Here is a 72,089-nt window from a genome sequence, read left to right as displayed (position 1 = left end):
GTCATGCTATCATAGTGCCCCCCTTATCCACCAGGCTCGGACATACATAGATTAAGGGTGGTGAGGCCTGACCCATATGTGCTCATTTCACCTAAAAGAACCCTCTTAGAAACATCTTCTGTACTGAATTATGGCCTACATCTGAGTTATTTCAAACTGAGTTATTTCAATCTGTGCTCTTGTGGGTGCATACATCACTATAAATCCTTTTAATGCATCAATTGATTAAATTATTACACTTAGCCTTGCTTCATCTGGCTTTGTCTTGTAATTGTGTGAGAGAATGTGCACTGAAGTTTGCATTTTATTCATGATCTCTATTCTGGTAGTATTCATAGACACCAGAAAAAGGCAATAAGCCTTAAGATTCTGTGGGTTAGGCCAGGCCATGGGATGAGGAAGAGATTAAGAAGGCAGTCATTTCTGGCAGAAAGGAAGCCAAACATGGATCTTTTTTCAAATAAAATAGAATTTTAAATGAAAGGGAAGCACAGTATCTAAATTTAGATGCTCTACTAATGCTTTTAAAAACTCTAAGTGCATCTATAGCCAGAGGGTGTCTGAAATTTTATTCTCAGTGCATGTTCACCCCAAGCAAAATGTGGATCCCATTGAAGTTTGTGGCAAAATGCCCACAAACTTCAAAAGGAATGGTATTTTGGCTCAGTGTCTTAATCACGCCCACCCCCGATTCATTCCTTTGTTGCCCATTCAGGAGAATGTGACATGTGCACAGCCAAGATACAGAAGCCTGTGTTTTCCTTCCTGACCATTGTAGGGGCAAAAAATGAAGGTACTGCATGACTGAGATGAAGATACTGCATGACTGAGATGGCAAAACAGGAGGCAGGATGGTGGTGGCGGTGGTGGTGGAAGATTCTTGCTGTGCAAATCCATTTTAACGTCAGTAAGCATGGCCTTTTGAATAAACATCTTAGCAGTCCATTCAAAATTAGGTCTGTAGACATCCAGTGGTTTATAATTGGTAGATTCATCAACTAACAAAGGCTTGAAAATAGTCACTCACCTGGTCAACCATGGCATGTATGGGTGAAGACATGGATTGCTGACTGGCCAGAAAGAAAATGTCTTTGCCTACATCTGTCCCTTTTAACAGGTTTGATATTCAAACATCAGCAGGAGTAAGTCTTTCATAGCATGGTCCTGTTCAATCCAACATTTCACAGATGGAAATAGGAAGGTCTCGGGTTCAATCCACAGCATCTCCAGTTAAGGTTGGAAAAGTTAGGACTACCTGAAAACCTGGAGAGCTGCTGCCAGTCAGTGTCATCTGGATGGACCAATGAACTGACTCAGTACAAGGCAGTTCCTATGTTCCTATGCCTGTGCCTGCCCTTCCTTATGCTGTAGTTGAGGGGTAGGAGACATCTGGGGCCCTCCAGATGTTTTGAACTACAACTCTGATAAGCTTCAGCCCTCCAGCATGGCCAATTGTTAGGGATTGTGGGAGTTGTACTCCAAAAACCTGGAGGGCACTGGGTTGCCTACCCCTGGGTCCTTGGTTATTCTTCAATAGTCTGTGTTTAGGGTCATTTAAAAGTTTATAGGGTGATGATTCTTGTGATCAGAGATGTATACCGCAGCAGGTGCAGAGTGTGAAATGGCAGGCCTTAGTGTTTATGCACATGCATTTTTTCTACATGTGTGCTAAAGACAAGATAAAGTTGGCCAAATGCAAATGAGGAAAGGCCGGGTGCATCTGTAATAGTTGAATAGAATAGGATATTTCAACAGGTGTAGCTTCCCATGCAGGCTACACATACAGGGAAACTACACCTGTGGGTTGGTTTTTCACAATTACAGCAAGGGAAATAAGCCATGGTGCAACCTACATGCAACTACATTTTTCAAGCAAACCACAAGCAAAGCCTCTTCAGTCAATCTTAAATCCTGGGTTTCAGCCGTGTGTAAAGTCCTTAACTGTGTTCACTTTCCATGTGTTCTTGGTCGTGTTTTGATGCAAGTCTTGTACTATCTACTTGCATGTAGAAGCAGCAGGCTAGTGATTGATGGTCTGGGCGGATGTGCTGCTGGCATGCTAATCTTACAGGCAAATAGACCAGCACACCTGATAAGTGCATCAATGAGCAAAAATAGAAAGCTTTACACAAGAAAGGGCTTTCCCTGTGGATGCATCATGCCTAAATGAGGACTTGAATTATTTAATTGTTCTGTTGCCTGGGCCAAACACAACTCACAGAATAACGTGAACTGCTTGGGATTCCTATATGAAACAAAACATGAGTTCCAATGTTCCACACACCTACATGACCCCATCACCTCTCCAGTCAAGCTCCATTTCTGAGTGACACTTCATTTGTCTTCATCAGGATGCTGTCAGCCTGTTAGTCACATTGCTTGTTCTCTGGGTGGGGGGACCAAGAGGGAGGGGAAGGAGGCAGAGACAGAAACAAGAGGAAACTCACTACCTCTCAGTAGCTGTTAGAAACCCCCAGCTCTAAGCTTTATTGCTTTCATGGATCAGTATATTTCTTAAGTATATTTTTCCCCTGTTGTTTTGAAAACCCAGCAGAAAACCCTCAAATAAACCAATTTCATTGGTTTATCCAATGAAGCTGGTTTATCCACCTCTCCCATTTCTAGATGGCTTAGCATTCCAAATGGGTAGACTTGACTGCTAATTAAGTTTATCTCAGTATAGGTCCTCCCAAAATCAGAGGGTGGAAGTGGGGTGCTAATTCACTGGGTGAATATAGAATAAGTATCAGGGTGTGTGCAAGCAGTGGCCTAGGCTGAGAGAGAGAGAGAGAGAGAGAGATTTTGTAGGTTTATCAGAAAGCAAATGGTTAGATAAACAGAAGTGACAGTGATGGGAAACAGAGAACTGCCAACTATTTCACACCTTAGACCATGAAGACAAGAGGATCATTGTATTCCTGGGAAGGATTCCCTCTTCCTCTTCTGAGCTGAGAGGCAAAAGACACTACTGTGTTGGACATGTAGTCCAGCAACACCATGCTGCTGAAACCCGGTACACAGCTCAGGAGCAGATTTCATTATCATGTGAAAGACGTGTGTTGGTGTTTGCAGAAAAGTGGCACTAAAAGTGGGTGGCAGTGGGGTTGATGGAGTGGGGCTAGAGAGAGTTGTTTATGTTCCTGTTGTTGTTGTTATTATTATTCCAAATACGTGTCTAGTCCTCATGGTGACAGAATAAGAAAACAAGAGTGAAAATCTACAGGAAGAGCTTTTTGTTCTTCAGACTGGAGTGGGATTGCTAAGAGTGGCCATTCCTGTCTTTTTGATATAGTAACTTGTGGTCTGTGGCAGCAGAAAGCAATCAGCCCCTTGAGCTTTTTTCATGACTAACAGTGGACAAAGATAAAATCGATGCAGGTAGACCACAAGCAGAACATAAGAGCAATAGTCAATTAATTAATTAGATTTATATCCTGACTTGGGGCTATGATATGTGAAAGACCACCTTCTCTTCTATGAACCTACCTGAAGTTTAAGATCTTTGGGTGCTCTTCTGTCTGTCCCACCACCAAAAGTGATTAAGTTTATTTATTTATTTATTTATTTGAGGATTTTTATGCCGCCATTCAGCCAAAAAAGGCTCTCACAGCGGCTTACAAAAGTATTTCTTGACAGTCCCTGCCCACAGGCTTACAATCTAAAAGACATGACTCAAAAGGAAAGGAGACTGGGAGGGAGGAGGAGGAGGGGGAAAAGGAAAGCAAACTCAGGCACTACAATCTTAGTTGGAAAGTTCAGCAGTTACAGTTGACAGCAGGAGGGAGGGGGCTCTCAGCTGGAGCTGGACGCAGGCACGGTGGAGAGGTGCCTGGCTGCTGCTTCCTCCCTCACTGGTGGCCTCTGCAGAGACAGTTGACAGAAGGAGGAAGCCCTCAGCTGGAGCTGGACCCAGGCACGGTGGAGAGGTGCCTGGCTGCTGCTTCCTCCCTCACTGGTGGCCTCTCCAGAGACAGTTGAAAGCAGGAGGGAGGGGGCTCTCAGCTGGAGCTGGACCCAGGCACGGTGGAGAGGTGCCTGGCTGCTGCTTCCTCCCTCACTGGTGGCCTCTGCAGAGACAGTTGGTAGCAGGAGGGAGGGGGCTCTCAGCTGGAGCTGGACCCAGGCACGGTGGAGAGGTGCCTGGCTGCTGCTTCCTCCCTCACTGGTGGCCTCTCCAGAGACAGTTGGTAGCAGGAGGGAGGGGGCTCTCAGCTGGAGCTGGACCCAGGCATGGTGGAGAGGTGCCTGGCTGCTGCTTCCTCCCTCACTGGTGGCCTCTCCAGAGACAGTTGGTAGCAGGAGGGAGGGGGCTCTCAGCTGGAGCTGGACCCAGGCACGGTGGAGAGGTGCCTGGCTGCTGCTTCCTCCCTCACTGGTGGCCTCTGCAGAGACAGTTGGTAGCAGGAGGGAGGGGGCTCTCAGCTGGAGCTGGACCCAGGCACGGTGGAGAGGTGCCTGGCTGCTGCTTCCTCCCTCATGGTGGCCTCTGCAGAGACAGTTGGTAGCAGGAGGGAGGGGGCTCTCAGCTGGAGCTGGACCCAGGCACGGTGGAGAGGTGCCTGGCTGCTGCTTCCTCCCTCACTGGTGGCCTCTGCAGAGACAGTTGGTAGCAGGAGGGAGGGGGCTCTCAGCTGGAGCTGGACCCAGGCACGGTGGAGAGGTGCCTGGCTGCTGCTTCCTCCCTCACTGGTGGCCTCTCCAGAGACAGTTGGTAGCAGGAGGGAGGGGGCTCTCAGCTGGAGCTGGACCCAGGCATGGTGGAGAGGTGCCTGGCTGCTGCTTCCTCCCTCACTGGTGGCCTCTCCAGAGACAGTTGGTAGCAGGAGGGAGGGGGCTCTCAGCTGGAGCTGGACCCAGGCACGGTGGAGAGGTGCCTGGCTGCTGCTTCCTCCCTCACTGGTGGCCTCTGCAGAGACAGTTGGTAGCAGGAGGGAGGGGGCTCTCAGCTGGAGCTGGACCCAGGCACGGTGGAGAGGTGCCTGGCTGCTGCTTCCTCCCTCATGGTGGCCTCTGCAGAGACAGTTGGTAGCAGGAGGGAGGGGGCTCTCAGCTGGAGCTGGACCCAGGCACGGTGGAGAGGTGCCTGGCTGCTGCTTCCTCCCTCACTGGTGGCCTCTGCAGAGACAGTAAGTTGGTGGGAACTTGGGAGAGGACCTGCTGGGGGTGATGTTTTTAAATCTTTTTATATCATTGTAAGTTTTAATTGCTATCTCTGATCTTAGAAGTAGTAAAAACAACAACCCATCATCACTAATAGATATTGATAATTTTATCTTCCCTGAATTTGTCTAATTCCCTTTTGAAGCTAAGTTGACCAGTGGATCCCATGGTTTAACCATGCACTGACATGACCCGGCCTTCCTTTTCTTAAACTTACAAGGAGACCCAAACAAGGGTCTCTTAATACATTTGGCTTTTGTGTTTTGGATCTGCTTTCCTGGTTCTCTATCACCTTCTATTTTTACTGAGCCAGGGATTAACACTTCGGGTGTCATTGCATGTGCCCTCTTGTTCACACCTAATTCACTCTTGACACCTCTTAACAGCTTCCACAATAACTGTGAAGTACTTCCCAATTTAGGAAGCCCCATAGCTTGATAAGAAAGGGTGAATCAGACAGGAAACAGGAATCCTGTTAACACCTGGACCTCTTTCAGAAACTCAGAGGCCTTTATCAGACATTTGCAGAAGTTGTTGTTGTGAGCCAAATGGTGCTTTCTTCGGACATTCTCATATGCTTCAACTATAGCTATTTAACAGAAACAGTCACTATTTCTGGTTCTAGGAAAAATCAATGTGTCATTTAAAAATATATATGATATCCTGGAGGAGAAGGCCATCAATGGCTACTAGTCCTGATGGTTATGTGCTACCTCCAGTATCCTGGAGGAGAAGGCCGTCAATGGCTTCTAGTCCTGATGGTTATGTGCTACCTCCAGTATCCTGGAGGAGAAGGCCATCAATGGCTACTAGTCCTGATGGTTATGTGCTACCTCCAGTATCCTGGAGGAGAAGGCCATCAATGGCTACTAGTCCTGATGGTTATGTGCCACCTCCAGTATCCTGGAGGAGAAGGCCATCAATGGCTACTAGTCCTGATGGTTATGTGCCACCTCCAGTATCCTGGAGGAGAAGGCCATCAATGGCTACTAGTCCTGATGGTTATGTGCCACCTCCAGTATCCTGGAGGAGAAGGCCATCAATGGCTGCTAGTCCTGATGGTTATGTGCCACCTCCAGTATCCTGGAGGAGAAGGCCGTCAATGGCTACTAGCTCTGATGGTTATGTGCTACCTCCAGTATCTGAGGCAATAAGCCAGTGTGCACCAGTTGCTGGGGAACATGGGTGGGAGGGTGCTGTTGCACCATGTTCTGCTCTGTTGGTCCCTGGTTGACAGCTGGTTGGCCACTGTGTGAACAGAATGCTGGACTAGATGGACCCTCGGTCTGATCCAGCATGGGACTTCTTATGTTCTTATCTATCTATCATCCCACCTTTCCATCAAGGTGGCCAACAATAATCAAGTACAACTTAAAAACAAAATCATAACATAACATAAAAGCAAATCAATTAAAGACACATTTTGAAACACAAGCATAAAAGAAACGAAAAGAACCAAAGCAGTTAAACCCCTTCAACAGCAGACCTGCTTAAATTCCAATTGCCTGCCTTGGTAGAAAAGTCTGCCTTCATCTGCCGCTGGAAAGACAACAGAAAGGGACCAACATAATCTCCCTTGGCAGGGAGTTTCAGAGCCTGGGTGCCCCCACTGAGAGAGTCTTTAAAATGTTGTGGGTGCAAGTTGCTAGTCTTATTATTTTATTTATTAATTTATTAAAACATTTGTATCTTCCCTATATCACTAGGATCTCAAGGCTAAAGATAAAATTATACAAAAATATAAAACAATAGATATGCACAGCTAAAAACAAATCAAACTATTAAACCATTCATCATTTCTTAGGGTCCTGCTCCCTCCCCACTGTGCTGTATTCTGTCCTACATTCTTTAAATCTGTGTTTTTCAGTGATGCAGCTAGGACTGGACCTTAAGAGCAGCTTCCAGGATCCCACAGTCCCCCAAATGACCATCCAGAGAGCAGCAAGGGCAGACCCAAACTCCTTTTTATTCCCATGATCATGCTGGTGCTATGATTTAAGTAATTTTGCAACCTGCACAGAGTTTTGGGTTTTATATAAGTCAGGATTGGCCAACCATTTTGTTCTTGTTTTTCTAAAGTGTCAGGAACGTAGAAGCAGTTTTAAAGTATGGGATGGCCATGGGCGTGAGGGGGGCAGGGAAGAAAAAGTTAGTTGTGTGCTTCACAACAGAAGTCATAGACATGGCCCCAGTAAAGGGGAGCCCTTAAGTCCATTAAGGGCCCATCCCTATGGCAATAACCATAAGCCTCTGAATTCAGAGACGTTTGATTATCCTATCCACGGTGGTAGGAGCAGTGGAGGTGATCTTTGACTAAGTCACTCCTCCTGCCCTGCATTCTTGCTAGACAGGCTTTTTTGCCTGTCTAGCAAAAGCATCCCAGAGGGGGAGGGATGAAAGCTTGAGAGGCCTCAGATAGCTTATATCCTGGCCTCTCCAGTCTCCTCCCCTTCCCTCATCCTCCAAGGTTGCATTCCTGACCTTGGAGAGCAGCCAGTACAGTTGTTTCCATGCTAGCTGTGAGGCTGGATGGGTGGATCTGGAGCTCTGATTCCCAGTCTGTCTCTGGCCTTGGAGTTGGGAAACTGAACTATGCTATGGTCCCTCAGATGGTGCCTGGAAGCCATAGGATTGTTGCCTACATCCAGGTTCTAAAATTACCTGTAACCCTGTTTTAATGTACATTCTAGATTTCAAGCAGATTGTTAAACAATTTTAGTGGAGAGGAGGTCTCCTTATGTCAGAGAGGTGGGGTACAAATATTTTAATTAATAAATAAGCATCTTTAGCATCTTGGTACTTTAGTATCTTGGTACTATCACTAGGGTGAGCCTAAGTGCATTTGGTAGGTTGGGTTGTTCATTGTTTCCTTATTTTAATAGCTGCCTTCATGAAGTCATCCTGGCAGTAATGAAGCAGAGGGTATTCTGCTCATCTTCACCAAGTCAATTTTATATTCAGATTTCACTGCCACCCCGTACAGTGCGATATTAAGCTCAAGTGATCTTCTTTTCTTTTTCCCCTAATGCAAAATTGTGTGGGATTGGAGGGCAGACCTTTCAGAGAGGTGATGTTATGCTGGATATTTCCAGGCAGTCTCCAATTTGTCATGGGCTTTTATACATATCATTTATTATAAAGTGTTTGTAAGGCATACATTAAGATGGAAGGCAGCAAATCTGTTCCTTGCAGAAAAACTGGCAGAGACAGGAATTGAAAGAGAGAGAGAGAGAGAGAGAACACAACACAACAGAAACACACTTCCCAAAGCTATTTCACATAGGAATCTGCCTCACACCACATCGAACTGCTTACCCATGTAACAAAGTATTGCCTATGACTGGCAGGAACATGCAGGTCTCAGGCAGAAGTCTTTCACCTTATCTGCTTCTTGTCGCATTAGTGTTCAAACATGTAGGGTGTCATCAGATGAGCATTTATTGCACACTCATTGCTGGGCACTCATGGAATTTTGTGGGTCCCTCTCACATCATCATCTGCATCTTGCATGCCTCCTGCTTCTTCTAGGTTTCTTCACGTGACAAAAAACCGACACCCCAGTAAGTCCAACTTATTTTTTGAGATGGAAGTGGCCACTATCTCCTGCTGTGTGCAAGAGAAGCAGCATGATCAAAATGGCCCACTGAATGGGCCACGTACACATTGTTTACTTCCTCTTTTGAAAGAGGAAGTAATGAGGGACAAATGCTTGGGCAGAGAAGCCACAGTAAGGAAACGTGATTTTACCCTATATGATGACACTCATTGGTTCTCTGTCCGTGTGTAACCCTGCTTTGCCTCGTCATTAACATTACCCTGCCACTTTGGCTTACACATCCTTCCCCCCCTCTAGAAGAAACAGCATAGCCGCACTCTGTGCTTATTCACCTACCCCATGTATATCATTGGAAGAGCCAGAACAAGTACTCTTAAAACACACAACTTCCTTGAAATTTGTTCAAACATATCCAACATCAGGCTTCTGAAACATGCTGTAATTCTGCCCTCTTTTGAAACCTCCTTTTTCAATCCGGCTTGCCAAAACCTGAAGCCGTATGCCCAAGTACAAACATTGTCTTGCCAATAAAAGAGTTTGCAGAATCCAGCACTGGTAGAGTCTTATCCTGTCACCCCCACTTCCTTTGCTCCTTTTTCTGGATAAATTGCCTTCTGGGCAGCACAAAGAAGCTCAGCTCACATGTAATCAGTATATAAAAGGTGGGAAATTCAATAGCAGATCAGCTTCTGTATAATACTAATTAGAATGGAGGGCTGTGTGCATCTGTGTTTGTGTACTTCATCTGGAAGACTAATTGGGAAGTTTGCATGAGTGTGCATATGATATTACATTACACAAACAAGCCCTAGCAACTGTTGTAGCAAAATAATTCAGCAGCTCTATTAGAAAGCTATGAAAACAATAATAAAGACATTATGAGCAAGCCAGAAGCCTATTATGCCCGACCTCCTACTTGTGAGTTAAATACATGCAGATGTATTGCCTAAACCACCCTCAGCTCTCTAAGCTAAAACAGGAAAAGCATGTAGAGCAGAATACAGAATGGCTACATTTCAATCTCCCACCTCTAATGAACGCCTGGTTTATTCAGGGCCCAATGTACCAAATGTTTTTCTGGTGCACAATTGGTGTTCTTTTCTTTTCTTTAAAAAAACAAAATAAAATGTACATATAGCTATATTAGGGCTGCCATGTTGGATCCATTTATCAGTGACAGATGAATCACTTATACATTGTATGACTAAGAAGGTCTGCTGACTGTTGAGGCAGCATATTAAAATATATCATTTTATATACAGGTAGATCTACTGTAGATGGCACGTTTGATCTAAAAAAAACAGTCAAACCCCCTCCTCTCACACATAGGAGGAAATACCTGTGCCAGTTTCAGGGAAGACCATCTTTCCCTAACCTGGTGCTCTCTAGATGTGTTGACTAACACCTTCTAGTATCCGCCAGCCAGCAATCCAATTCACTGTTTAAAACAGAGCATAAAACCAGTTCCCAGGTATTTCTAGGAAGCTCAGAACCAAGGTATGAAGGTAATGATTTTATTTATTTATTCATTACATTTCTGTACCACCCCATAGCTGAAGCTCTCTGCATGGCTTACAAAAGATTCAAACATTAAAGCATTAAAAATGATATTCAAAATATACAAAAACATAAAACTGACAGTATACACAAAGACAGCATACACCTAAAAACAGCCATTCAGCTGTCAGCTAAATCTAAAACATGCCTGAGTAATAACTTTCTCTCACTGTGAGCTCCGGGTGTTCAGAGACATACTACTTTAAAGTCTGGACATTCCATTTAGCCATTGGATAACAGCTGTTGACTGATGTGTCAAAGTCCTTGCTGCAAGGAGTTTCCAACTTGATTCTAACTTTCAGAAAGGTAGCCTTGTTAGTCTATTCAGTACCAAAAACAACAAAGAGTCTTGTAGGACCTTTAATGTCAACAAATATACTATGAAATACACTATCATGGACTAGATGCAAAAGGCCACAAAAACCTTATGTCATAATAAATGTGTTAGTCTTAAAGGTGCTACTTGTTGACTGGATTATTGTCAATATGAGAAGTATTCTTCAACTGTCTGAAGAATACAGAACTTGGCTCCTCTGAATGGACAGTTCTGTGTGATCTAGGAAAAATCAGGATAGCTTCCAAATATTGCCTACATTGTAAGAGAAGAAACATGTCAATGAAAGCTTTGGTAAGGGTCATGTTGGTTGGGCTTGAAAAATCTGTATGCTGGATAGATTTATGGCAAGTGTTGATGAACAGGTAGAAATGGTCTCCTAATATCAAGAGAGAGAGAGAGAAGTTAGAGATAAATTAAGAACAAAAAGAGATGTGGGAAAAACCAATGCAATGTTCACAGAAGGTCAGGAAAAGTCACAATTAAGCCAAAAAAAATGCTTAATTACAGGAAATAATATAAAAGAAACAAACACTGCTGATGGTCTGATCCCAGCTTGAGAGATTTTGAGAAATGGAAACAGTCTGAACTAGTTTGTTGGAAGGCAAAAACCTGGGCTGAATCTACATTACTGTAGCTGTAACTTTATAGATAGCTCTGGATGACGTCAGTGATCACGCAATGTGTTCCTTATAACGTTATACAGAAAGGTTTTGTACCGTTTTACCTTTCGTTGTAACACTTCTGCATCATTAGACTTCTTTCAATGTGCTCTGTTGTTACAATGTCTTCTGTGTCGCATTGCGAAACTAACATCACATGATCCCTCACCGGGCTTCCTATCTGATGTAACTTCCTCTACGCACCTTCAGTCACCATTGTTAGAACTGGTGAATGGAATGTGTTAAATCTTTTTCATTTTTTAAACATTATTTCCATGGCATTACATGCAACCTACCTCGGGTAAAAACTTTTTTTAAAACATTTTTTATTAAGGGATGCGTATGCACATACTTAATTTATTTTTTTAAAATAAATTAAATTATGCACATATGTGCATCCTTTAATTTTTTAAAAAAGTTTTTTTACCCAAGGTAGGTTGCATGTAATGCCACGGAAATAATATTTAAAAATGAGAAAGATTTAACACATTCCATTCACCAGGCATCCCTACACTTTCCTCAAGAGACAGACAACTCCAACAATCCACAAACCACTCTCTCTGAAGAACTCCTGCCACAAAGATTTGAAATTAAGAGCATGCACATAAAGGAATGTTAGCTACAGAGGCACGGAAAATACAAAAACAAGGAAGTGGGAGGCGCAGAGAAAGGACAGTCTGGGAATTGCAAGGAACACAGAAACGAGAAGAAGAAACAACACAGACAAAGGGGCAACGAACAGTGTGCTCTGCAACAACGTTACAAGAAAAGGTAAGTAACGCTACTGAGCAATGGTATACAACAGCGGTTCTCAAGCTGTGGGTCGGGACCCCTTTGGGGGTCGAACGACCCTTTCACAGGGGTCGCCTAAGACCATTGGAAAAAACATATTTCCAATGGTCTTAGGTAACTGTATTGACTGAACTATGTCATGTATCATCTTTTGTATTATTAAAGCTATTGTTATGTATTATTTTCATTAGCAAACCATCCCATGACAATGAATCGTGTAGAGAAGAACGAAAATAATTTTATGGTTGGGGGTCACCACAACATGAGGAACTGTATTAAAGGGTCGCGGCATTAGGAAGGTTGAGAACCACTGGTATACAAGGTAGTGATACAAGTTACAACGTTACAAAGGCTCAAAAAATTGATATAAGCAGAAGTGTAGGTCCACACCTGGTTTTTGCTGAGGCCAGTCCAAAGTCAATGGCAAACAGAAGTTATACCTGGTGGCCACCAGGAGGAGGGCCATCTCTGCTGTGGAACCCCAGCTGTGGAATGAGCTCCCTAAGGAGGTTCACCTGGCACCTACACTATATTCATTCAGATGCCAGGGGAAGACCTTTTTATTCTCTCTGTATTTTAACAGTCTATAAATTTAATTTTAACTTGGCTGTTTTAAATTTGCATTTTAAATTTGCATTTCTGCAGTGCTGCTGATTTTATCCTGGTTGTGCTTTTATATTTTATTTTATATCTTTCTTTTATACAGTTTGTTTTATACTTTGAATAGTTTTAATTTTGAGAGCTTCGGCTATTGGGTGGTATAAAATTGCAGTAAATAAATAAATACTACTAGATTTCTTCCCCTTGTAGAAAAGGGCAACTTCTGCCTGCATAAATATTGTAGCAGAAGGACATTATGATAGAAAGTAGTGCTTGTCAATGCTGAAAGGGGCAAAGAGGGTAGGGAAGCAAAGGGGAAGTGATTGAAAGACACTGGATCAAAAGAAATACCCCATCTCTATGCCATTCAGCTATGATTGGGACTGCAGTTAAGTTCTTGTATTTTATGCACAGGAGTATGACATTCATTAGCTTTTCTACAACAAGACCCTATCCTTGGTGCTGAAATGCACAAAATGGGCAGTTATGGAAAAAAAGCAAGGAAGAATGAAACAAAATTAATAACTGGGCGTTGAAAAACCCTAGTTTGGGGTGATGGCTAAACTGCATTTTTAAGACATTTCTATTCACTCTTAACATTTAGGCAAACCACTTTCTGCTTCATCAACTCTCCAATTCAGTTGCTTAATCTTCCATTCCATCCTGCCGCAGGTAGATTTCTATGGGTCAGCATATTTGTGGGCATTATAGTAATTCTAAGAATGCCCCGGAGGTGCTGACCTGGAAATCTTGTATTCAGAAATTTCCTGGAAATTGGAAGATGTTCCTTATTAGCAAGTGATACATCATGCAAATTCTGCTACGGCCCACGTTTCCATGGATACAGAAATAATCCGGTGAATATATATATAAAAAGTGTGGCATTGTGTCCTTTAGTAACATAACTTGCCTTAAAGAAAAAGACCTATTGATTTATTTTAAAAATCATGTCAAGAAACTTAACAAGAGCTGAATGGATAAGATATGCATGATTTCCTGTATATAAATACTAAATGCATCAACTTCCTATATACACTTGTATGTTAGAAACTATCTGATTCAGAAATTTTGATCTGCAGAGTTATGGCCAGCAACCCACAGAGACTGAATTCTCTACCACCACCAGCTTTGAGGAGGAGTCAGAACCAATCCCTGGTCCTTCTCAAATAGGGCTCACCCCAAGGATCCTGCACCCCATCCACAAAATCCTGGGGAAATTACCCCCTGATTCCATGGAGTGGACATTAGACTCCTCCAGGAAGCAGGAATGCCCTGAGGAGCATTCCTCTTTGGGCTCTTGCTACAGAAGATGCCAGCAACTGCAGAAAGCCAGATGTAGCACTTGAAATATGTTTTGCCAAAATGTTAAGAGTGAATGGAAATATATATATAAAAATGCAGTTTAGCCAGAAAGGTTCTCTTTCCTAGGCCAGAAAACCTGCCAGTTAGTCCAGGGCAGTGCTGGGGTAACTTGTCTCTCCTTAGTTATAGGGTTATTAGTCTTGGTCCTGAATCTAAGGCAAGAATCTTTGGTCAACTCTCTGCAGTGATGTCCAGGGTCCTGAATGTGTTCTGCTCCAGATCTGAACCAGTCAGGCTCCTTACCTTGTGCCCTTTTGCCTGGGTTGTCCTCACAGTGTGATGATGGAACCCCTGATGGAGTAGGACAGAATGCTGCCCTTCCCTCTGCAACGTATTTTGATGTGGGGATAGTTACAAACAATTTTAAAGTGTCAAAAATGTTAATGCCTTGCATGTAAACAGTGTAGTTGTGGATTAACCCTGATGGCCAAAAGTGCTCTACTACAGAGATGTGATCTTCTGCTCTATATGAATACTTTGCAGATTAAAAACAACTTTGCTGAAACCTCAGGGATTGATGGCCTTAAGAATGGAATCCTATCAATGTTTTGATTTTGTGGAAGATCCAGATTTGTAAGCTACATTAACATTGATTTCAACAGAATATTGTGGTGCTTTTTGCTAGATGGCAAGTCATAACAGATTCACCCTGAAATACAAAAAATCTAATAACTTTGGATACAACCGAGGAAGAAAGGCTGAGTTTAAATTCCTTTTTTTCATTAAATTTGGTGCAGGAAGAATGGAGTGAATGTATCAGGGCAGCCTGTTTGGTAGCATAGCCTTCAATCTGAGCCTTACTAATTATTTGGGAAAGGGGCCTTTAAGCTGCAATTAAACCTGCTGTTGATTAATCTACCAATTAAATCTATTAAACGGTGCAGTCTGGGTGATGATAGAGTTGATTTATTGTAATGCTACAGAAAGGAATATAGAAAAGTGACTCAGTCAATGGTTACTGTGGGCCATTTTCACACAGGATGCAAAGACACCTAGGTTTGACACTGAATAGATGCTCAAGAGTGAGGCAGATCCAATCACAGCACTCTGGTGAATTACCTGTAAGGTGCACATGTTTGTCACATTCAGACTTTAACAGTAAGGTGTACATCTACAACAAGTTTGCACGGCCCTTCATTGCTGCGCAGTGATTTGAACCCAGGCCTCTGAGAAGCATTGGGCATTGCACAGCACCAATGAGTGACATCTCAAGAAATGCAAAAGCTCCCCATTATACGGGAATTATGTGAGTCACTCAAGCATCCACTCTTAGTCCAACAAGCTGTTCACAAAGCCATTGTGACTAATGTTAGATCTGAGCTCATGCAAGATTTAAGAGTAGATCTTCTGTCTGTTGAAAGACAGGCCTCTAAAGTGAGGGACTATTATTATTATTATTATTATTATTATTATTATTATTATTATTATTATTAATAATAATAATTTATTTATATAGCACCATCAATGTACATGGTGCTGTACAGAGTAAAACAGTAAGTAGCAAGACCCTGCCGCATAGGCTTACAATCTAATAAAATCATAGTAAAACAATAAGGAGGGGAAGAGAATGCAAACAGGCACAGGGTAGGGTAAGCAGGCACAGGGTAGGGTAAAACTAACAGTATAAAGTCCGCACAACATCAAGTTTTAAAAGCTTTAGGAAAAAGAAAAGTTTTTAGCTGAGCTTTAAAAGCTGCGATTGAACTTGTAGTTCTCAAATGTTCTGGAAGAGCGTTCCAGGCGTAAGGGGCAGCAGAAGAAAATGGACGGAGCCGAGCAAGGGAAGTAGAGGCCCTTGGGCAGGCGAGAAACATGGCATCAGAGGAGCGAAGAGCACGAGCGGGGCAATAGTGTGAGATGAGAGAGGAGAGATAGGGAGGAGCTAGACCGTGAAAAGCTTTGAAGGTCAACAGGAGAAGTTTATATTGGATTCTGAAGTGAATTGGAAGCCAATGAAGAGATTTCAGAAGCGGAGTAACATGGTCAGAGCGGCGAGCCAAGAAGATGATCTTTGTGGCAGAGTGGTGGACAGAAACCAACGGACTGATGTGAGAAGAAGGAAGGCCAGAGAGAAGAACCGTTTGTATTCTTTCCATTCAATTGTAGCTAAAATGGTTCCTTTTCCAAAGTCAGATGAGACTCCCAAACCAACTTAATGTGCTGCCCGTAATTAAAGTGTCCTTCGTTCCTGACCCTGGCCTCACCTTTGCTGACTTCTCTTTGGATATACTGTATACGGCTTAATTAAATGAACTCCATAGAGCTGCCCATGGAAGTTAGCCCTTTGTTTGGCTTGATGCTTCTTTATCAATTGTTCAAGCGTGTATCCAGCCAGCGGCTCTTTTCTTCCCCGCTTATTAAATTGTGTGTTTGCCTAGCACTAATTTAAAAGTTCTGTTGCCGAACGCTGCACCTGCCCTCACTCCATGTTAGCATCAAATAGGGCACGTCACATGATTAGACAGAAGTAGGCTCCCCATGCAAAGTATCATGGATATTAGAGGAGGAAATGTGGATTTAAATCCACTCTTTTCTCTGATATTTGAATAATCCCAGAAGTGTTTGCACTGCCTTCCTATATATGTCTACTCAGAGGCACTGAGTAAATGTGAGCAGCATTAAAAAAAAATGCAATCCCCCATTCAAAGCTGGCTTCAGGTTTGAAGGGGCCCTGGACGTCATGTCCTCTGGTGAGCCCTTGCTAACGTGGGTCCAGGGAAGCTGTGGTGTTTCATGAGCCACTGGGGTCTAGCCTCTTTTCAAAATTCCCACAATGCCATGGAGTGATGCTGTGTCCAGGGCCGGGCAGAGGGGGGGCAGTGGGGCTAGTTGGCATGGGCCTACAATTTTGAGGGGACCTATTCAGAGTCCCCCTGGTAGAGGCAAAGGGGGACCCTTTGGTAAAGAGTTGTTACAAAGTAGCTCTCCTGTGAGTGAGCAGTACTTATTTATTTATTTATTTATTTATTTATTTATTTATTTATTTATTACATTTCTATACCGCCCAATAGCCGAAGCTCTCTGGGCGGTTCACAAAAATTAAAACCATCATAAAACAACCAACAAGTTAAAAATACAAATACAAAATACAATATAAAAAGCACAACCAGGATAAAACCACGCAGCACAATTGATATAAGGTTAAAATACAGAGTTAAAACAGTATAATTTAAATTTGAGTTAAAATTAAGTGTTAAAATACTGAGTGAATAAAAAGGTCTTCAGCTGGCGACGAAAGGAGTACAGTGTAGGCGCCAGGCGGACCTCTCTGGGGAGCTCGTTCCACAACCGGGGTGCCACAGCAGAGAAAGCCCTCCTTCTAGTAGCCACCTGCCTCACTTCCTTTGGCAGGAGCTCACGGAGAAGGGCCCCTGTAGATGATCTTAAGGTCCGGGCAGGTACATATGGGAGGAGGCGTTCCTTCAAATAACCTGGCCCCAAACCGTTTAGGGCTTTAAATGTCAATACCAGCACTTTGAATCGGGCCCGGACCTGGACTGGCAGCCAATGAAGCTGGAAAAGGACTGGCGTAATGTGATCTCGCCGGCCAGTCCCTGTTAGTAAACAGGCTGCCCTGTTTTGTACCAGCTGAAGCTTCCGGACCGTTTTCAAAGGCAGCCCCACGTACCGACTCCATTTTGAGACAGCCCAAAAGCCAAGGTGCCTTCACCCACTATCTCCACCAGAGATAAGACAAAAGCACATGAGTGGGAGAGAAATATAAACAAGAAATATAAACGAGACTGGCTGTGTTGGAGCCAAGTGAAGCTGTCATTGTATTGTTTACCAAGGGGGATGTTAGTTTGAAATGGGGCCTACATTTCCCATCTGGCCTGGGCCTATTGCCAGCTTTGCCCAGCCCTGGCTGGGTCCATGGGGGTTGTGGGAAATTAAAAGGATGGCTATAACTAACCACTTGGCACTGTTTGATGCACCACACCAGGGGAAAAAAAGTGTTTTGTGGGAGGCTAAACAGGTGCCCTACAACTGCCCAACAATGCTGTATGTTGTTCACCTGCAGAGTGAAGCAGTACAGCCTCAGAAGAGTTTTACCATATAATCTCTTATTCTCATGCCTCTGCTTTGATTTCAATAAGCTTGCTCTTGATTTATATCGGTGCAACATGCCAAAGAGAACCCAACTCTCGCCCATTTAGCGTCCTTCATGTGGCCTTGGTGTCGGAAAGTAGACACTGTTATAAATAGATTGAAAGCTTGTCAAATTTCTCTGCGCCTTAATTAAGTTAACCTCACAACCATCCGCCAAACTGCTGTTTTGTCTCTTTGGCAACGTGCCTTCCTGCCGTATAAGGTTGGTTGCAGATACTGTAGACTAGCAAGCTTATCATAAGATATTAATTATTTCAGCACAAATAACATTCACTGTAATCTCAGTGGTGTGGTTCAGTGTTTCTACTGCTAATGAAAATACTCAATAATAGATGGGCAATAAGAGACGATGGGAAATATGAGCTGGGGGAGGGGGAACGAGAGGCAAAATTTGTTTCTGGAACTAGATACAAACAGAAGGTTAGATCTTCTTTAACCTGAACATACTTTAGAAATTCCTTGGATTTCTGGATCACTTGCTGGGATGTGGAGCCTGCAGAACAAGCCTCACAACTAAAGAAAATAAGGGTGCAATGCTATGCATGTTTAGACAGAAAACATGCTAAGAGTTGTAGAACTGCCTGACACAAAAGCTTTTTATATTCCTTAGGAAACGTATGATATTTTTGGTTCGCTGTTATGGTTCATAGGCAGCCAATGCATGTCAATATCCCTCATCAACAGTCTCCCCCTTCAAAACCCTTAACTGCAAAATACCTAAGGAAATTGAGAGTCTGCTTGTGGCCCTGTTCTTAGATGCGATCAGATTGACAGGTACCCATGGCAGGGCATTCTAAGTGGTGGCACCAAGGTTACTTCTTCACAGTACACACAGTTAAATTGTGGAATTTGCTAACACTTCATGCGGTGATGGCTGCCAACGTAGAGGGATTTAAAATGGAAACAGACAATTTCCTAGAGGATAAGGCTTATCAATAGCTACTGGTCACATTGACCATACATGCTACCACCAAGAACAGAGGCAGGTGCTGGGGAACAACAGCAGAAGAGGTTTATTGCCATAGGCAATTAGTTAGCCCCTGTGGGAAAGAGGTTGTTGGGTTAGAGAGAGGCGGTAACCCTATATGCACCAGTTGCAGGGAACATGGGTGGGAGGGTTCTATTGCACCATGTCCTGCTTGGGGGATCCCTGGTTAGCAGCTGGTTGGCCACTGTAAGAACAGAAGGGCTGGACTTGCTGGACACTTGGTCTGTTTCATCATGGTTCTTCTTATGTTCTTCTTATGAAAGGCCTTTGTTGTGATTCAGCACATATGCAGTTGGGCTGCTTCTGAAAGCTTTGTTTCAGCATGCCTTTGGTTTGTATATCTTTGGCCATTATGCTGTGCCTGCATTTATTATTATTATTATTATTATTATTATTATTATTATTATTATTATATTTATTTGTATCCCACCTTTTGTCCAATGCTGGGCCTCAAGGCGGCCTTACAAAGTTTAAAATATACATGGGGGGGGGAAGGGAAACAAAACCATAAACAATTAAAAAATACACAACAAAATTATAAGACATTAACATAGATGGAGGGCTGGATTATTCTCCAAAGGCCTGCTTGAACAAAAAAGTTTTAGCCTGCTTCCAAAAGCCCATCAAGGAGGGAGCCAGCCTAGCTTCCCCGGGAAGAGAGTTCCAGAGCACCAGAGCAGCCACCGAGAAGGCCCTCTCCCATGTTCCCACCAAGCGTGCCTGTGAAGAAGGTGGGACTGAAAGAAGGGCTTCTCCAGAAGATCTCAAAGCATGGGCAGGCTCATAAGGGAGAATACGTTCTTTCAAATAACCTGGACCCGAACCATATAGAGCTTTATAGGGCATAACCAGCACTTTGAATTGTGCCCGGAAACAGACTGGAAGCCAGTGGAGCTGCTTTAACAGGGGAGTTGTATGCTCCCTGTAACCAGCCCCGGTCAACAATCTGGCTGCAGCTCTTTGAACCAGCTGGAGTTTCCGAACACTCTTCAAAGGCAGCCCAATGTAGAGTGCATTACAGTAATCCAATCTAATTTCAGCCTGCTGTTTTGGATCTGATTTCATCTGATGCTGTTTTGTTTGTGTGGTGAGATTGTGTGGTTATGTTTTAATTGCTTAATTGGGATTTTTAAATTTATTTTTATCAGTTATGTCTTCAGACAGAAAAGTGAGATAAAAATAAGACATTAAATCATATAGTATCCTGTCTTTGCCGCTTGTCTATGTTCCAGAGATGAGAAAGGATAAACACCCCATGTTCCTTTACATCAGATTGGATTGGTTCATTCTGTAGTTATGTATAATAGATGCAATTAGCTTTGTTAATGCTGATGTATTTGGCTGCCATGGATGAAATTGACCTGAGTCCATTACAGTATGATCCTATGCATGTCTACTTCAAAATAAACTCCACTGCATTCAATGGGACTTATTCCCCAATAAGCATGCATAAGCATGTGTAAGTGACTGAACTACTTTGTAACCATGATGCCTCATGTGTTTCTGGAGTGTAGAAAGGGAGAGCTGGAGATCAAGACCATTGTGGATTTATGGAGAAGATCAAGAAGGTTTGGGGGGAAACTCTGGATTATTATTATTATTTATTTATATAGCACCATCAATGTACATGGATAGCCAATCATCCCCATTACCCCCATTGGGCCTGAGCAGCTGCATTGGGATCAAATGTTAAACAGTGGCTGTACATCTCATATCATCCCTGACATGCTTAAACATGACATAAAACAAAAATAGAATGGTGAAAAAGGCTTTCTGTGTGGGGAATTGGCACGGCATTTTAACGGCACTTAGCTTGCAGAAAAAGCTGCAGTGAACCAAGCCAAGCAGAACAAGAAAGAGTTCCGTGTAAGCAATTGTCCTCTTTTTGATTTCCTTTCACAATTCATTAGGTCTCTAGTCTTATAAAGGGTGTTCTCCCCTGCATTGGAGTGGTGGGGACAGTGACCCTTACAGAGAATAGGAAAACACGATCCATTGTCTTGATCAACAATATTGGCAATATGATGACTAAGGGGCATGTGATAGAGGCTTATAAAGTTATGCAAGGTTTAGAAAAAGTTGACTGGGAGAATTATTCAACCTGTGAAACTGATTGGCAGTAGACTTGGGTCTAGAGTGAAAACGTCTTCACACATTGCATAATTAACTGATGGGGTTCACCAATGCAGGATATTGTGATGGCCACTCGCTTTGATGACTTTGATCATGGATTAGGGACATTCATGGTGAGTGTCTATCATTAAATATAAATATGTCTTCCACTAGCTTCCAAAGAACCACAGTAGGAGGGGGCTATTGCCTTTATGTCCTCCTCGTGGATTTTCTGGAAGTATCTAGTCTTCAGCGCTAGAAACAGGAGGCTGGTTTAGATGGATCTTCTAATATTGTTATAGTAATCAGAACTAGGGTAACCTTCCCCTACCTGGTGTCCTCCAGATGTATTAGAGTAAAATTCTCATCATCCCCATCTGATGCTGGCTGGGGATTATGGGAATTGTAATCAAAAACTACCATAGCTCAGTGGTACAGCACCTGCTCTGCATGCAGAAGGTCCCAGGTTCGATCCCAAATAAGACTAGAAAATACAACATCTCCAAATAATACAACATCTCCAAATAAGACTAGACCTGCTTGAAACCTTGGGGGAGCTGCTGCCAGTCAGTGTCATCAGTAGTGAGCTAGATGGATCAATGGTCTGACTCAGTGTAAGGCAGCTTCCTATGCCTGTACAACTGGAAAACACCAGGTTGGGGAAGGTGCAACTGGAGTGTTGACGCATATGGTGTACCCATTGACAATTGCTCCATGTTATGCTTGGTACAATCTCTGAAGCTGCCTTCCCTGTAATCACACAGCAAGCCCTACTTATCCCCTTCGCTTAGGTACTTTATTGCACTGGTTCAGTCATTTCGTCTTGTGGAGCTTAATTGAGCCTTTCCACTAACTAAAATCCCCTCTGTCTTGGCACAGACTGGCTATTGTTTCACAAGCCTTTATTTTTTTTTCCCCTGGACAGAGAGCAACAGAGTGATGCAGCCAGAACTTCTGAACAACAATTTCCCAAGAAAATTATTTTGAAATTATAGGCAGCTTTCCACATCTTCTATCCGGATTTAGCTCTCACCCCCCTCACTCTGCGGAGCTCAGTTCAGTTTTTTGTTCCTCTTGTCATAAAAGGCAAACTCCTCTGTTGTCTTCGTCAAGCCTCTTAAGACTCAGGAGAATGCTGTGAACAACATTCCACATCCCCTTTTCAGTGCTTGATGCTTTCAAACACTGCCTTTCCTCACCACAGTATAGGGCTCCAATAGTCCTCAGCTTGCTTGCTTTCCCCAGAGAAGTTCAGATTTCTCTAAACTGGAAGTAATACGCTGGTGCTTTGCCAATTAGGAGATTTCTGTGCAAGCTCAAGTTCTCCAGAAATGCACCCATCATGCCCTGAAAATCTTAGAGAATAAGAGGAAATTATTATTATTATTATTATTATTATTATTATTATTATTATTATTATTATTATTGTCTCTTTTTCTCTCTCGTGGTGGTTTTTCTAGATGGACATGACTGGGTCCATCTAGTCTTTTACAAATTCAGGAATTTCCTGACAATTGAGCATGTTTTAAGTATGGCTGCTTTCTGGATGTTGGTGTGGATGTATTTTTGTAGGCCCAGTTTCTGAAGGTTTGTGATGCTGGTAATTGATGCGACTAACAGAATAATTGTGACCTTGTCCTGTTGCCATATTTCCTTAACAACAACTTCTTCTTCTTCTTCTTCTTCTTCTTCTTCTTCTTCTTCTTCTTCTTCTTCTTCTTCTTCTTCTTCTTCTTCTTCTTCTTCGTCTTCTTCTTCTGCTGCTGCTGCTGCTTCTACAATAGAGGACTGGCCACTGTATTAAAAAATGTAACTCTGCCATATAAAATGTAACTCTGACACCCAAGACTACAATGGGCGTGTTCAAATACCACATATTTTCCCTCTACTGTGGGTTCATGCTTTCCAGTTATTTCCACAAGATAATTCTTGCACAAATGCATTGTAAAAACAGGACAGCGAAGGAGAAGGCATACTGCTGAGAACGGAACTTTATCATCACAACAGTCCTTTGAGGAAGGTTAGGATGAAAGATAGTGACTGGCCCAAGATTACTCAAGGAGCTTCATGGCTGAGTGGAAATATGAACCCAAGCCTTGGATTGTGGTCTAACACTCTAAAAACCACACCACACGTTAGTGTTGTTTGGTGTAATGGCCAAGAATGCAAGTTAGTGAAGTCCCAGATTCAAATGTTGCCTCATGTATAAACTTAATTGGTGGCCTAAAGCAAGCCATTATCCTGCGGACTTGGGGTTAATAATACTGTGTGTTTTCTAGACTAATTACGTTTGGTTAGATCCAGGCCTGGTACTGAGGTCTGGATCTAACGAAAGGTAATTATTCAACGAGTAGACCCACTGAAATTGCTAGGATTTAAGTTAGTCATGATCTAAAGATGGATCCAATCCAGGTTTTCAAGATGGCTAATGAAAAGGCAAGTACCACCTTGATCAGATGCTTAGTATGTGAGGGCAATGCTCTGTGTGCAGCCTAACACAGTAAAGCACACTTAGCCATTGAATACTGCAGGAGGGGTAGGAGGAGAGTATCAGAGTGAAATGTTTGACTCTAGTCAGCAGGAACTGATGAGAAAGTAGCCAACCGTTTTGTTTGTTCAGAATAGGAATGTGAACTGGATTTCAGTAGCACTTCCCCATTAAAGCACCACAGAAATTTTAAATCACCCTGAATTTTACCAGTAATTTCCAGCAGATTTCAGTTTGGGGATAATTAACCTTTCTTTTTCTGGGCTAATTCCAGTGTCACAGTTTTCCTTCACAGAGAAATAGCTTTTTGTGAATGAAAAGCAACAAATTGTAGAAGAATAGATTCTGCATAGAGTTTTATGACCAGGAATGTATTTATTTGATTCTGAATCCCTCCCATTGCCCACTTTTTTATAAACCCACCCCGATTTTGTATTGCAACATCCCATTATCATTTGTTGAAAATCAAAACAGCAAAAGTCAGAGTGGAGGAGACCAGTGACAATATGACAAGGGGAAAGCAGAAGGGGGGAAACAGGAAATAAATGTGTGAACAGATGAGCCAAATTTGGGCAAATTTGATCTTTTTCCTCACTGACAAGTGAGAACAACCTTGGCAGCAGTGTTCCGAACAAAAACACGGAGAGAAAATATTTATGGTAACTGTTTATGGCAAGTCACAGTTGAGCTCCTTGGTTTGGTGGGAGAAAATTCTTAGCCAAGTGAAAATGGCTAAAATCTAGTAGCATTTTTAAAAAGTGATTGTTGTATACAGGGCTAACTCCATGTTTTTGGGAGGGGGGGACTTAGGCAAGATATCAGTAGCCCCCTCACTGCTATTGTCACCAGCTGCTCTTGTTTCTTGTCCCCTTTCTCATCATTGTTACCACTTCCTTGCTTGACAGGCAGAGGGCGCCAGTGAGCAAGTAGGCAGTGGCATCCGCTGCTCCTCCTTCTAACCACCACATCCAGCAGCAGCAAGTCCAGGGGGCTCTTGTCACCATGCCTACCTTTGGCGCCAGCCCAGATTGAATACCCAGATCATGTTAAAAGTAGTCTTGATGGGACTATTGATGTGACCCACTTGATGCCCACATGATATGGTACTAGGCAACCAGATGCCTTTGTGTTCTGCAAAAAATAATGTGAATGCTGGGACTTGTGGGTTTTTTTTGGAAATGTCACAGATCTAGAATGGGAGAGCTTAGTGGCATATCGTTGAAAGTATGTTGGAACTGGTCAGCGGAGAGCTGTAATCAAATTCCAATGATGATGATGATGATGCCTTAGGCAACTTCTCTCCCTGCCTCAGTTTCCCATCTGCCAAATGGTAACAACACCCATATTCTTCACAAGCCTATTGTTGAATGTGACAGAAATTCTATAAAGCCCATTGCAATCTTTTTATAGTGCTACAAGTGGAAGCTTCAACATAATGTGTAGACTGTGGACTGCTCCATTTTAGGATTCCAGTCTCTCTTTTGCACCCGCCCCCGGTCTCTCCCTGGTCTCCCCTACCCCAGCGGTCAGCATTTTAGGACCACTGGGCATGGTATCCTCTTTGGGAGTTTTTTTGTTTTTGTTTTGCCCTTCCCCATTCCCCTCCCCCCCTAAAGATTTTTGTGTACTTTTGCAAACTTTGGGATTCCCCATGCCTGATTATGCTTCAGCTCTTGGGCATGGGCGGTGCCATTTTGGCTACATGAGCAACAGCTTGCAAAGCCTTAACATCAGAAATAGAGGGAATGATATGAATTAGAATGTGTGTGGAAACGGCACCTAGCAACTTTCATATCAAAATTCAACCTTAGGTCAATGGCTATTAGTCCTGATGGCTCTATGCTACGTCCAGAATCAGAGGCAGTAAGCCCATAAGAACATAGGAAGAGCTAAGCTGGTTCAGATCAAGGGTCCATCTAGTCCAGCACTCTATTCACACAGTGGCTAACCCGCTGTTGACCAGGGATCCACAAGCAGGACACAATGCAACAGCACCCTCCCACCCATGTTCCCCAGCAACTGCTGTATAAAGGCTTACTGCCCATTCACACCAGTTTCTGGGGAACATGAGTGGGAAGGTGCTGTTGCACTTGTGTTCTGCTTGAGGGTTTTCCTATGGGCAGCTGGTTGGCCACTGTGTAAACAGAATGCTGGACTAGATGGACCCTTGATCTTATCCAGCATGGCTCTTGTTATGTTCTTACTGATGATGATATTCTAGATATTTTTGGCTGCAGCTCTCTGTTGAAGGTACACATTAAGATATACATCTGCTGCTGCCACATAATATGCAAAAATGGCCACTTTATAACCTATAAAGCCCTACATGGCTTGGGACCGTAATACCTGATGGAACACCTCTTCTGGCATGAACCTACCCATACACGGCGCTCAACATCTAAGGTCCTCCTCTGAGTGCTTACTCCAAGGGAAGCTGGGAGGATGGCAACAAGGGAGAGGGCCTTTTTGGTGGTGGCCCCCCGATTGTGGAATGATCACCCCGATGAGGCTTGCCTGGCGCCAACGCTGTTCTCTTTTTGGCACCAGGTCAAGACTTCCCTCTTCTCCCAGGCATTTAACACCATTTAACAACACTAAGTTTGTTTTTTAAGGACCTCCAGAAGTGTTGTTTTTAAATGGATACTGTTGTTTTTATACTGTTCTTTTGTTTTAAATTTTGTATACTTTTAATGTTTACTGTTTTTAACTTTTGTAAACCGCCCAGAGAGCTTCGGCTATGGGGCGGTATATAAATGTAACACATAAATAAATAAATATAAATAGAGAAGACCAACACTATCTATCTAACCCTTGTCTAACTCAGGACAAGAATTTACTCACTGATGATCCCCTTTAAAGAAGCCATAAGCCAATCTGGTGCCCTCCAACTTTGTTGTACTACAATTCCCATCACCTCTAGCCAGCATGACCCTTTTACAGAAGCCATTAAAAAGCCTTCCCCAACCTGATGGCTTCCAACAATATTAGACTACAACTTCTATCATCCCCACAGCTGGAGGGCACCATATTGGGGCAAGCTGCCATAACCCCAGGGAGGATCTGAAGCAACTGTTTAATCTCAGATGGTGAGATCTATTTTTCTGTTCAAGGAGATTTCAGCCTATTTTGATTGAAAGCATCATGGATAGTATCCAAAATACCAAGCTATATACCATCATACAGGACATTATGACAAACTCTTGACTGGATACAGAAGACCTCCCACCCACTGCTCCCCTTCTCTCATTTTATTCAATAGTTAAGGAAGGAAAAACATTTTTTTAAGCTACATTCCTTTCACCAAACGAGTTTTAAAAACACATATACCCTCCCTCTGCTTGAAGAGAGGTGATCAAAGAAAACAACAGTGAAATGTCAATATTATCAGCGTCATCATAATACATCCTATCTAGTACTTTGCGTGTGTCCATGGATCTCAAATCGGTGAGTAAGTCCCTGTAGTATTCCCCATTTTGCAGAATGGAGGGAAGAAGCCCAAATAGACAGAGGGGCCCATCTGAGCTGGCCTCCAGTCTTACATTTTCCAGTCTCCCGTTGTGCCTCCTCTGTGGTAGGAGCACCTAAATTATCTATAGTTCAGCAAGTCTTTCTGTTATGAGGACAGGATGCCCTTCACCTCTCCTGCTGTCCCGTTGGCTCCGTTCAGCTCTGCTGGCTCCTGGCATTCATCTTTGTCCTCCTCCTTCTCCTTGAGTTTTCTCTCTTCCTGAACCTCTTTTCCCTCTTCCTCTTTTGCCTTCTCCAGTTCTCCCCCACTCAAGAGGTTGGCACTGGATGGGTGGCTGAGGAGCCGCCCCTCCCGGAAAGATTCGGCCAGTTCTTTGGCACAGCATGCAGGTGTGTTGGTTTCATAGGTGCAGTGAAAGCTGTTGTAGTCAACTTCATAAAAGTCCTTCTCCAGGGTGAGCACGGGCGTGAAACGGTGCCCCCAAAGCACTTCTTTGTCCATGTAGGAGCTCCGAGCCTGGCAAGTCATTCCTAGACAGAGGGTAAGAACAGGCAAATGTTAAATGTAGTTGGCAAAGAGACAAAGAGATGTTAAATGGACAGTCTTCTTGGATGCCCAGACTCTGCTTCCTTTTAAAAAGAAAAAAGAAAAAGAAAAAAAAAACCCTTAAAAGCACTTTAGTGTTGCTTCCATACCTGATTGCTCCAGGACATGGAAAAAGTCTTAGCTTAACAAGCCTGTATATATTAAAAAAAAATTAAAAAGGGAGAGAGGGTATTCTAACGTTGATCAGGGGTCTGGAAACAAAGCGCTATGAAGAGAGACTGAAAGAACTGGGCATGTTTAGCCTGGAGAAGAGAAGATTGAGGGGAGACATGATAGCACTCTTCAAATACTTAAAAGGTTGTCACACAGAGGAGGGCCAGGATCTCTTCTCGATCCTCCCAGAGTGCAGGACACGGAATAATGGACTTAAGTTAAAGGAAGCCAGATTCCAGCTGGACATCAGGAAAAACTTCCTGACTGTTAGAGCAGTGTGACAATGGAATCAGTTACCTGGGGAAGTTGTGGGCTCTCCCACACTAGAGGCCTTCAAGAGGCAGCTGGACAAGCATCTGTCGGGGATGCTTTAGGGTGGATTCCTGCTTTGAGCAGGGGGTTGGACTCGATGGCCTTGTAGGCCCCTTCCAACTCTGCTATTCTATGATTCTATGAAAAGTGCAAGTATCTAATGAACTGACCATGCTTTTTGGTGAATGAAAAAATAATAGTTAAGAATAGTTTTAATAGCATTTAGTCATATGGACAAAGTACAAGACTCTTCCAGTTCCTTGTGCAGCTTTGCTACCACATACATAGCTCTCTCTCTCTCTCTCTCTCTCTCTCTCTCTCTCTCTCTCTCTCTCTCTCTCTTGTGACCATTTATTTATCTACTTATTTCAGTTCTAGGCCACCTAGCTGAAACTCTCCAGGTGTTTTGCAAGACCATTGAGTACACTGGCTGTTTTCTCGCTTGCGTAGACCAAGGCCTTAGCAGCCATTCTATGGGAGAAAACTCTGGTCATTCTCCAAGAGTACCATGCATGCAGAGAGAAGGTGGAGCAGGAGCACATTGCTGGCTCCAACCCTCAACAGTGTGTGCCCCACCCGCATCCTTCATGCATTCAACTAAAGGTCTGCAAAGGGACACCAACATGCTTACAGTTGTGTGTGCATAGGGCGAGGGCTGAATTCAGTTCCCGAGCAGCTCTTGGTGGCTGCGTTTCAATGCAGGGCCCAAAAGCAAAAGCGGATGGAGCCAAACTACCAAAAAATAGTAGCATATTTTAGCTTCAAGCCAGTAAGTAAGCCTTAGGAGAGGCGTTTTGACCTTTTAGAATGGGCAAGAAATTGTGCAAAACCTGTGAAACCACCAAATGATTTGCAGTTGGGGACCAAGGGGTCAAAAAGCTGGAACCACCTGGTGATGTTGGAAAGGTTGTGTGTGGACTTTTGGGGAACCCCAGAGGATGGGATTGGGACTCCAGATGGACTTGAGATGGCCTGTGGACCAGAGCTTCATCACTACCACAGATGCTCCATGTAATGTGGACCCCTGCATTAGGGGTGTGCACAGACCCCCCGCTTTGCCCCGCGGGCTGATCTGAAAATTTCGGATCGGCCCGCTCCGCGCTGCTCCGCCCATACTCCGCTCCTCTTCGCCATGGAGCTCCGGCTCAGAATCGGAGCTCCGCAGTGGAGGGGAGTGGCGCCAGGTAAGGCCGGGAGAGGAGGGCGGGTGGGGGGTTACCGGGCCCTGCCTCTGTCGCCGCCCATGCGGCGACAGCGGCAGAGCCCGGTAAGGGACCAAGGGGGAGGGGGGCCTTACCTGCCTCCGTCCGCAGTCTGTCGGCTTCTTCAATTGAGCCTGCGGTTCAACCAGGAAGTCTGGGCCGCAAGTGCGGCCTAGACTTCCTGGTTGAACCGCGGGCTCAATTGAAGAAGCCAACGGACTGCGGATGGACGCAGGTAAGGGAGAGGAGGGGGGGTTACCGGGCCCTGCTGCTGTCGCCGCATGGGTGACAGCGACAGCGGCAGGGCCCGGTAAACCCCACTTACCTTTCTGGCGGAGCTCCGGATCGAGGCGAAGGATCCGCCTTCACCTCGATCCTCTTCACCACGCTCCACCGGCACCCCAATCCTCTTCGCCTCTGCCTTAAGGGCAGGCAAAGCCCCCCCGCTCTGCTTCTAATTTGCCGGTCTGATTAGAAGCGGAGCACATCCCTACTCTGCATGATCTGGGCTCCCAATTGTTTGGAGCACTTCTGTATGTACAGTTGTATGTGCATAGCCAGCCCCTTTACAGATGTCCTGCTCAATGTCCACTGATGCTATAGGGAGTTGCTGATGAGGACAGGGACAATTAGTGTAGACAATGCTGAGCTACGTGCACCAATGGTTTATGGAAGCTAGCTTCCTATGTTCCTGTGAGTTGCTATTGAGTTGGTACAGATGTTTTGTCAGTGGTGATTCATCTGTGATGGCTCATTGACAACTCCAAACCATTACTTGATAGCTACTGGCCTTTGGCATATGCGCAGGCCTGGTTGAAAGTCTCACCACATCCCTTCCTCAATGCTATTATTCGGCATTAATGAAAATAAAGCCACTTTTCGAGAAGATGGATGGAAAGAGAGATGTGGTGGTGGTGTGGAAATGAAGCAGGGATGTTTTGCTCTGTTTGAAGCAGGGCTAGAAATCTCTCCAGCAGCCTGTCAGGGAAGACTTCCGTTACAGCTGGCATCAGGGCAGACATTATCAACAAGAACTGTGTTAGTCATGGCATCCTGGCTTTCAGCAAAAGCAAGAACTAGGAAGTGCAGAGGCTGCATTGAAAAAGAATGCAGTGGAGGAGGAAACGAAATCCAGAATGTTTTGAACGGGATGTTCTGAACTCAGGAATAGTAGGCTTGGCTAGAAATTAAGGTTCTGTCATAAATAGGTCAAGATAGAATCCTGATTCCAGTGTGCCTGTAATTAAAACATCCACCATTGCCTTTACAGGGTTGGCATGATCTGAACTAATTAGGGCTGCCCATACCATTAGACAAAATGAGATGGTGGGATGCATGGGTCGGTGGAAGCACCCACCCACCCAGCGAGGATGGCCACAGATGATAGTCAACAAAGAGGAACTGCATAAGCAAAAAAGAGGTCTCAGATTTGAATATGATAATTTATATGTATACAGAAAAAAATAGAAATATTTACTAGATTTGAAATAGAAATACAATACATTTCACACTAGTGAGCATGTGAGCTGAGTGCTGAGCAGACTGTGTGCTCAGTCTGCTGTCCAGGTGCTAACTGTTGATGGGTGAGGTCCAGCCCCCTCCCTTCATTATATTTAAACTGGACTTGGACTAGACTTCCTCTGAAACAGAGGGTACCTTCAAATAGAGAATTGTCCTCTGTAAAGCAGGACACATGGCCACCCTAACCCCTGGACATTCTCCTTTGCTGGGGAACTGAGGTGTGTGTGGGTGCCCCATGTTCCTAAATTAGCCTGCGCAGATACGGTGAAGTAGTCTTTAGATTTAATAAAAAACCAATTAAATAACTAACCATTTGCAGCCCTTTCATGACATGCCAAAGCAGCCACCTCACTCTGCCTAATGGTAGGGCCGGCCCTGCTAGTTGTTAATGTAATGACCATAACATTCTCCAATCACCATTAGCAGCTAGCCAAGGCCAATGTGTGAACAGAGTGCTGGATTAGATGGACCTTGGTCCTGATCCGGCATGGCACTTCTTACATTCTTAAGGTTGTCCTTACCACAAAGTGATAAGCACCCTTTCTGAATGGCAGAACATGAAAAGAGGCACCATAACATTGTCTCTCTCTTTCTCTTTGATCCATGTAGTAAAATAATAATGATAATGATCAAGAGTAGCTTGGGGACACATCAACGTTATGCTCCAGGTGATGGCTTTAAAGTGTACCTTACAAATCTAGACCTTCACATCCTGTGACATGTGCCTTCAGTGTGGCTACATCTCCAAAGATTCATTCTCATTCTCATTCTCATTCTCATTCTCATTCTCTCTCTCTCTCTCTCTCTCTCTCTCTCTCTCTCTCTCTCTCTCTCTCTCTCTCACACACACACACACACACACACACACACACACACACATATACACGAGACTGTATCTATCTATCGTATCTATCTATCTCCCAGCATCAAGCAGCCCCAGACATTGCCATGAAAGTCCGGCTTTGCAATCAGTTCTTGGAACATCTCTCGTACTTAAGGGATAGCCTTATCCTGGTCTAGAACTCCTCATCCAATTTTGCCATTCTCTCCTGCTGTAAGTATTCAATTAAGGCAGGAACAATGGAAAGCTTTCACCGACCAAATGCTTTCTTTCCACCGGCTTCCTGCGGAAACTGCTTTCTCATAACCCCAGGGGTACACAGAGCCAGCACAATTCAAGCAACTTGTAATTGCTCCATAATGCCATTCAGATATTCCATTTTAGCACCATGTGCATCGGAGCTAATCGTACAGGGACGAACTGCCTGGCAACCCCGACGTCCCTTGCAAAGCAACGCAGCTCGCTTCAGACTCCATTAAGCGCCTGGCTTGGAGGCTGCCTACTCTCCTGAATGCATTTCTCATTTTCCTGGTTAATTATTCCTTGACCAAAAGGAAGGCAACAATAGGAGGTGTTAAAACAGAACACACATGAGCTTCATTAAGTGCAGGCGGGAAGGAACAGTTGCTCTGGCACTTGCATGCAGTGTGACCTCTGAGTTTTGTCTTTTCTTCTTCAAAATCTGCTCAACGGTGGACAAAAGACCACGAGGGTCAGTTCTGATGTAAAGCTTTCCTCGGCAGGAACACTTTTGATATGATGCTCACAGAGGCAGGAATGCTCTGCGTTGACGTGACATCTAACGTTAAAATCCATAGGAGTTCAAGAGTGATGAGTCAGATGCTTGAAACATCCATGTGGATTTTAACTGTTTCATTATAATTTCGGTACTTCCATAGGATATTCACAATGCAGTGCAGTCATCTCTTGCAGCACAGGTGCAAGACCTTCAGGACTAGAAACCAAATCTGGTCCTCTACGGGTCCCAATCCAGTCCTCCTGGACTTGTCAGAAGGTTCCTCCCCCTTCCCCTGACTCCACCCCTTCTCCTTGATTGCTGATCATTTGTAGGTTTTTTCCCTAGGTGTCTGGGAATTGCACTGCAGGGCATACATGTAAGGAATTCAATAACTTCAGAACTCTACTAAAAGTTCAGTCCACCCAGATGCAAAGCGCAACTTTTTGAGTTCTTTTGAAGAAGAAAAAAGTTACTTAGTCCTCCAAATGAGAGTTTTACTCATATGGAGAGAATACAGGGATGATCAAAGGGATTTGTCTCCGAAGGCATGGAGGAATGGCCATTGCCGGCTTGCATGAGTGGAAAAGGAAAAGTCATAAATATTCTAGCTGTCGTTTCTCTAATTAGGCACTGTGTGTCCTTCATTAGCATCAAAGGCTCCAAAGTATGATTACCAATGGCTGTAGAAATTAGTACCCAATTTGCACTAATTAATCTAACTAAAACCTTGGCCTCTGAAAAAGTCAATATTGTTCCTCTCCTCACTTCAAAAAGGGACTAGAAAGCAGTTTGGCTCAGTTCCCAATTAATTCTGTGCATTTTGTCTGTAAAAGGATCTTGTCCACACACTGATTTCCACTGCTGGGTGGCTCAACCATCCCAAAGGGAACCCTAGATCTGGAGTGAGGATCATGTGGCCATCCAGATGTTGCTTTACTGAAACTCCCATCAGTCCTGGCCAGCATGGCCAATGATCAGGGATGATAGGACCTGTAATCCATCTGGAGGGCCACAGGTTTGCTAGCAGTGTCCTAGATCAATGAACAAATAGTGTTCATTGAACAAATGAACAAATCTATTCCTAAAAATATATTTGCCTGGCTGTCAGTCTTCGTGCTAACCACCTCCTCACCATGTATGTAAAACAATAATAGAATCATGGAATGGTAGATTTGGAAAGGGCCACGGGAGACATCTAATCATCTAGACTGAATTTTATAACTTGGTATTGGCAAAAAGATAGTGGTGGGCAAACTCCACTTGGCTCAGATTGTAACTGGCTTGCAATTCATCACCACTGAGCACAGAAAATTGGTACCCAAATGGGTACTTCCATTTGGACTGATTAACCTGAATAAAACCCTGGTCTTTTTTTAAAAAGGGGGGGAAAATGTGTGTAGGTTCTTTCCATGCAATTCAGAACTCTGTGAGTTTATAGCTCTAAATCTTACAGGGCCAAAACAGAGTTTATGTATTTTATTAAGATTTGTATATCACCCAATGAATAAATGCCTTTGGGCTGATTCATAATAATAACAAACCAAAACAGCAGCAACACTGAGCTGGTTTGCACATTAATCAGCTTTTGAGCCTTATTGTAACAGCAGCTTCTGTCCTTACTATCCTTCACCTGGTGAACTCTGACTGCACTGATGTAAATGCACACCATCAGCTCATAATAGGACTTGCTATTAATTATCATGTGATAAATGTTGCCTGAGTTGTAATAAAAACATGCATTTCAAGCAGTGAAAATGCCATATTTCAAGGCTGCCTTTCGAATTCCATGTTTGCAAACTTTGTCAACACCACTAAAAATAATACGTGTCTGGCTGGCTAATTGTCAACAAGACACAGGTTGGGTGGGAGGTTTGGCATGAATACAGTGTCTGCCAGAAAGTCAGAGACGATAGGCAGGCTGCTTCATCATATGGAATGATGGCTTAAGGGTGAAAAAAGTGTACTCGCTAATGTTCTTTAATTGAATCAGCCAAGTCGTTCGTCAAATAACTCAGACAATGCTGAACGCGTGCAGGGAGCAGGGAGCCAATTGCTTTTATCTGTTTTGTTTTTATAGTTTCTCTCCCCCCCGCCCCTGTTGAGCAAAGACACTTTATGAACCTGGAAACCACAATGGAAGGTAATGTCAGTGAGACTGTAGGCAAAAAGGGATTTTCAGACGTGTCTGCACTGCAAATGTTCAATGGTTTCAAGTGTGTTTAACTATCCCACCGAGAAGCCGTAAGAATTTGTGACACAAAATTCCCCAGATATTCTCTGGATTTGCAAATATTTGGTGCAGCACCAAACAATTGCTATTCAGATTCAGCTTTTGCAATACTGCAGGTGTAAAGGGTCTAATTTTGCATAAAACGCACTATTTTACGGCCACCATTTTGCATAAAGTGGCGATTTCCGTAAAAGGGTTGCCGGTGATTTTGTATAAAATAAATGATGGCTTGTGGAAAAACGGGGAACTCTGATCTAGCCTGACTCAGGGCTTGCCGAAGTGGGCAAGCTCAGGGGACCACAAGCTGGTGTCCGAGGGGTCAAGCTGGTAACAATTTGCTGAGCTTGTGACATCATTACTAGGGGTGGGCGAACTCACCCACATCCAACTGGATGGACACACGGCCCACTCTCTGCCCCCACTAGTTAGGCCGTGTGAGCTTCTTTTGAGGCCCAGCTTGGCCCAGCAAATGCTTGGCAGCACCTACCCTCGCTGCTGAAATTGCAACACTTTTAGTGGTGGCTAAAAGCACCTGATGGACTCTGGGGAGAGGGGGAATCGGGGGAGTCCGTCAGACTCCCGGATTCAGTCGGGCACTCGCAACGTCCCTATCTACCACTGACATAGCAGATCCTGCAGGACGGAAGTCTGCCAACTTTTAAATGCTATCCACTGGATAGATGTGTGCACATGTGTGTGTGAATGAACAAGTAGCTTTACACACTTAACTGAGTATTATGATCCACTTGAAGCAACCCTGATACTGCTTGGATACTCTTCATTAGCTCTGGAAGGTGGTAAACAGTATTGTAGCTCTTAATCCTGGTTATGGGAGTTCATGAAAAATCATTGTAACAACCAGAGTCTTAATTTGCTGTCTCAGCACCAACTCTGATAACAGTCTGGGACCTGCTGGTTGCAATTACAATGCGGCGAGGAGTCAGAAGGAGGAACGCTGCTGAAGGCACTGCCATTACAGGAGCAGAGGAAGATATAATATGTGATGCCCAGGGTACCCCCCACCCCCATATTCCTCTTGAGCAGCTGGTTAAAAACGTATTTTGTAATGACTCCACCAAGGCATGTTTTAAGACTTAGATAAATAAATATGGATTGCGCTTAGTGAGCTTCCCAAAAGCATATTTTTCTTTCATTTCTGCAACATCAAAAGTTTAACTAGGGATCCAAGTGCCAGAGTATTGGACTAGGGGAGGCATGGATTCTGGTTTTACTTTAATCATGTCACTTGATGAAATTGATTTTTCTTTCGTTGCAGTTTCCCAGTTGTAAAAATAATTGCTTACTGTAAGGATTGTGCTGGAAAGGATCTTAAAATAATTTAGTCCTGGGCCAGATCTACACCTTATGTCATATTGATACGATCCCAACACTGTGACTCTATATCCCTTTTGTGCATTTATACCTTGTAGCACACACAATGACATCTGTTGCAGAATTTTGGATAATACAGAATAAAAAGCAGGATATAATGCTAGAAAAGCAGTGTATGGAATGTTTAATGTGCCCCAACAGTTATCGCTGCACTTCAATACTGATAAAAAGAACTAGTGTAAATCTAGCCCAGATTGGTTTTTTAAAGCCTTTTTTCCCACCCTTCTCCAACACTTACCCCACTCATGACAGGAGCCTCTGTATCTTGTATGGCAGGGTTTGGCAGAAACATTTCCAGATGTTTTGGATAGCATCTCCCAGCATTCCTAATCATTGGCCATCCTAGCAGGGGCATCTGGGACTTGAAGTCCAAAACATCTGGAAATGTACCATCTGCCTAGCCCTGTTGTACAAAACCAACATCCAATAGACAGGACTGTATGAATTCTTGAAGAACATCACACAAGTACAGATACTGTTATGAGATACAAAAGATGAGATCCCAAGAATTTGAGTCGTTCTCTCCTCCTCCTCCTCCTCCTCCTCCTCTATTCCTTCCCCCCATGTTGAACATAGTTTTAGAGCCATGGGTAATGAACAGAACAAACTATATCATTCTAGAAGCACACTACACATAAAATTTTCTCCAAGTGAGATGATGATGAAACACTGAGTTAGTCCTTATGACTTCTTTATAGAAGGGCAACAATTCATTTTTTTCCTATCCAGAGCATGTCATAGGCATGAACCACAAAACCAATCAAGATGATACCAGATCATGGTTTGTGTTCAGCTGATGAATTGCAATCCTGTGTAGATGATCAATTTAGTTGCAGTCTATCTATAGTGGTCATGGTGAGGTCAAAAGCATGTGATGCTGGTAGCATCTGATGACATCAGATCAAGGCAAGTAAAGTCCCATCCAATAAACAGAGGCAAGTCACAATAGGGAAGATTAGGTTCAGCAGATACAGTTTAGTCAAAGTAGGCAAGTTAAAGCATGTCAGGCAATGGTAAGGCAGAAAGAAACCCAGAAGCTTGGACAGCTCAGTGTGGGCCTCTTAACTGGAATTGTCTCCTACTAGGGAGATGCTGTTTCAGCAGAAAGCTAAAGCCAACTGAAGCCTTATAAAGGATTACAAGATCTATAGTTTCGTCATCTCTGCCCTCCTGGAGGAGCTGGTTGGATTTATTCATTTAGAACATGCATGCAATTGAAAAATGAGCATGAAAAAAAGTTTATTTTTAAAAATATACACCATTGATGGGAAAATTTTCATGTGTATTGGGGGAAAATGCCAAAGCAACAATGCTCGTAATCTGATATGGACATGAGTCAGAATGAGCTTTGAGGTGAAATTTGGAGAACCTCCATGAGCTCCAGTTTTGCTGATGCATATATCCCTACCATGGATTCATCCTCAGAGTCAGAATACAATGACAGGGCTGTGTCTTCTGGCTGGGAGGTCCCAGGAAAAAGCTATCACCAAAGACATTTACTGTGCCTCATTCTCATTGGAATCCACGCTGGAAGATCCAAGGGCTTGGGGTCTGACAAGCAGCCAATGTTCACCTAGAATCTAGGTCCTACTCCAATTTGGTGCCCTCTTGATGTTTTGGACCTCAACTCCCATAATTCTCAGCCAGGATGGCCAACGGTCAGTAATGCTGGGAGTTTTAGTTTAAAACACGGAGGGCATCAGATTGAGAATGCTGACCTAGATGCACCTCCCTTTAACATGTTTCTTTTGCCTTCTCCAGCTCCATATTCAGTTCTTAACAGCAGATGCAGTCCACTCTATTGGGACTAGAGAAATTAATTTACACAGATGGAAGCTGCTTAATGCTATTAGGTACCAGCCTATGTGTTCCCCTGGGTAAAAGAGCCCCATTTGTACAGCAATATGCTTTTGCCATGCTTTTAATTCTGAGCTTGTTATTGATAATGACTTCCTCTTGTACACCATTAGCCACACTTGGGCTTCTACATGAGGAAGTGTTGTGTGTAGGTAAGCACAGAATCTCTTCTGACCACTCCTGATAACAGTAGCCTATGATGGTGAACAGGAATCTGAATCCATGGATGGATCACATATAGACGAAAAAATCCAAGCCAAATATTTCATATCGTAAGAAAGAATTACTGATGAAGGCGAGCCACACTTGCACTCTTACAAAGCAAGCAGTTTTAAGTGTGTGTGTGTGTGTGTGTGTGTGTGTATGTATTTTGTTGTGCTGCAATATTATTTGTAATTGCTGCACTATCTTTTCTGTCTGTGTCAGAACCGTGACAACAAAGCTGTTTAAAATAATACTCATCTGTACAGTATATGATGCATCCATGAGTTCAGATTCCTGTTCATCATCATAGGTTACTGCTATTGGGAGTAGTGGGAACAGATCCTGTGCTTATGTACACACAACAATTCCTCATCTAGAAGCTCAAGTGTGGCTAACGATGTACAAGAGGAAGTCAAAACCAAAATTTAAATGGGAGACACTGTCACTGAAGATGCTCTTGGAACGGTTAAACATTATTCTTAGCTTAATAGATCAAATATGCAAACATGTAGCAATGAGCTGACAAGCCAATGACAAAGATACATGCTATAATTAATGTCACCATTGGAAAAAAGGTTGCCTTATCATTCCAAAATGCCAGTGAAGGAAGGAAATGAATTTGGACACAACCGTAACCTCTTTAAGATTACAAGGTCTTCACTCCACACCCACTATAGAAGTTGCAAACTTGTTTTGGAATTGCTGAGATAAGAACAGGAGAAGAACCCTACTGGATCAGACCCAAGGATCCATCTATTCTAGCATTCTGTTTTCCATAGTAGCTGACCAGATGCCTCTGAGATGCCTACAAGCAGGATTTCTCTCCAATTATTGCTCTGGTATACTGCTCTCTCTCTCCTTGGAACAGTTTCAGATCAGCCTCTACTTTGAAACACTGGTGAGACAAGTTTTTACCTACATTTCAACCTGCTATGCCATTCTGATTCATCCATATCAGAACACACCGAAAATTCTATACTTAGAATAATATTGGGTCTCCCCACACTCTTTGGAGTTTCTTAGAACAGAAATACAGGCCCTACCAATTATGATGTATGTTCAGATATGTACTTTCCATTATTGCATAAAGCTAAAAAAAACCATGAGAGGTGGCAGATCCCTGCACTCAGTTATTAAGAGAAAGTCTCTGAAAAGGGCCAATGTGAGGAATGTTGGAGGGGAGAAAATTAGTGTGTTTAATCCAATTTTATGGTATTCCTACGAATTACTTTTGTCAATTAAAGCTGAGTAAAGGTAAGACTTCATTTGAAGACAATTTGAATGTTGGTTTGAGTCAAGCTAACTTGATAATCCTGAAGTAAGTTAAAACAACTCCATAGTATTATATATTTAAATGTATAAATACATATGAAAGTTATCTCTCAACTCTCTCTAAATGCTCTGCTAGTAGCCATGCTGATTAGTTTTCAGTTAATGTCTACTGCTGTACTAGATGGCTGTGTTTCACGTAAGGTCCATGTCTGGAGAGGAAATGGTGGATATTTTTTTGTTATCAATTGTTCTATTGCTTATTAGTTCCGGCACAAGCTCTTCTCCTGTCTGAGGTGGGAGAGTGCATACATATGCATGCTGCTGCATGGCCACTTACCCCCCTTGCCATCATGACCTATCAATGCCCCGCCCTATTGCTGATTCCATCTGCCCTATGGAGAACAGTATCAGCTAGAGAAAGCGGCTGGTGCAGCTCTTCTGATTGCTGGCTGGCCCAAATGCCTGGCTCTGAGGGGTGCTTCTTCAGACCCAGGCATTGTGGGAGGGGTATCCCAGGAGATTGCCCATGGTACAGATGGTTTCTTGAGACAGCGACTCCCTCCCTCCCCCATCCCTCTCTCTGACACAGCCAGTTAATTCATACAATGTGTATTTTGTCCATGCAAAAAGGCTCTTTTACTCAAGTGGACAAAAGTAATGTGTGAACCAGGCGATCCAAAGTGTAGTTGACAGCAATTCTCAGGATTGCTGTGAGACTCCACCCTCCCCTTTCATCCACCACCTTGACAATCAGAACTGCTTGCAAGGGGGGGGGGGAAACTGGCTTGTCGGATCTGGCTTGTCGGATCTGGCTGTAGGCCACTTGTTTTCTGTAAATGCTTTCTAATAGATCAATAAAGAGTGATTCAACTCAAACACTCTCCTTTTGAAATAGTATAAGCCCTGGCAAGTTTCAGATATTGAACTTGAGCACTCAGCTCCAGACGTGTCTACGGCATTCTGCTTAGGTTTAAGGCTGTGTTTGTGGTTTTTAAAATGCATTGTAATAGAGACAGTGTTTTAACAAATGCATGTTCTTTGTCTACTTTCTTTTACTCAGACATAGGCTCCCATGGCAACAGGCCATATCTTGAAGGCCACAGAAGTGGCTATTTTTGAGTAGTCTCCAAGAGAGACTTAATGGAAGTTACAGCGGGGGGGGGGGGATTTTCCCTCAGAACAACTGTCATGTTTCATTGAGTGAAGAAATGTGTGCAACTTCATCAAACCCTCTGTGCTATATCCTCCATCATTCAGAAGCAATGCTAGTATCAGGGTCTTAGAAGTAATTACTAGAATTTAGCTAGAAATACAATATATCTCATACATTTGGTAAACAGTCATCAGTTGTCCTGTGTGTCTGCTGTCCAGGTGCTAAACCTGTGAACCGCCCAGAGAGCTCCAGCTATTGGGCGGTATAGAAATGTAATAAATAAAAATAAATAAATAAATAAACTGGCGATAGACTCGATAGGCTTTGAAACAGAAGAAGGTGCCTTCAGAAAGAAGGTTGTTCTTTGATAGCCCTTCAAACAGAGGACTGCCCTCTGTAAAGTAGAATACATGACCACCCTACTTAGGTACAAAAATGTCCCATTGCCATTTTCATATTTTTGTTTCTTAAGCTGCTTGTGTACCAAATTTCAGCTTTCTGGGTGACCTGGATATGCCTTAGCGCTCTCTCTCTCTCTCTCTCTCTCTCTCTCTCTCTCTCTCTCTCTCTCTCTCTCTCTCTCTCTCTCTCTATATATATATATATATATATTTGAAACAAATCCAACATCAATGTTGTCTCAGGTGTTCCCATTTGCTTCCCAGCTGGGTGAACCTCTCTGAGCCAACCTTGAATTCCCCTGTTGGGAATGATTTAACTAACACAGAAATCTTTGTGTTCCTAACTGGCTAGACAGGGCCTTTACCACGAATTGTAATTTACTGAGTTTTTAGTTTTGCTTTAAAATATTTAAGGCATTTTAACTGGTTAGCTTTTATATTGTTTTATTATGTATTTTAGTTTTTGATGGTGTAAACTGCTTATATTTTTTAGATGTGATAAGCAGGATATAAATTGATTAAATAAATAAATACTTCAATGGGATAAAGCAGTATAAGGCAGCTTCCTACAACACAAATCCATGGATGATATTAAATCAGGTTTCTACAGAGCGTTCTTGGCTTAGATACCTGAATGATGCACCTTTGACATTAGTGTTAGTGACAATAACACCAACATTGATATTGCAATTATGCCTTACCAGTTGCTTCCACCATCCCCTCCAAAATGACCACGATTTCAAATTCCTCTTTCTCCAGCTGGGCACGGGACATCTCCCAAAAGGGGCTCTTCTCATTGATTTCATGTGAAATGATGAGCGGAGACACCAGAAACAGCCTGTCGTCCCCTGTGTCAAACCCCACATTGATGTCTGTTTGGTTCAAGGGGATGAATTCCCCTTCTTTAGTCTGTTTGGATTTAATCAGCTTGGCTCTAATGGAAGCCTCAACGATGTGGGAATTTCTGAGATCCCCAACCCGGAACATGAGACACAGCTTTTCGTCTCTTATAGAAATCACAGCATTGTTGGAAAACATGAGGGTCTCTGCCCTTTTCTTTGGTTGGCTGATCTTCACAAACATGCACCCTACCATGAATGCATTGACTATAGAGCCCAGTATGGCCTGAACTAAAAGCAGTATGATACCTTCAGGACATTTTTCAGTGATCACCCTATGGCCATACCCGATGGTGGTCTCAGTCTCTATGGAAAACAGAAATGCTGAGACAAACCCACTGAGATTGTCAACACAAGGGATCCAGTCTTCATCTTCTGCATGATCTAGGTCTCCTCGAATGTAGGCGATGAGCCACCAAATGAACCCAAAAAACAACCAAGTGATAGTGTAGACCATGGTGAACACAAGAAGGTTAAAGCGCCACTTGAGGTCCACCAAAGTGGTAAAGAGGTCACTGAGATATCGGTAGGTTTCCTGGACGTTTCCATGGTGCACGTTGCACTTGCCACTTTTTTCCATGTAGCGTTGGCGTGGCTTCTTGATTTCTGCTGCCAAAAGGCGTGTTCGATCAGTAGCAATTGGGACTTCATCCCGGGCTTGCTTGGGAAACTTCTTAGGCTCTCTTGGAGTGACACCAATTTCCATGTCCTGGTTCATGAAGATTCTGGAATCTCCAGCCATGCTTGGGCTATATAAGGGGAAAAGAAACAGAACTAAATACCAAAATTACCCCAAAGCAACTATAACAGCCTTTGTTAAACTGGTGTCATTTAGATTGCATCTCTAAAAAAAATAATCAGGGTTTTTAAAGCTTCTGTATAAAATATTAAACACATAAAGGGACTCCTCTCTTATGGTTTATTGGAAGTAGAATGCTGTTGCCAGGTAGGCTCACCTGGTGCTGCACCTGTTGCCAGGTGAGGGCCTTTTAAGATCAGTTTTTGAAATCCATCCCCACCTGCTTCACATTGTGAGAGTTCTGCTTTAGTTGTCAGCATCTGTTTTTCATTGTAGGATGCTTTACGAAACCGGTTTTTAAATCTTGTAAGCTGCTCTTGAGAGTCCTTTGGATTAAAATAAATAAATAAAACAATTCATCAAAATGGTTATGCATCATAATGCTACAGACAAATGCAAAAAAGGATTAATAACCCTTATGAAACACAAGATAAAAATGTGAGAAATCTATGCATTAAAAGCCAAAGCCGATGTGATGGCAGGAGATCTATGATTAATTCTCCCACTTAGAAGGAGGAGGAAGAGATGGCCAAATATGGATTGGGATTGGAGCAAATGTATTTTTTCCACTATTTGTATCGGCACCATTTTCCCAGTCCAAATTGCCTCTGTGGGCTGCTATGTGCCCCACAGGGGTAAAAATACAGGAAGTCATACTTTCTGCCATGGGACAAATAACAATTCTGAAGGGTGATTTGGATCGGGAAAATGGCACAGGCTGAAAGGGTATCTGAATCAGGGACCCCCTGCATCTACTTTGCTATCCTAAACACACTTACCCGGAAGAACGTCCCACTGAAGGCAGTTAGACTTATTTTTGAATAAACATACTTAAGAGTACACTGCCAACCATTTAACAAAAACATGTTTGCTCATTAACATGTCATCACTAACTTTATCCAGAATTTGCCTTGACAAATTAATCAAGTTGTGTGGGGTAACAAGATATAGGTGAAAATTAGTTGAGATATCTTTCTAACTATCATTTCCAGCAAGCCAATGATCTTTTACAAGTCCATCAAATACTGCATTTGTTAATGGAATCCCTTTGTTCCGTTGCGGGGGGAAAGAAAGAAAGAAAGAAAGAAAGAAAGAAAGAAAGAAAGAAAGAAAGAACCCACCATGAAGCTTATCATTCATCTTTGGACAAAAAGGAAGGATCTCCTGCAGAGAACTGCTTGCCAACTCTTCAGTACATCAAAGAGAGAAGATAGCAACATGCTTCTTGGGGCCAATGCACTGCAAACCCTATTAAAATCTAACCAACTCTATCATTTCTCTATTTGTGATCTTCTTGTAGCTTTAGAAATATGGTAAGATGAAGCAACAATATGATTAGAGTGCTGTTCCTTGGGAAAAGCAAAAGTACAAGTTTCAGTCAAATGGCAGAAGGACCAAGACCACTGATGAGATGCAAAGTTTCATAGTCACGTTCCCCGTTAGTTACCTCCATCCCCTCACCCCCCAAAAACTGATAGTTGTAGCTTTTCCTCTGCATTTTCCCAGGTACAAATTAGAGTGAATCCCTCACTGGGCAAATATGTTCCGCAGAACAAAAAGGCTAACTGAAGACTAGATTGTTGTTGTTTGTTCGTTCAGTCATTTCCGACTCTTCGTGACTTCATGGACCAGCCCACACCAGGGCTTTCTGTTGGCCGTCGCCACCCCTAGCTCCCCCAAGGTCAAGTCTGTCACCTCCAGAATATCCTCCATCCATCTTGCCCTTGGTCAGCCACTCTTCCTTTTGCCTTCCACTTTCCCTAGCATCAGCCTCTTCTCCAGGGTATCCTGTCTTCTCATTATGTGGCCAAAGTACTTCAGTTTTGCCTTTAATACCATTCCCTCAAGTGAGCAGTCTGGCTTTATTTCCTGGAGTATGGAATGGTTTGGTCTTCTTGCAGTCCAAGGCACTCTCAGAATTTCCCTCCAACACCACAGTTCAAAAGCATCTATCTTCCTTCGCTCAGCTTTCCTTATGGTCCAGCTCTCGCAGCCATAGGTTACTACGGGGAATACCATTGCTTTAACTATGCGGACCTTTGTTGTCAGTGTGGTGTCTCTGCTCTTAACTATTTTATCAAGATTTGTCATTGCTCTCCTCCCAAGAAGTAAACGTCTTCTGCATAACAAATAGGCACAATGGTACATTGGTTAACTGAACACTTAAAATACTTTAAAAATACTTTAGAACAAAAGATGTCACCATAATGAGTTCCGCAGAAGAAGTCAAAGCTACCGAGGGAGCACAAGTAAATTCAGTAAAACATGCATGTATGTCTAGGTAAGGTTCCGTACCTTAGTATGAGAAGCAGTGTAGTACAAAACATAGGATGCTGGCTTTGATCCTGAAGGCCCTGAATTCAAATACCATCTTATTCATGAATGTTGTAAGTCAACTTGGCATAGGGCTATACGGATTTTGTTATATCCATTCCACCTGTGTGTCACTCTGTCATCCACTCATTGAAGAAATTGGATGTTTCTCAATTCAACGCACTTGCATTTTCATTGGGAAGTGCACACTTAATGCAAAAGTGCAGTCCCCAAAATGTGCATTTGCACAAATGTGCAAATCCCCTCAAATCTGTATTTCCATGGTTTAGCCTTTGGGGGAAACACACATTTTCAGTTGGTGTGTATTTTTATTGTACAATTAAATTTGCTTACAATTCTGGAAAGTACCAAAAACCAAAGAAACAAACAAAAAACAGTCTGCAAGCCTGCAAAATCTACACAACTCTGAAAAAGCTGGTCCACTGCGGAATCCACAGGTCCAATATATAGAAGTCCAATATATAGAGAAGATTGAGGGGAGACATGATAGCACTCTTCAAATACTTAAAAGGTTGTCACAGGGAGGAGGGCCAGGATCTCTTCTCGATCCTCCCAGAGTGCAGGACACGGAATAATGGGCTCAAGTTAAAGGAAGCCAGATTCCAGCTGGACATCAGGAAAAACTTCCTGACTGTTAGAGCAGTACGACAATGGAATCAGTTGCCTGGTGAGGTTGTGGGCTCTCCCACACTAGAGGCCTTCAAGAGGCAGCTGGACAACCATCTGTCAGGGATGCTTTAGGGTGGATTCCTGCATTGAGCAGGGGGTTGGACTCGATGGCCTTGTAGGCCCCTTCCAACTCTGCTATTCTATGATTCTATAAGTCTGAACTCCTTTGAATCCATTGCAGATTCTTGGACATCCCTAACTTGGCATCCTTATTCCTCCATTCGATGGCTACCCAATAAGAGCAAGAGATTGCAAAAAGAAGATGAAGAACATGGGGAAAAAACGGCTCTATGTCTTACAACCTGCAGTTTCTCAGTCAGAAGCACAAAGTAATGCACGTTAAAACAAATTAGATATGAATATATTAAAAAATAGGTATGCATAAAAATGAGATGCACAAGAGATATTACAAATCCTTCATGCTGCTTTAGCAATCCCTGAATCAGCTCATAATGTTGTCGAGGCATGCAATTCAACCTCCAAAGGATGTTTAATTTAAGACCTCCTGCTTACCCTATATACCCTTGCCTAGGAGTAAGCCCCATTAAACACAGTGGGATTTCTCTCTAGGAAACCTGCATAGGGTTGTACTGTAAGTTATTTTCTCAATCTCCATGAAATGTCAAAATGGTAACAAACCCGAGATTTAATAGAAGTGAGTATGGCATTTCCGTTTTTCTTTCTTTCTTTCTTTTTGCAATCATAAGCCTGGTTGCTGCTATCAGACCAATTACTGAGGAAAAAGAAATTTAATTAATGGCACTTCTGTGCAAGCAGACACCCAGGCCACATTCCGCCAGTGCCATGGAGTCAATCGGTCACATGGACCACCCCGTGTTACGGCTGTTCACCAGCCTTGGTGAAACAGGGCTGAGGATAATGCATCTGTCACTTTCGTATAACGCCACTTGCTCCTTCAGGACAGGCTGCCGAAAGCCGCAGCAGCTGCAAACGGAGAGGAGAAGGCAACGCATTATTCTGTTATCAGTCACGCAAAGAGGCTTTTTATCAAGCTTCTCTATATCATGTAGCTTTTACTCCCGTGCCAAGGCTCGGTGGGCGGGAGTGACATTAAGAGAAGCCAAGGCATCGCGACGAAAGTGAATGAGCTAAATCCAGCTGGGGTTGCTACTGTTCCAAGTTCCAACCACCACCAAGCTGCTTCAGGAATTTTGATGTTTCAACCAAGTGCCTCTAAATAAGGGCAATGTGCTCTTTCTCCCAAGAAGAACCAAGCTTTCATTGGGAAAGGAGGAAAGCGCAACATGCATCTGAGCATGTGCTGAGTGGGACATAGGAATTGAATAGCCAAATATGCATCACCTCCAAGAAAGGGAAACACATCACAAAAAAGGGGGACCCAATTTGCCTAAATTTGCATATACTAATTTATATGTGTAGATGCAAATTTAAGGGAGATGATTATAATTTGAATAGAAATACAGTACAGAAGACTGATTAGGTGACCCTTGTGTCTGTCTATTCAGCCTGCTGTCCTGGTGCTAACTGTTGTTGGTTCTTATGGTTGTTTATCCTTAAACTGGAATGGAATGGGATAGCCTTCCAAACAGAGGATGCCTTCGAATACAGGATGACTCCCTGGCAGCCCTTCAAATAGAGGAGTGTCCTTTCTAAAAGAGGACACATGGCCACCCTACATAGGAAGCTACCTCAAGCCATGTCAGGCCATTGGTCCATCTTGCAGTGGCAGCAGCAGGGCTGGCCCAACCATTAGGCAGGATGAGGCAGGTGCTTCAGGTGGCAGGTGCTAAGAGGCAGCAACAAAAGTTTGGAGGAGAGAGCTGTGGGCTATATGGTTTCCCCTGTGCCCCCCAAGGTAGCCATCTGCTTTCAGATTCAGTGGAGGAACATGTTCCATCCCCAGTACTGAAGTATGGTTCATCTGCTAGTCAAGTTGGCTTTTGTACATGGAATGGGAATGGGCGCCATTTTGTTCTTCACCTCAGGCAGCAAAATGTCTTGGGCCAGTTCTGGGCGAGAGCTCCCCAGAGTTTTCCTCAGTGACACCGTAGAGGCCTGGCCAGCACTCCATGCCAAGTGAGCGTGCACTCTACCATGCTACTCAGAATCTTTTGCGATGCTTAAGGTTTCTAAAGCAAATATTCAGGTGGTTGTTTGTTGACAAATTAATATGGAAAAAGATCCTCGGAAGGCAAAAGGTTTGGAAAAAATGGCTATTGGGGACAAGGCCTTTAATACCAGCTGTTGAAAAGAGAAATTCTGAGACACACTCTGTAACTCTGTGACATGATTAAACAGCACCTCTGCAAAATCCCAACTCTTTACTTTCTACTGCTATTTTCTCTGGGTCACCTTAAAGAGGTGCAGGCATTTATTCAGTACATTTTTGCCCCAAGTGCAATTGGTGCTAAGAAACATAGGGATCTCTTTGGAATCAGGACATGGCTTAAGTTCTTTGTGGGGAAAAAGGGGGATTTACCAAAGGGAATAAACAACACTGTACAATCCATGAAACACATGTGGGGCAAATTTCACAAAATCTGGACATCCCTAATTGCAGATTATGCAGTGTGCCAATGGAGGCTGGTGTCAGTTGAGCAGTGAATCCACTCCAGGTTTCAGTCAGAACCAGTCAGGACTCTAAAGTCCTGCAAATCACCTTGGGCAGCTCCTTTAGGGTTCTGACTGGTCCTTTCTTGTTCTGATTGAAACCTGGAGCAGATTCACCACCCCACAGACAAGATGCCCTAGACAACCTCTTAGGGGACCTCCAAGGTCTCCTCAAACTCTTAGCATGCTATGATTGTGCAGGACATCCAGATCTATTTAGAGTTGCCAACCAGCCAGAATGAAATGCCAGCCTCCTGGCCAGTTGCCAGAGGAGGAGGAGGAGGACATCAAGCCAGAATAGAATTGTATAGTCAGCTGGTTCTGTTGTTTCCCAACTTTTTTTAAGGTGTTAAAAAAGAAGATGTTGACAAGGTGGAATCTCTGCACATGCTCTAAGGTACTCAGTCCTTCAGCAATTTTTAATGGGTGCTTAGTCCTTTTCAAGAGAAATCTTCATGGTTGTTATTTTCCTATTCTTTTGATAAGATGGGTGTTTTCAGGTAAAATAAACTCACTTTTGGAGGGGGTTCTGCACATGTTCTAAGAAACTTAGTCCCTGCCATTTCTTTGTTTCTTGTCAGCAGGAAAGTTGTAGTTAAAAACATCTGGAGTGCCCCAGGTTGGAGAAAGCTGGGGTTCATCATCATCATCATCATCAATGATTTTTGGGCTGCCTTCAAGTGTGGTATCCTCTAAAAGTGGGTTCCACCACTAAAGGCAGGCTAAAAAACATTTTAAAGGAAGCCTAAAATCCTTCAAGGCAGCCTAAAAATAATTTCGTCTCTCAAAGATAAAAGTTCAATAAAAATACTATAAAAACAGATAATGCCAATAAAATCTCCAGCCCACAGACTACGAAAGGCCAATGAAATGACATGAATCCCTGATGGCAGCTAATTACAGAAGCTGTTGTTGTTATTGTTATTGTTATTATTATTATTGCAAGTAGGAAGCATACAGCAACCCCAACTAATGTAGTGCACCCCAGAGCACCACAAAATAGATCCTTCCATGTCTTCTCACCTTCCCTATATTATTCCTGTTCAAAATATAATCTCTACTCAGCATAGAAGCAATGAAAATTGCTTGCATTTCATCTTCCAAGGTTTTTTTTTGTGTGTGGTCACGTCGGCAGTGGCATTTTCTAACAGCAGAGAGAGAAATTAATGCCAGCTTACAATGGAACCCTTGAAGGTCTGCATGAGTTACCTACTGACAGAAGTACAAAGGAGACTGATTGACAATTGTAACTTACCAAAGCGGTAAGGTAGCCTCACTGCCTATTATCACAGAGCTCCAGTGGTGACTATTGGTCTCATTGAAATGAGTCTTGGAAATACTGCACTGATGGAGAGAAAAGAAAAACAGGAGTGTTTCGTGGTTTCTTCCTTAGCTTTATGAAAAAAGCAACAATAGCACTCTCAGACAGCTCTGCACTCCAGACACCAATCACTGGCTGAAAATTTAGTATTCAGCCTTTTAAAAAGAACCACCGTTGGTGTCCTGGAGGAAGGACTTTTTCTGGAGCAGGGGCAGTGATGTCATCTGCTAGAATACAAAGGTAACGGACAGACCCTCTTTGCTCTAGCAAGTAAATGAGATCATTTCAGGTTTTACTATTGTTTGTGATATGAGGGAATGAGGGGAATAAGCAAGCAGAAGCTAGAAACACTTTCTGTTTCTTAGGTGGGGTTCCCACGTCACTCCTGCGGTCTAAGAAGTGACTCTTCTTTGCAAGATAGTTTGCATTTCTAATTAAAAATTAGGGAGAGAGCACTCCTATGGTCTCTAGACAGTGTCAGGGGGGTGCGTAGGATTCCTCAGTTTCCTAGCTATGGGGTTTCTGACTCTCCCCATCCCTCTCATAGCTGGTGCGGAGAGGACGGCACTGGTTCCCTCTCCGCACTCCGTAAATGGAGCGCAGAGACGGAGGAAGGGTGAGTTCTTGGAGGTGGGGAGGGGAGGACACTGGGGTGACTGCCCTATGCTGAATCCTATGGCTGCCCCAGCCTTCATCCCCCCACCACCCCAAAGCTCTGCTGGTAGATGGGCAAAATTGCCTGTCTAGCTAGGGTGACCATATGGAAAGGAGGACAGGGCTCCAATAGTTGCACAGAAAAGGGAATTTCAGCAGGTGTTGTGTGCATGCATGCAGCAGCCCCTGCTGAAATTCCCTCTTCATCACAACAGTTAAAGCTGAAGGAGCCCTGCCCTCTTCTGTATCGGGTCACTCTAAGTATAGCTCATGCATCTTTAACCGCTGTGATGAAGAGGGAGTTTAACCAGGTGCTGCATGCATACAAATGACCCCTGTTGAAATCCCCCTTTCCATGTAACTGTTAAAGATACAGGAGCCCTGTCCTCCTTTTCATATGATCACCCTAGACTGTCTAGCAGAAATACAGAGTCATTGGAACACAGAGGTGAAAGATGCCTCCACATTTTGGCCACCCTGCATTTGATATTTGACAACCTCCGTGTTCAGAGGCTGGCAATTATCGACATAGAATTTCACCATTAGCGTTCGATCCTATGTATGTTTAGACAGAAAAAAATCCTACAGCTCTCAGCATTTCCCAGCAGTTAAAGGCTGCAATCCTATTTGCAGCCTTTAACTGTGTAAGTCCCATTGAACCGAGTGGGGCTTATATCTGAGTACACCTGCAAAGGAGTGCACTGTCAAGGTTACATTTCAACAGGCCAAAGATCTTCTGATGATCCATGATGTCTTTTACAAGTTGAGTCTAGGCAGTCAGAATTAATCACCACTGAATCTGGTGGAGCTCACTCCCAGCTAACTATGCATTGGACTGCAGTCATGCTGATCCTAATATGTACTGCTAGGAATGTAGGGAGCTCCCTTATACTGAGTCAGACGATTTATCCATCTGGCTCAGTACTGCCAGTACCTCTGTAGGGTTTCAGGCAGGGATTTCCCCAGACTTACCTGGTGATGCCGGGTATCGAACCGGGGACCTTATGCATGCAAAATGTATGTTCTGTCACTGAGACATGGCTTCCTTTCCACCAAAAATGACTGCTCTTTGGTGTGTGTGTGTGTGTGTGTGTGTGTGTGTGTGTGTGTGTGAGTGTGATGACTAGCTCCTGTACCTCAAAATTTACCACTACAACAATGAGAATGCTAGCATTAAAACAGTTGTTTTTTTTAAAAAAAATAAAAAATCAATGAGATAGGCAAAGGGCAAACCCAAATGTCACTAGCTCAACAATCAGATGTAGGCAGAGATGCTAATTTCCTTCTGTAATTTAATTTTATATAGTTCACTGCAGCTCTACGGCTCAGGAGAGGCAGGAACAGTCTAGAAAACGCACACTCAACATTGTAAGACAAAAACAGACTAAAATCTCTAAATGAAAAAAAATGGTATTAAAGACTGATGAAAATCACCCTGCCGTTGCTCAGTCCTGGCTGTTAAAAAGCCCCCTTGAACAAGAAGGTTTTAGAGCACGTATGAAAATATTGAGGTACAAGGAAACTCTACTGCAGTAGAAGAGGGGGAAATATTTTCTATTAAGGGCCACCTTTCCTCAGATGCAATCGTTGTGGAGCACCTGCCAGTGGTGGGAAGAACCAGAGTCCAAAATGGGATAGTGGGACCACTTTTCTCTCTGTTTCTGACACCCGTTCTCTTTGTCTCTCTCTTTGTCTCTCTCTTTCTGACAACCACTTTTCTCGTGGCAAAGGGCCCTGCCAGCCAGCAGCCATGACAATAACTGGTTTCTGTCACGGATGATTTAGGGTGGATTCCTGCATTGAGCAGGGGGTTGGACTCGATGGCCTTGTAGGCCCCTTCCAACTCTGCTATTCTATGATTCTATGAGTCTATGATTCTAAGTGCAGAATGACACTCCTGAAGCAGTGCAGATTTCAGAAGAGCATATGGGTATTATTTCACGGGTGAATGATTGCTCCAGATCAACAGTACAAGATCCCATGTTTCAGGAACACAGGTGACGGTCACATTAGATACGCTGAAAAGTGCAGGGGGTGTGATTGTGGTTGTGCATCATTTTACACAGCCCAAAGATCCTAAAACCGACCTGAAGATTGACAACAGCAGTGTGTTCGTTACAGTCTAAGATCTTGCTTGCCTCTAGGAAGGAGAATTTACGGTATAACAGCACCTGAAATTCGGGCTGCTTCTCTGAGCTGTTTGATCCACTTGGGCTACTCATCTCTCGGCAACAAGATCTCTGGTGGGATCCATGCCTGCCACTTCTGGTTGCAAGAGGGAAATCAAGAGGAACAGCTCCCTCTCTTTTAGTCAAAATAAGTACCAAATTCCCTTTAGAACAATGCCATGCATTACTTATACAATTTGTTTTCTCTAAAACAGAGGATTGTGTCAAACAAAAAGGAAGGGCAGTTGACTGCAAGCCATCTTGGTAAGCTTCCCAGAAGCTTCTGCCTGTCTGGCTACTGCTGCAAACAGGAGGCTGAACTAGATGGTCTGATCCAGCAGGGCTCTTCATAAGCTCTGTTACACACAGATGTAAAATGGTGAGCATTTCTTTCCATCAATGTTGGTGATTAAGGCTAACGTTTATAGCCCAGGGAAATAGAGCATGATTGTGCCTGCACATGAAATTGTAGAACTTGTCTGCAAATGGCGGTATCCACCCTTCAGATTAGTAACATAGGAAGTGGCCTTATGCCAGGTTGGATTATTTATCCATTTAGCCCAGTATTGTCCATTCTAGCTGGCAGTATCTCTCAAGGAAAGAGGTCTATCTCATCTCCTGCTGCCTGACTCTTTTAGCTAGGAAGCCAGAGACTGATCCTAGGACCTTCTGCATTGAAGGCTCTAATAAAAACAGGAGGACCTCTTTTGTCAATAGGGCAGGGCTCCTGCAGCTTCAACTGTTGTGATGAAGAGGGAATTTCACCAAGTGCTGCATGCATGCAAATGACACCTGCTGAAATTCCTTTTTCTATACAACTGTTAAAAATACAGGAGCCCTGTCCTCCTGTTCCATACGGTCACCCTATGGATAAGGAACTGGGGTGTGGGAACCCAAAATTAATCTATGGGCCAGCCCATATCATATAGTCAAACCTCAGGGAGAGCGTCCTCTACAAGACATCACAATCTTGCATCTGAGCCAATACTTTATTGGGGCACAAGGCATTAGCAAGCATGGCACCTCTACATCATTATTACCCAATCAATGCAGACATGAATATAGAACAGTAGGTGTGTACCCCAGAATGCAGCAAACTCCAGTGGAGTGTCCTCTATAAGCTGGTATATGATCGAATTCCTTGCAATGCTTCGTTTGGGCACAAGACACTGTCAAGTCCATCGCGGATCCATGCCAATTATAGGCAAAATATGTGTAAATGAATACGGAACTGAAGATGTGGACCCCACAATAAACTTTAGGCTACCCCCCAAATCATACAACCATAGCTCAAGAGAAGTGTCCTCTTTGAGCCACCATGATATTACATCCAGCCCAACTCTGTGTTTGGGCACACAAGACATTTTCATGGTGCCCCCATGCCCAACCCCCCCCCCCCAAATACGTAGAGAAATTGGGTGTGTTCTCTCCACAGCAACCTGTGCACTATCTCAAATCATGCAGCCAAAACTTCAACAGGAGTGTCCTTTATGAGCAGCATACTCTCTAGTCCTGCCCAACTCTTCATTTGCTCACAGGACACTGTCAGCAAAAGAGAGGCCCAGGCCGACGGGGTTATGATGTAACCTTATTCTTTGTCAAGAAAGGTGAAAGTTCAGCTTGGGACACACAGAATATATTTCTAGATGTCAGAGCTGCATTCATGACACTGGCAGGAGCCCCTACACATGTCCCTGACAATGCCATGGTGCGACTTGAAAGGTTTGCTGTACTTCTGTATGACAGAACCAGTGGATTGTGCAAAGTCAACAAAGCAAAGCTGCATCTGTTTCAAGAAGGTCATGATCCCTGGGGAATATTCCACTAGCGCAGGCACTTCTCAAACAGCACATAATGCATGCAATCTGTCAATGTGCAGAGAGAGTGATTTCAAAGAGATCCAAGGCTCCCTTGTCCTGCACAATGGGGTTTTGGGTAGGAAAGGTGGGTCTCAGTGGCAACCAAACGGAACAACTGTTGGCCGAGCTCAGGACAAGTGGTGTGAGCACTGCACAATATCAGCACACTGTAATAGTACACTGTAGCCATAAGAAGGCATACAGAGGCAGGGCTGGTGCAAAACCTAGAATCATAGAATCATAGAATAGTAGAGTTGGAAAGGGCCTATGAGGCCATCGAGTCCAACCCCCTGCTCAGTGCAGGAATCCACCCTAAAGCATACTTGACAGATGGTTATCCATCTGCCTTTTGAATGTCTCTAGTGTGGGAGAGCCCACAACCTCCCTAGGGAACTGGTTCCATTGTTGTACTGCTCTAACAGTCAGGAAGTTTTTCCTCATGTCCAGCCAGACCTCCCTCGCTTTTCTTCCCCTACCACCAGCAATGGCCTCTGGCACCACCACCAACCACCCCTTCCTCCATCCTTCCCCCCTTGACAACAATGATGGCTGTGACCAGGTGCCCTCCTCCTCCTCCTCCTCTCCCTCCACACCACTGGCACCCTCTCTTCTCTTCCTATCAGGCACAACAATGGTAATGGCAGCTATTCCAATACATTTCTAGGGCACCAGGTTGGGAAGGCTGACTTATATGCATATTTATTTAAAGATACATTATAGGTTTTTAAGAAAACTTACATTAGGAACATGTACATTCCATGTTTTCTGATTATTGTCCATATCCATCCATTTTGTATTTCTCATCTAATTCTACTGGGACCTTACCATCGCCATTGGGAACATTCTCTTGATGTAGAGAATGCCCTTTATAGAAGAACAGATGTAAACATCAAAACCCCATTCATTTCAAAACAGAAGGGGATGTGAGGGTGGATCCATACCAGGAAATGTTTTGGCATTATCACTGCATGTCTATGGCACATTTGATGCTTTTAGCCCGAAGCTCACCCCTTGGTCCATGATGTTCTGCTATTTATAGCACTCTGCCTTCTAAGTGCCTGTTTTATCTATCCTGGGCTTGCTTAATGCCTCTACGGCTGCAGTCCTGTACCCACATACCTTAGAATAAGTTCCATTTAACTCAATAGGACCTACTTATGAGTAGGTAGGCACAGATTTGTGCTGCCAGAACAAGAAGATCAATTTACAGAATCAGAGTTGGAAAGAGTCTTAGAGATCATTTAGTCTGACCCCTTGCTATTGAAAACCCTTGTATACGTTAATCATACTTGATTTCTCATGTGTCCCTTGGAGATAGGCAAGAGGTTGCTGTTATGCACAACCATGTAAAGCAGCCATTCAGCACGTGTGATCCTCCAGTTTGTTTGTTTTTAAGTATTTAATTTAATTATTAATTTCTGTATCACATCTATATTTCAGTCCAAATGCCGCTCCCAAGTTGACTTACAATTAAAACTGAAAACAATTTAAAAGCTTATTATTATTATTATTTTAAAAAACTTTTAAAACATTTGTAAACATTAAAACTTTAAAACATCACCAGAGCAGGAGAGAATCTGGTGAGGCACCCAGCAGCTGGTGCTCCAGAGACTTGTGCCAACCGCCCAAAAGATAGAATCTTAAAAACAGAATGCAGAACTAATAATTTTTAAATACCCCAAAATTATATGGAATAATAATAATAAAAAAATCAACAGCCCGCTGCCCAAAACTGAACAAAGAAGGCCTAACTTCCTTTGGGAATGAGTTCCATAGGTGGGATGCTGCCATAGGCAAGCCAGCCTCTCATGTTGTGGGGACATGCAGAAAGGCATACAACTCCCTTGTATGACTCCTTTTTTTAGCATTATCAGAAAGGGAGAAAAATGTCTCTCTACCCCCTTGGGACTGAACTGAAGTCAAAAACTCTACCCCCTTGCAACAAATACCATATTGACTGGTCTTTTATTTTGGTTCCCCTTTTCCTTATTGTAAAGTTACTAGTTATTCATTTTATTTATTTATTTTTATTTATTTATTTATTTAAGGATTTTTATGCCGCCATTCAGCCAAAAAAGGCTCTCACGGCAGCTTACAAAAGTATTTCTTGACAGTCCCTGCCCACAGGCTTACAATCTAAAAGACATGACACAAAAGGAAAGGGGATTGGGAGGGAGGAGGAGGGGGGAAAGGAAAGCAAATTCAGGCACTACAATCTTAGTTGCAAAGTTCAGCAGTTACAGTTGACAGCAGGAGGGAGGGGGCTCTCAGCTGGAGCTGGACCCAGGCACGGTGGAGAGGTGCCTGGCTGCTGCTTCCTCCCTCACTGGTGGCCTCTGCAGAGACAGTTAGTAGCAGGAGGGAGGGGGCTCTCAGCTGGAGCTGGACCCAGGCATGGTGGAGAGGTGCCTGGCTGCTGCTTCCTCCCTCACTGGTGGCCTCTGCAGTCTACATGCTACCGTCTACATTGGGACCCTACATGAAATACTCCAGAGCTGACCTCCCTCTCAATCCCTACAAATTTCCAAGGATGTAGAACTGAACAGACCTTCAATGGAGCCAGCCAGGAAAATAAAATAAAATGGAGAAGCCTAAAGAGATCTTCTCCAGCATCATTGAGGCTATAAGGGCACGTTCTATCAAGATATCTTCCTGCACAACTTCCATTGTACCAAATACAACCTTCAGACAGGCATGTTTTGCATTCAGTTTAATAGGATGTGTGCAGAAGAACATCCCTGTGGATTGTCCACTAATTGACTACCTTGCTCTCTAATGAAAGAGGCCTGCTTTTCAGGCTGTGCTTTGTCCATTGACAGATCTTGAAGGAGGACACGTCAACAGCTGTCTCTATGGGGAACATGCTGGTCAGACCTTTAAATTCCTGATGAATGTCAATCATATTCAAGTCTTCACTGGATCCTAATAAGTTTGGGGAACTCAGCTCAGTCGATGACTTCCACCATGACAAAACATTAGAAAGCCAGGATAGTATCGTTCATTTATTCATCTACTAGCCAATGGACCTGGCTTTGCAGGGGTTAAAATAGCCCTTAGTTTGACACAGCCAAGTCTTCAAGCAAACTTACACAGCTTTCAGAGTTGGACACATTGTGCCTGCCCTGCTTGAGAGAAGGCACACCTGCTGGCACCCATAGGCCATATACCCATATACACCCTATATCTCCCTGAAGGGTCTGTTCACTCCATTCCCCTAAGGGGGAGTGCCCCACGGTATGGGGGAGGAAGCAGTAATCTAACTCTGTCCCTTGGCCTACTAATCTCCTCTAGCTTCAAACTATAAAGACTGCAAAGCTATGTGCTGGTTAGGGAAGTTGGCCCCTAGTGGCTGAAGATGTTAGTGCAGGCTTCCAGCACATGGCAACATTTAAGTTAATTAAAATTAATTAATGCATTTAAAAACAACAACTCTAAAGCACATAGCTCTACGGTCCTCTTAGTATGCATACTGAATTTCAGGTGTCTTAGTTTCACAATCGTGGTGCTACAGTGCTGATGGATGGACAGACAGACACACATCACTTTTATTATTATTATAGCTAGCCTGATTCGGGCATTCAAGCTCATGAGATACAAATCATATGAGGAAGGAGGCTGGTCCCATGCCCTCTATCATCTTTTTTTACCCCTTCTGCTTCTTGGAAGGGGACCTTTTCCAATGGGGAGTGGAAAAAGCTCCCTGCTTTTTCCACTCCCAGGGGAGCCAATACTCTGTGGCAGGCTCTGTGATGCAGAAGTTCACCTTCCAACATGTGGAAGGGGTGACCCAAGAGTGTTGGAGAGGGTGAGGCATGGTCCCACACCCCTCCCTCAGGCCATTTGCACCATGTATGCTTGAACTTCCAAAAAAGAGCAAAGTTCAGATTCAAAGTAGTGGAATAATCACCATTATTACCCTATTTCTTCGATTCTAAGACACATTTTCCCCCCAATATAAATGTCTCGAAAAATGGGGTGCATCTTAGAATTGCGGGTGTGTCTTAGTTTTTTTTTCTGTTGGTGGTACTCAAATTAGTGTGCTTCTTACAATCGATGGTGTCTTACAATCGAAGAAATACGGTAGTGTGTATATAGCACTGGTTATACTTTCAGTTTTGCAACTGATTCGGTCGACGACAACAAAAAACATAGTAGCATTAAAGTACCTTACAAAGGAACATAACCACCTTCCTGCCCCTGAACAGAGTTCCCTGACCCAAGAAGTTTACGATCAAAATCTAGACAGACCCAAACTAGAAAAGATTATGAAAGACTTGGGTCTGCCCCAAGTGAAAAATTAGTAGGGTGCTACACCCTTCCCTCACAGTCTCCCGCACTCCACCTGATGTCTGCACACACACACAGGCATGCTGGAAAAGGGATTATGAGGATTGAGGTGGTGGGGTGCAGGGAGAGTTCAGCTCTGCTTATCTAGTGACCCTGCTTTTATATGTCACTGGGGAAGACCCAGATTTAAACAAACAGCTTTGTTGGTCTCATATCTAACTTTGGTAGAAGACAACAGAAGAAGAAGAGGTGGAAGGAAAGAAGGAAGGAAGGAAGGAAGGAAGGAAGCAAAGATAAACAGGATAAAAATGAGCAAATATATCAAAATTCACTTAGGCTTAATTTCAGCAGAAGGCAGGGACAAAGAACCTAGAAGGCATCATGGAAGAGGTGAGTTTGGGGGAAGAGATTTAAAGAAAGAAAGAAAGAAAGAAAGAAAGAAAGAAAGAAAGAAAGAAAGAAAGAAAGAAAGAAGAGAAACTCCCTGCTGGAACACCATGCGGTGCTATGAACAATAACCATCTTGGGTCACACATTACCCAATGGCTCTATAGCTGCAGATCGATTTGAATTCAAATATTTCAGTCTCAAATTCTGCTTCCCGACAAGATGACAGCGTCCACATTGTCTTCCTACCCCGTGTGCTTGTCTCAAAGTGTTCCTATCACATTTTCAACCCATGGAATGCAATGAGTCAATTGAAAAGATATACCAATTGTTTCCTAGTTATCACTTCAGACCGTCAAGAACAAAAGACGATCTCTGCTGGAAGATCCACTGAGTCTAGGATTCTTTTTCCAACAGCATCCGGACAAATGCTTTCCGGAAGCCCACAGGCAGGGCATAAAGGGGATGTCTCTTCCCCGTTGTATGTCCCCCAGCCTCTGGTATTCCAAGATAAACTGCTTCTCTTTGTGGAGGTTCCATTTAGCTTTCCTCCAAGACTTTGTCTAATCCATGTAAACTAGTGGCCCTTGTTGCATCTGGTAGTCCCCAAATCCCTGCCATTGGTGCCCTCAGGGTAGGATTTGGGGGCAGAAGTTCAGAGCTCCACAGAAGGGAATGAGCTGAAGGGCCCCCAAACACAGCAGGGCTGGCTTGCCACATTTTGAAGTAATGCACACCTAAAGCAATTACCATGTAAAGAGGGGTGGGTGGGGCATAAGACCATTAAGTTTAAGGTCTACCTAACTGTACCAATGGTCCCTGCTGTATATTACAGCTTACAATTGACGGTCTAGTTTATTGTTTTACATGTTTATAATAAAATATAGTTGTATCAATTCTTTATATAAAAACCTCAATAAAAATATTTGGGAAAGAAAAGCGACAACAACAACACAATATTTCCAATGATAAAACTTCAATTATTTTCAGTGTGCACTTCTAAATGAATTGTGATTTAGTTTCAAACCCATAAATAAGCTTCAGACCTCCCTTATTAATTTACCCTATTTTTTTATTTACACAAGAGCAAAATCTAGACTAACTTCTAATATTTTTGCCATGTTTGAGCCCTCCTAGGTTTAAGAACTGAGCGTAGCCCACAGCCAGGACCCAGTTTTCCCCAGATTCCCTAGTACTCCTCTGGCATATTGTAATAGACTTGGCTTTCTTCATCATCTACCATCTCTGGAAGCCTCTTCCTGCTTGGCTGATCTTGTAACATCCGGCCCTCCTCAGCTAAAGAGAAATAAATCTGAAACAAGAAAGGAAGGCAACTTACCTGCAAACAGTGGTGGTGCCTCATGAGAGCCTCAGGAGACAGCAGGTGGTGGAACCAAAGAAGGTAAGAGATCCGCTTAGCAATTGGCCAGTCCATGCCATCCTCCCCAGAATGCTAGAGAGGTCTCCTTCTCCTTTTGCTCTCCCTCCTGCTTGCTACAACAAAAGAGGCACCAAGCGCCACGCTGCTCACGCCCCCCTGGTCTTCTCCATCACTGCCCTCACTTATCCTAGATAGAGCTGTTGGTCTGCATCTCTGCTTTCCCAACCAGCCCCATGCCACGCTTGCTTGTTAAATTTCCCTCTCCTGCTGCTGCTGCTGCTGCTTTCCTTTTCTCTGTGTGTGTATAGTACAAATGATTTCTCAGTGTAATATAGCTATTTAAGGGGCTGGAGAGGGGAGGGGATGGAAAGGCGAGAGAGAGAGATGGGTCCATGTGATCACAGCATCATCTGTTCTGAATGAACAAGAAGGGAAGGCGAAAAGGGAAGGTGGAGAGAAAGAGGAAAGAGGACGAGAGCAGGCAGAGGGGCGGGGGTTACACTGTGCCTTTTGCCTTTCAGGCTGCACAGATAAGAGCCAATGTGGGGCAAGGGAGGGAGGGGTGACAAAGAGAGAGATGAGGCATCGGTTGCCTTGAGAAAACACAGATGCCTGTGCCCTCCTTCCCGGCTGTCAGTCCTGTATCTCTCATTCCAAGCACACCCAAATGCTCCCCGAGGTTCTCTGCTCCCCGATCTGTGCCTCGCTTTTCTTTCCTCGCTTTTCCTCCCAGATGTACGTATCTCCAGAAAGCAGAAGGTGGAGGAAACACAGAAGCCGAAGATACGTGCAACGTGCGTGCCCATCCGTTTCTGCGAAGAAACAAACAAGCAAAACAAACATCCCAAAAGGTGACTTTGGGGGAAACAGGGAGGCCAAGGAAGGAGCCTCAGAAGGGAGGGACCAGAGGAAGGCAGTCCACATGGTGGCCAAGGACATCCTTGTAAGAGGGGCTTGCTAGGTTACGGGGGCAATGCGTGCAAGGTGCTGAATGCCGGTTCCTGCCTTAGGTTATTCTGATGCATCCCAAGAGGAGCCGAAAAGACCTCAACCCTTAAGCAGGCATGCCAGGAAGGGTTGAACTCAACACCTCTGTTTGGAGGCTGAAATCCAGTCCAAAGCTCCTTTGAACTCAATGGGATTTCTGTCAGGGTGAAGATACTTGTCTTCACCCAGGGTCTAGGGATGTAAATCTTCCACAATATGAGCCCTCGATCCAACTAGAATTTATGTTATGCACAATAACAAGGAATGTGGATGCCTGTAGCTGAAACTCTCCCCATGGTCTGAGTTCGATCCCAGCGGAAGCTGGTTTCAGGCAGCCGGCTCGGGTCGACTCAGCCTTCCTTCCTCCCGAGGTCGGTAAAATGAGTACCCAGCTAGCTGGGTGAAAGGTAATCACGGCCGGGGAAGGCAACGGCAAACCACCCCGCTATAAGGCCTGCCAAGAAAACGTCAGTGAAAGTTGGCGTCCCTCCAAGAGTCAGTAATGACTCAGTGCTTGCACGAGAGGTTCCTTTCCTTTCTTTTCCTTGTTTATTTACCAGGATAGAGCACCTGCTTTGCATGCAGAAGGTGCCAGGTACAATCCCCAGCATGTCCAGGTAGGCTGCAGAAATTCCTGCCTGAAACCCTGGAGAGAACCACTGCCAGTCAGTGTCGACAGTACTAGGCTAGATGGAGGGAGTATGTCTTCTGCAAACCTTGGGATTCTTTCAAGCCTGCTCGTACGCTTGTGCACGAGTGGTGTCATTTTGACTACATGAGCACCAATACTTGTGCCCGAACATGAGAAATAAACAATTAAATAATTAAACAATTAAACAATTAAACAAGGAGCTTTCCTGGACTGGTTTTGTGGATCAAGATACTTCTACATGCCCTCTGTTCAGTTCAGGATCAGGCCATCTGATTCCACACACACCCCTTCCCAAGGGAGTGCTTCATGGGCCATGTTGTCATTCTTTGCATTTATGCTCATTTGCTGCATTAAAAGCAAATGTGAAATGACCTCCTCTTGGGGTCAAACTGAAAAGATGCTAACGTGAGCATTTCCATCAGTTTAGCCATGAGCAATTCCATGCACATAATTAGGGCTGATTTAAACACACACTCCGAGCCAAGAACGTTTCACAAAATCTGCATGACTTTCCAACATGGATAGCCTGAATCTACGCATGTATACTCAGAAGCAAGGCCTGATTAGTTCAATGGGTTTTACATCCAGGGAAGTGGCCATAGGATCAGGGCCATCTTCAAGTTTTGGATGGCCCTTGGACAAGACTCCCTCAATGGGACCACTCCTTCAGTGAGACTATCTTCTCACCACCACAGTCACCATCTGCTCTTGCTCAGGCATGGCATTCTTCTCAGCGCAAGCTCCATTGTCTGGGCCAGAGCAAGAGGCAGATGAACAAGGAGAGTGCAGTTGTGAACAGGAGGGGGGCAAGTCCAGGATTATCTTGTCAATTGGTCCCTGATGGGGTGTGGGACCAAAGCCACTGCCCCACCATGCCTAGCCTTGATGCTGGATAACATCCAGAATTTCAGATTCTTTTTCACTAGCCTTGGGTGTCTTTTACTTCCCAAGGGTAAAAAAAAAAGAAAAAGACAAAGAAAGGGGGGTGGAGAAACCCCAGAAATGAAGAAAAGAATCATATGGTTTTTCTAATTATTCTCCCCACCCCTCCACACACACAAACACTGTTTGTTGGATTTTGCCAGCTGGGCTCAGATACTAGACATGTGGCTTTTTACTCTCTCTTCTCAGTTTTCTCTTGTGTTGCTTCACTCCCCACCAGTGTTGCATTCTGCCAAACCTGTACTGGCAAGCGAAACAAGAATGTTTGCCTTAGTTATAGGTGCTGTTTGTGTGTGCAATTGTGATGCCATACGGAATGGTATGGGTCCAGGTGCTAAAAGTATATCTGATTGTAAATAATAACTCAGACTGCATCAGCAGTGTTGGAAGAAACCCACTCTCTTGTCCTTCCACAGTAGACCTTGTTAGAAATCTCAAGCGATGAGGATCAAGACAGCACTCTAGAGGTTTCACATATCGGAAGATGTATCCTTTATATCTGCTCAACGTAAGGCCAAGTTGTCACGTTCATTGTTGATATGGTTTCACAGGCTGGTGGCTACTATGTCAGTAAGTGATGAATCTGCTCTGGGTTTTGATCAGAAACAGTCAGCATTCCAAAGGAGCTATCCAAGGTGCTGTGACAATTGATACCTCTACTAAGTATAATTGCTACAGTTTGGGTGATGAATCTCTTCTTGCTCGCGGCTCATTGCTAAGCAGGTGTGTGAAGGAAAAACCAAACCAAACCACACTTACCGGTGATGGACAACATTTCACAAAAGTCAAGCAATAACAGCACTCAGCAATTTGGCTTTCTAATTCATTGTTTTGGTGACATCTTCTTGCAGCTGAAACGGTCTGTCCCATCTGCACTGTTCTCTTGCGCTCCGGAGGTATGTAATTTGTTAACTGTGAGATATCCCATGAATTTTGGTCTGGGAAATGGAAACTCTGGGTTGACTGGGTTACAGGGACAGTGTCAAAGATAGGCAAGGTGGGCTTCTGCTGAGGACCCACAGCTGTTCCTTCTCTTCATCACTGCGACCTGCTTGTTCACCTGCCTCCCACTCTGGCCCCAACAATGGTGATGGTGAGAAGGAGGAGGAGGAGGAGGAGGAGGAGGAGTGGATGGTCCTGCCTCTTTGCTCACTGGGTTACTACCTGGCAAACAAGCAGATGGCAATGATGAGGAAGAGGAGGAAGTACTAGTGATTGAGGGAGGGAGCCTCACTAGGGTCAGCACTGCCAGGTTCCATGCACAATATCCATTAGGTAGGGTGACCATATGTAAAGGAGGACAGGGCTCCTGTATCTTTAACAGTTGTATTGAAAAGGAAATTTCAGCAGGCATCATTTGTAATCATGTCGCACCTGGTGAAATTTCCTCTTCATCACAACCGTTAAAGCTGCAGGAGCTATACTGCAGCTATACTGTGACCAGATTTAAAAGAGCGCAGGGCACCTGCAGCTTTAACTGTTGTGATGAAGAGGGAATTTCACCAGGTTCTCCATATATACAAATGACACCTGCTGAAATTCCCTTTTCAATATAACTGTTAAAGATGCAGGAGCCCTGTCCTCCTTTTCATATCGTCACCCTACATTAGGCAACAGTTCATCTGTGTTTGTCTTTAAATCCCCTCAATTCCAGTCCCTTTCACTGACTTTTCATTAGGCAGAGGTGTCTCTGTATGGGGTATGGCCAACTCAGATGTAATGTCAAGAAGAAATTTGTGACTAGAGCTTCCACATAGTGTAAAAAAAATAAAAAAGGAACAAGCAGCAGTGAGACACCCACCCACCCCACCCCGCACTGGGTCATAGTTCTAGGGAAAGTGGAATAGAGTTTTTCTCTATAACATTTCCCCTATGTAAATTACTGCGAAGCTGCAATTTGTAAAACATTCAAAACCAGAATTGTCTTTGGCTGATCATTTTTTTAAAAGGTTTTAGGTATATGTTGCCTGTGTGTATGCTATCCATTTATATGTGTGTGTGTTTTTAATGAAAATGCTTTTTTGTACTTTGTATAATGTATTTTAATGGTTTTTAATTCTTGTGAACCACCCAGAGAGCTTTACCTAGGGGTCAGTATAGAAATATAATAAATGAACTAAATAAAATGCAGAGGGGAAAACACACACATTCTGCTCTCTTCCTCATCCAAGCATATGATGAAGTGATTGTTATTATTTCAGTCCAAAAATGCACTGGTGATCATGAATGTTGGTGTGAGACAATTTGTAATCCCAGTGACGGCTAACAAGCAGGATATCAGTTTTAGAGTAAATAAATTAGCACATTCATTAAACTCAACTTGTAGGAACAACAGCCTAGCCTCTGAAAAGCAACAACCAAAAAACAAACTAATCCCAAAACAATCCCTTGCAGCACATTCATTAAAACTTTCTTGCTAACAATTACGTTTGAATAATGAGAGCCAGTGTGGTGTAATAGCTAAAGTGTTGGACTGGGAGTTTGGAGATCTGGGTTCTAGTCCCCACTCGGCCATGGAAACCCACTGGGTGACTTTGGGCCAGTCACAGACTCTCAGCCCAACCTACCTCACAGGGTTGTTGTTGCAAGGATAAAATGGAGAGGAGGAGGATTATGCAAGCCACCTTGGGTTCCTTGGAGGAAAAAAGGGGGATATACATGCAATAATAATAATAATAATAATAATAATAATAATAATAATAAGGGTCCAAACTATTGAACATTGATGTGCAGTATATAACACAGCCTTCCTCAACCTGGGGCGCTCCAGATGTGTTGGACTACAACTCCCAGAATGCCCCAGCCAGCTCTGGGGCATTCTGGGAGATGCAGTCCAACACATCTGGAGCGCCCCAGGTTGAGGAAGGCTGATATAACACAACTGCTCTCCAATTTTTTTCAGGAGCAAAAATACTACATTCAAAATGAATGGTAAAAGATGGGGGGGGAGGCTTGTCTTCCTGGCTAGTTTTAAGATGTGTGTGGGGGGGGGGCAGGGTCACACAGCTGTTACTTTCCAGATGAGCAAGAGCCCATAGATACTTATCATGGACTGAGAAGTGGGAGAGAAAACACACAAAACAAAAACAACAAGATGAAGTGAATATTGCAGGAATGGGAAGTCTTTTTCAGGCCAAAGGCTGAACTCTAGTTTACAGAAGCTCTTGGGGAACACTTTCCAGTGATCGGAGAGGCTCAAGGCAAAAGGAGCAGGGGCCCAAACTAAAAATCCCACCGTATTTTAAATCAAGCCTTTCTACATGAGCCTTTTATTGTGCATTCTTGATTGCTCACTCATGGAAGTTTGTGGGTCCTTTACACGACCTCCTCCTCCTCCAGGGCTTTTACCATGCTTTGCAACCATTATTGTATATATATTTTTCCTAACGAGAAAAGTCTGGTATTACTTAGAAATGGTGGAATGAGAGGTTCGTGAAATTGAACAATTCTGCTATACCATAACACCATCTAGTGGATGCATAATGAAACATATAGAAAGGCAGAGAAAACACACACTGGGGGGAAACACACACACACACACACGTGTAAAGGAGCTGATCTTAATCCTGCAAAGAATCCGGAAACAGAAGCCTTGGTAAAGATGTGGGATAAAAGCCTCATGAAGAAATGCCCTGACATTGGGACAGGGGAGGGTGTTGTAGGGTATCACCAGATATTGCTTGTGGGTTTCTCGTGGACACCTGATTGGACATTGTTTGATGAGAATGCTGGACTAGATGGACCTTTGGCCTGATCCCGCATAGCCCTTCTTATGTCTTTGTCGTGTCTCTCCTCCTTTGCCTTGCCCTACACTAGTTTCAAAGAGAGCTGCCTTATTTGAAGGGGAGAACTCCCTCCCACCCCACAATAATGACAAACAACTCCTTGTCTCATGGCTGTTGTCTGATGACCTGCTTATACTCGTGTACCTTTAGCAGGTGCTGAACATTGGCTATTCCACTGCATTGGGTGCAGGACAAAACTGGATGACGTTTCCATAGCAGTAGAAAGGGCAATAACACCTTCACCACAAAGGCATCGGTCCCTCTTAACTGAAACGTTTATAATAAGATTTGAAATGACTTTTAGTGTAGCAGGAAGCTGGTCTATCGACAACGTTGCAAAGTGAAGATCTATGATGCAGGGAGAAGGGTGGGGAAGAAGGAACAGGAAACTGACAAGGACAGGGAACAATAATCTAGCCGTAATCCCAGCCCTCCAGCCCACTCCAAAGCAAAGGGATTTATTTATTTATTTATTTATTTGATTTATATCCCAACTTTTTTCCTCCAAGGAACCCAAGGCGGCGTACATAATCTTCCTCCTCTCCATTTTATCCTCACAACAACAATCCTGTGAGGTAGGTTGGGCTGAGAGTCTGTGACTGGCCCAAAGTCACCCAGTGGGTTTCCATGGCCGAGGGGGGACTAGAACCCGGATCTGCTGGCTCTCAGTCCAACGCCTTAGCCCCTACACCAGGATGCTTGTTTTTTAATGGACCCCAAAACTGTTGTTTTTTTAAAGGGATACTCTTGTTTTTATACTGTTGTTTTTATGCTTCTGATGGTTTTTCAATTTTGTATACTTTTTAATGTTTACTGTTTTAACTTTTGTGAACCGCCCAGAGTGCTTCAGCTGTGGGCCGTTATACAAATGTAATAAATAAATAATAAATAAATAAATGCTTCTAAGCTTCATAATCTAGGCCAGGTTCCCCCAACCTGGTAGCCCTGTAGAAGTTTTGGAATACCATTCCCAGAATTCCTGACAATTAGCCTTGCTGACTGGAGCTGATGGGAGTTGAAGTCTAAAACCTTCAGTGGGCAACAGACTGTGGAAGGCTGGAAGACACATTCAGTAAGACCCTTCGGTCAAGCCTGTCCCTCTCTTTGTGGTCATTAGGAGGACTAAAAAGAAGACGTGTGACAAAAGTGGAATCATTTGGCCCATGTACTGATGCCTCTTGTGATGAACCATTCAGGGCTGGAAGGAAGCCATTCTAGTGGAAGGGGAAAGGGGGTTCAGACTCCAACATGGCTCCATGCCTTTGTGGTTTCCAGTTACTTGGCCTGGCTAGGTTAAGCTGGAAGCACCCTAGTCAGGACAATACTCTAGTTTAGGCCTGGCTTGCTTTCTTCCTGCCCTCCCTCGCTTGCCCTCTCTTCCCCTGCCTGCTTATTTCCCTGCCTCCCTGCCCCTTCCTGGCATCTCAGTCCTGTCTGACTGATACCAAAGCTTTGACCACAGGTAGGGAACAACATTCTGACACCCCGTTTCTCTGAGTGATGCTGGTCCTTGGTCTTGCAGGTTTTCAGGCTTCGTTCCTTCTTGCCTACTGTCCAAAGTTGGAAACAAGGTATTTGCCACCAGTACATACAACAAAGAGCCACCAAAGGGTGAATCATAGAAGCATTAGATACTCTGCTGGCTGACTGTTGGGGGATGGAAAAGCTGGGTAGATGGAGTATGTAATGGAGTATCATGGAAAAGGGCAAGGCAGGCAGGCAGGCAGGCTGGAACCTTGAACAGGAGCACTCCACACTGCAAGATTTTGTTGCAGGGCCCACATAATATTATACCACAGACGAGTTCATAGAGAGTCAGTAGATTACAGCTATGTCATTTCCCCCTCCCATATCCCCACTGTGGGTTTTAGAATAATAGGTTATATCCCAACAAAAGGCATGTCAATGAAATTTACCATTGAAATATATTTCAATATTTATATATTCATAACATTTATATCCCACCCTATATCAATAAGATCTCAGGGCAGCATACATTTATTAACTAACTAACTATATAGTTAGTTAGTTAGTTAGTTAGTTAGTTAATAAATCCAAAACTAAAATTCTCCCAAGTTTAGTGAGAAGACCTTGCAGGTTTCTCATGGGTGATTAACATTTACTGCCATCTGCTGGGATGCTGGTTTCTTGCATTTTGCTCTTCTTGCACCTTTTCTGCAAAAAATAAGATTTCCCCTGGTTGCTTTTGAGCACATAAGTCTGATCCAGGGTTAATTTCATGGTAAGTGCACAGAGGTGGACAGTAAATTCAAAAGGGTGACTCTGGATTTTGGCTTGTGTGGTTTTTGAATGAATGTAACACAATGCCGGATCTTCTTGACTGAACTGAATTGGCAAACTTACAATTATTTTCTTTTCATTGAACATTTCTTTTTTAAGATCTCTGTATCTGCAAAGCAACATGCAGAAGTCTAAAAAAAAGTTTGGAAAAGCAATAAACAGACCCAAATCCATAGAGGAAAAGTGTTTACTATTCATGAAGTCTATATTCTCCCTCCAGGATTAAAGTCAGCATGCTTCCGAATACCAGTTACAGGGCAATGAAGGCAAGAGAGGTATTGTCTTCATGTCCTGCTTTTGGGCTTCCCAGAAACATCAGAGGGGTCATAGTTCAGTGGAAAGAACACATATTTTGCATGTAGAAGGTCCCAAGTTCGATCCCAGATAGGGCAGGTAAAGCCCGTGCCTGAAACCCTGGAGAGACTCTACCAGTCCGTGTTGACAATATTGGACTAGATGGACCAATGGTTTCACTCAGTATAAAGTAGCTTTCCGTGTTCCTGTCTGGTTAGCAACTGTGGAAGCCAGGATGCTGGTCTAGAAGAGCCCTTTGTTCTGATTCAGCTGGGTTATTCTTATGCTCCTGTGCCAAAAACCAGTGGAATCTCCTCTTCTTTCAGAATCCGTGGAAGTTTTCCTCTTCTGTCTGTGAATGAATTCCAAATATCACTTGACACTGGAATGTGTGAATCACCCACAACCTGGACTCTAATGACCCCTGATATCAACCAAAATACATTACTTTTCAGTGGGAAGAGTTCATATTAGGGGTGTGCACAGACCCCCCGCTCCGCTTCACTTGCAGATCCGCCATTTTCTGGATCGGGCCGCTCCGCCCCGCCCCCGCTCCGCCCACTTCCGCTCCGCTCCGCCCGGAGCTCCGGATCCGGATCCGGAGCTCCGTTTCCCCCCCCCCATAGGCTTGCATTGAAAGCTAAAAAATTATACAACTTTTTTTCTGTTCAAGTTAGAAACCTCATGTTTGGCACCATGACACCTCATGGGGATATACACACGCATGCCAAGTTTCAAAGCAATCCCATCATCCCCTGATTTTTGGCGAATTTTTGAAAATCGGGCACCCCACACACACCATCCCTGCGAGGTGGGCAGGGGAGGAGGGAGGGAAGGCAGGCAGGCATGCAGCTGGCATTTCTGGGGGCATAAGGAAGTGAGCCAAGGATAAGCCAGTAATGCATATAAAATGGAATAAATCAATCAATAAACAAAGGAGGGGTGGAATTAAAAGCAGCAGTGTTGCTCAATAAACAACAAGAAGAACTTTTTTTAAAAGGCTATATCTGTCTTTTACCAGCAATAGGGGGACGTGCCCGGGGGAGGGGGAAGTAGCTGCCAGTTCAAGACACTGACAGCCACCAACAGCTCTGAGAAGAAGTAAAACGCTCACTTCGACTCAGAACAGGCATTGCTCCACCACTGAAAAGTGACCATTCACTTCAACTCATGATAGGCATTGCTCCACCGTTTTACTCTCTTTGGAAGGCTCTAATGGCCTTCCAGTGCAGGAGAGAGTGGGGGCACGTCCAAGATGAGATGCCCTAGGGGAGCTCATCCCCTTGCACCACATCGATTCAGTTGTTCCCCAAGGTTAGGGTGGGGAGCAGTGCTGTGTTTTCTATCTCTTATTCTTGGCTTAGTATATGATTTCAGGTTGTGTTTGTGCATTTGGTGGGGCTACTGTGTTAAAAAACACGGGGAAAAGCCCGTTCAGATGAAGAAAGAGAAGTTTCCCAGAATCCCAAGTTACCTGTTTTGCCTATGCCCTCCTCCAACTTTGGGATCATCATGACCGGGAGCTGACTCTGCCCCTCAGCCTTTGAAAAAGGTATTTTTCCCGCCGATTTTTTAAAAACGTCTAGCCCGCGACCCGTACGATGCAGAAAGTTGAGAGTGGTCTCAAAATGACCCCCATCCACGACTCTCTGTGCACAAGAATTTCCAGAACGATAGCTTAAACCCCCCCCAGTTATCCCCGATTCTTTCCCTCAATGCAATCCTATGGGCGAAAAGCCGAAAACGCAGTTTGAGCCGCGCGGTTGACCCGATTTTCACAAAAATATAGCCCGCGACCCGTACGATGCAGAAAGTTGAGAGTGGTCTCAAAATGACCCCCATCCACAACTCTCTGTGCACAAGAATTTCCAGAACGATAGCTTAAACCCCCCCCAGTTAACCCCGATTCTTTCCCTCAATGCAATCCTATGGGCGAAAAGCCGAAAACGCAGTTTGAGCCGCGCGGTTGACCCGATTTTCACAAAAATATAGCCCGCGACCCAGACAACGCAGAAAGTTGAGAGTGGTCTCAAAATGACCCCCATCCACGACTCTCTGTGCACAAGAATTTCCAGAATGATAGCTTCAAAAACAACATAGTTATGCGCGATTATTTGCCACAATGCAATCCTATGGCGAAATGTTTTCAAGATGGCGACCGGAGCGCTCCGCCTGAACTCGGAGCTCCGAAAAATGGTCGCTTCTCTTCGCCTTGCTTCTAGGGGGTCCGCGGTCCGCTCCTACTCCGCCTCTGGGTAAGGCGGAGCAGGCCAATCCGCTACTGCTTCTACGCTCCTAATCGGAGCGGAGCACATCCCTAGTTCATATAGCCAGCTGTGAGCTATGTGAACAATGAACGGAGGGTGAAATGATATACATCCATCCATGTGTGAATTGGCCTTGATTCTCTGAAAGGCCACCCTCTTAATGTGACATGATATTAGGGTGGGCCTGAGGCATATTGCGGTCGGAGGCGAAGGACAAGATGGCAGCCTCTCCACACTCCACATACAAAAGCTAACTGGACTGGCAGCTTTAGTCATAGAATCATAGAATAGCAGAGCCGGAAGGGGCCCACAAGGCCATCGAGTCCAACCCCCTGCTCAATGCAGGAATCCACCCCAAAGCACCCCTGACAGATGCTTGTCCAGCTGCCTCTTGAATGCCTCTAGTGTGGGAGAGCCCACAACCTCCCTAGGGAACTG

The 72,089-nt window shown here is 43.9% G+C and overlaps 1 protein-coding gene across 1 annotated transcript; it reads right to left on the bottom strand.

Annotated features, from left to right (window-relative positions):
• Positions 1-27,282: 27,282 nt before the first annotated feature.
• KCNJ5 (potassium inwardly rectifying channel subfamily J member 5) lies at positions 27,283-42,721 on the bottom strand. The gene is made up of 2 exons (XM_063138846.1): positions 41,775-42,721; positions 27,283-27,720 (listed from the first exon to the last, which is right to left on the bottom strand). The coding sequence occupies exons 1-2, from the start codon at positions 42,712-42,714 to the stop codon at positions 27,335-27,337; spliced, it is 1,326 nt and encodes a 441-aa protein (XP_062994916.1). The 5' UTR covers positions 42,715-42,721; the 3' UTR covers positions 27,283-27,334.
• Between the last annotated feature and the right edge of the window lie 29,368 nt (positions 42,722-72,089).

The sequence above is a fragment of the Elgaria multicarinata genome, chromosome 12 (assembly GCF_023053635.1).
Source record: "Elgaria multicarinata webbii isolate HBS135686 ecotype San Diego chromosome 12, rElgMul1.1.pri, whole genome shotgun sequence".
NCBI lineage: Eukaryota > Metazoa > Chordata > Lepidosauria > Squamata > Anguidae > Elgaria > Elgaria multicarinata.
This window is presented reverse-complemented; position numbering and strand designations above follow the sequence as displayed.

Bases quoted from the DNA above. Each gene is read 5' to 3' on its own strand.
- KCNJ5 (XM_063138846.1), bottom strand. From the start codon at position 42,714: ATGGCTGGAGATTCCAGAATCTTCATGAACCAGGACATGGAAATTGGT. The intron at 27,721-41,774 runs GTAAGGCATAAT...CCCTCTGTCTAG, and splicing joins GGGGATGGTGGAAGCAACTG to GAATGACTTGCCAGGCTCGG.